This window comes from Monomorium pharaonis, chromosome 6 (genome assembly GCF_013373865.1).
Source record: "Monomorium pharaonis isolate MP-MQ-018 chromosome 6, ASM1337386v2, whole genome shotgun sequence".
Classification (NCBI taxonomy): domain Eukaryota; kingdom Metazoa; phylum Arthropoda; class Insecta; order Hymenoptera; family Formicidae; genus Monomorium; species Monomorium pharaonis.
This window is the reverse complement of record NC_050472.1, coordinates 17,897,932-17,968,794: the sequence shown is the minus strand read 5'-3', so window position 1 is coordinate 17,968,794 and position 70,863 is coordinate 17,897,932. Positions and strand designations below refer to the sequence as shown.

At 35.1% G+C, this 70,863-nt stretch overlaps 1 protein-coding gene and 2 long non-coding RNA genes across 5 annotated transcripts; 1 reads left to right on the top strand and 2 right to left on the bottom strand.

The window, feature by feature from the left end:
• Positions 1 to 43,804: 43,804 nt before the first annotated feature.
• On the top strand, positions 43,805 to 45,094 carry LOC118646272. The gene is made up of 2 exons (XR_004963811.1): positions 43,805 to 44,075; positions 44,326 to 45,094. It is a non-coding gene; the product is annotated as an uncharacterized LOC118646272 (long non-coding RNA).
• Positions 45,095 to 59,355: 14,261 nt separating this feature from the next.
• LOC118646175 lies at positions 59,356 to 61,503 on the bottom strand. Its single transcript, XR_004963733.1, has 2 exons — positions 61,398 to 61,503; positions 59,356 to 59,654 (listed from the first exon to the last, which is right to left on the bottom strand). It is a non-coding gene; the product is annotated as an uncharacterized LOC118646175 (long non-coding RNA).
• Positions 61,504 to 61,773: 270 nt separating this feature from the next.
• LOC118646174 lies at positions 61,774 to 70,579 on the bottom strand. Of its 3 annotated transcripts, none has more exons than XM_036288532.1 (3): positions 69,958 to 70,579; positions 65,351 to 65,506; positions 61,774 to 65,236 (listed from the first exon to the last, which is right to left on the bottom strand). In XM_036288532.1, the coding sequence occupies exon 3, from the start codon at positions 64,421 to 64,423 to the stop codon at positions 63,407 to 63,409; it is 1,017 nt and encodes a 338-aa protein (XP_036144425.1). In that variant the 5' UTR covers positions 64,424 to 65,236; positions 65,351 to 65,506; positions 69,958 to 70,579; the 3' UTR covers positions 61,774 to 63,406. The 3 variants fall into 3 exon arrangements, with proteins under 3 accessions (XP_036144425.1, XP_036144423.1, XP_036144426.1); XM_036288530.1 differs by having other exon boundaries at positions 61,774 to 65,506; positions 69,958 to 70,101; positions 70,382 to 70,579; XM_036288533.1 differs by lacking the exon at positions 65,351 to 65,506 and having other exon boundaries at positions 61,774 to 63,018.
• Between the last annotated feature and the right edge of the window lie 284 nt (positions 70,580 to 70,863).

Below are 70,863 nucleotides of genomic sequence, written 5' to 3'. Positions count from 1 at the left end.
TCACAAGATTGTTTCGACGAATCCGTTTCGATGGAATCTTTGAAAGAGTTCCAGCTAGCAAAATGACGCAAACTTTGCGCGAAGTTTGCCGCAAACTCGAGCAAACCTTTGCAACAAAATTACGACAAGGTGTGTCCGCATTAAGCTTAGCTTTTGCTGGCAAGGCTTGTTGTAAATAGTATGACGCATATTTTATGCAAATAGCAGGGTAAAATTTACTAGTAAAGCATAACAACAAATTTGCAGCAAGAACAAGGCAAACCTTGCTGTACACAATATGATAGCAAATTTGTGGCAAGAATAGAGCAAACCTTGCTGTACATAGCATGATAGCAAATTTGTGGCAAAAACAAGGCAAACCTTGCTATGCACAATATGATAGCAAATTTGTGGCAAGAACAGGACAAATATTGTCGAAATTTAGATCAACAAAAATGATTATTAGACTGAAATATTAGACTGATTAGTCCAATATCAAATGTGAATGGTGCAATCGTACTTGGTTCTCTGTTCTCGACGAGCCCCTTTTATTAATCCAGTAGGTAAATCTTTTTCACGAGAAATGCGCCATCTCGAGATAGATAGTAAAGTCAGAAATAAAGTTTAAAACCCGATAATGTAACCCTGTCATTTGCATAAAATGTGCGTCATACTATTTGCGACAAGTCTTGCCAACAAAAACTAAGCTGTTTACGGACACACCTTATCGCAATTTTGTTGCGAAAGTATGCTCGGCAAGTTTTATTTTGTTCTTGCTACTAATTTGCCGTTATTCTGTGCTTAACAAGATTTCCTGTTTCTGCCATAAATTTATTGTCATGTCGTGTAGCAAGGTTTGCTCTGTTATTTGCTTAAATTTTGCATTTTATCGTGTCGGAACAAATCTTGTAATTTCTATACGTAATATTTATGTACAAGTCTTTCTCTGTTATTTGCAGCATCGTGTGATGAAAACTTTTGCCGTAAATTTGCTCGAAACTTTTAGAAAACAAAGCAACAGACAATTACTTGTCATAAAATTGTTGTCAAAATTGAAACAATCCTTGCTGTAAAGCTTTCACGATATGTGATTTTAACAGGCCTGGCTAGCTGGGGTTCTATCAGAATAATCCGCGTGATTGGTAATCCACTTGTTCCGCTTCCACGTAATCCGCTTCATGGGACTTCATCCTTACATCCTTAGCAAGAAAAGAAAGTGAAATTTGGCAAGGGACACTATTACTGCTGATACCTGCACGCGCGCGCACACACACACACACACACACACACACACACACACACACACACACACACACACACACACACACGTGTACATACATGCACTTTTTTACAATATAGAATAGGCCCCTCCACCGTCCATTCCCGTGAAACGCAATCACAAAATTTTTCATCGTTCCTCCGTTATGATTTACGTTTGTCTACAAGATAGGTAAACGTAATTATTTCTTATTTGAACATTTGTTGCCGTAGCAATAATAACACGTATAAATTATATGTTTTTCTCACGCACTTTTTTTTCGACAGTTCGGTCATACATGTTTTCTATGACCAATAAAATTTCTACAAAACGATATAATTACAATATTCTTTGAAATAATATTATCTCTCATTCAAAGAATTGTTATTGTCTTGGAAAAGGCAAGAGTTTACAGTTTTCTACGATACTGACAAAATGTCGTCTTATACATTCAACGTCATTCGAATACGTTTCATTGCAAGGATTTTTATTTAAAACTATATCCGTTGCAAAAGCAGCAGCATATATTCCACAAGATGTTCCATTCGGTTGCATTTGAACTTTTTTAAAGCTTATGTCGGTTGGTAGTACTTGTGGAAAACGAGCGCTTATATATTCTTTTTCTTTTGACGCTATTTTATCGTATGTACAGCCTGGTATGCTGTCCTATACGTACAGTTTGATTCAATCAAAAAATATACAACGCCAGTGATTAGTACAATTGCCTCTTATTATTTGTACACTTTTTCTAAAAGTGGCTGTAATTAATTGTGGAAATTCTACATGTAATGTACGCTTTATGTTTCGAAACAAGACGTTTCTGTCACAACGCGTAAGAATAGATCTAATGAATCATCATTCAATAGATTATTTTTAGGCAAGACATTGTTTTTCACCGAAGAAAGAGATATCTCACGACCATCTAAGACTCTTCTACGACTTGCCATTTTATTATCTGTCAGAATATAATCAGTTATTTCATTGATTATAATACAGTCGTCTTCTTCTGTCGCAACACTAGGAACAGAAGTACTGCTTTTTATTAAAATATTATTTTTTATTTCTATATTGTGCGTAATGTTTTTTTTTTCTTTATTGACTGATACCATCGTTGTATGTTGCCGCTTAGTGTTATTATTATTTAGATTTTTGGACAACTTTTCTTTTGCTTCTAATATATATTTTGGTTCTCTGATGGGCATATGTCTATTATACCGACTGTCCAAAATTTCAGGAAGCATACAGTCATAATAAAAACGTGTTAAAAAAGGCAACATTTTTTTTGCCAAAAATCGTTGTCTCTGTTCCCTTACAAAAAATACACCGAAATTTTGGGTGTTAACCGTCAATTTGGGTGTTAATTGAAGGTTTATCATCAATTATGGTGTTATTTCGAGTGTTACCTTGAAATAGTTGAGTGTAACCTTCATTTTTGGTGTTATTTTCGGTGTTACTGTCAAATAAATGAGCGTCGGTTGGATGTAACCGTCAACTTGGATATGATTTTTGGTGTCACCCTCAAATAGTTGGGTGTAACCTTCATTTTTGCTGTCACCGTCAAATATTTAAATGTCAGTTGAGTGTGACCGTTAACCTGGATGTTATTTTTACTCAAAAATATTATGATTCAGTGTCGTGCGGTTTTGGATGTGACCGTCAACAACATATATTTTGCCGCTTATTTTTTACGTAGTGATTATTGTATTTTAATTATACATATATTGAGCTCAATCTTTTTATTTGTGTCGATTAAATAAATTATAAAATTATATTATTATATATTGTCACGACTTTTCCTGACCGGGAAAGCCGCGAGCAAAAAGCAGCGAGACCGATAGGGTAACCGGTACCCCCGATGCCGTGTTTGTCGCGCTCGAATCTCGGCCGCCAGACGCGCTCGACGACGCGTCAGTTCGCGAAAATCGTTACGCCAAGGTGTCCTCGATCCTCGCGCGACAATCTCGACCAGCTCTGCCTAACGGTAGAGGGGCGGGGTGAATCGTAAGGGAGCAGGCGAATGCGGTAACACGAAGTGGCGGACGACACACCAAAAAATTAGGCTCGGAATTTAGCAGATAACGATCTTTATTAAAAATTAATAATCAGGCGAAAACAATAATATCGCGGGACGCGGCATGCGGCGTTCCGACAATGCGGCGCCCCGGCGCGAGGCAAACCAAACAGAAACGCGAACGATACGCGGGAAGCTCCCGCGGTAGGCACGCGGCCGACAAGGACAGACGATGGAATCTTCCGCGCACATGAATTCCGGACGTTCGAACGTGCCGACACTCCCGGCAACTAGAGAACGCGACCACGTGTCTCGCGGGGGTCACACAATAATCGCCGGCCGCTACCGCACTACACACCGTCGCGAAACCGGAAGTCCCGTCCACCCGCTACTCGCGACGCGATACTCGCTCGCGCGAGGGCTTTGCGGCGCGCACGGTCGAGGGGAATCTCCGACGGAACCCACGCGTCTTCACGATCGTCCTCCCCGTGGCTCGGCGCCTCGGCGTCCCGCCCGCTTGCATCCGATATATTCCCAATTACTGACACGAACGTATGACCGCCCTGCGGTCCACGCGAGTCACGCACCAACACAAAAGCGGATGCAGAACGGGCCCGGGAACACCTCGCCGGCCGGCAACCGCTCACAGTAACTTATCTGGACAGGCCACCTCACCGATAATGTCCTGGCGACGTCCTCCCTCGTCTCCAGGCTCGTCCCTTTTCCCGGATTGAGGCCTCGCACCAGCCACACCGATAATCTGGTTAAGGGACACGACACGCGACTTCACGGTAGGGCCGCTCGCACGCAAAAGCAGGGTGGATCGCGGTCGATCCCGGATCGACGCCGCGACCCCCCGTCCAGTCATGCGCATTGTTTCCGCGCCGCGACCCAATTGCTGCAAGGCACGCAGTCCTGCGTACGCAGGGACGTGCGCGCCGTAATCCTTCCGGGGGCCTCGCAGGCCCCCGCGAAATTTTCCTTCTCCCGCTGGGCCATTCCCCGAGCCGGGGCAGCGCACGCGGGGACCTCCGTTCCTCGTGAGAGGGCTCGACGCCTTCCTCGATGCGTTTTATCCCATCCGGGCTCCTCCACAGCCCTTCGGGAAGTCCCGTTGTGGTGTCGGCGGGCACCGCCGCTTTAGGCTCCGGCCGTGGCCCTCCCAGGGCCACGCCGAATCCCCGTGCGGGCCGCGTGCTCGTCTCTCCCGGGCACCGGTGGCGTCCTTCCTCCTTCCCCGCATCGTCGTCGCTCTCTCTCCTCCTCTCTCGCTCTCTCTCGTCGCATCCCATCGGAAGACGGCCGCCGCGCAAAGAAATCAAAAATATAAGAAATTAATGCTACGCTCGCTAGATCTGTCGCGGTTCCCCATGGAGATCCCCTCTCGCCTCTCGCCTATTTTCCCCGTACGGCGCGAATTCGCAGCCTGTGACGGGGGAGGAACGCTGCTACTCGTGGCAGCTGAGCTACCACGTCACAATATATATATATATATATATATATAATTATATATATACAGTATATACAGAGCGTCTGAAAATGTTTGACATAGTGCTTGTTTACAGGGAGCACGAATTGAACTGACAAGGAGAAGGCGCGAACTTGGAGTCGCCGATTTGAACGACCTTTTTGTAGTATAGTACTCCATTAGGAGAATACATAGGCAAAAGGATAGGATGCAACATTTAGCCGTTTTCAAATAGAAATTTTTTTAAAGTTCTGGTGGTTGATATACCGCATCTGTAACATTGATTCCAAGAAGGCTCTTTAGCGACGGGCAATGAGCGAGTACCTACCAATGTGCCGATTCGGGTTTAATTATAGCCGTATTCTTTTTTAATACAATGTACAAAAATTTTTTATTAACAAGTATGGAAGGGACTAACTGTTCGTACAGTCAGGCCAAAAAATTTGGAATAATAAATAAATTAAATTGAAAGTTTTTACATTAAATTTTTTATTTCTCATTAATTTTGAATTATAACATTATATAAAATATAATGAATAAAATTGGCATTGAAATAGCGTTATATTTTTCCCCTTTTCAGATACAATACGTATCAAAAATTGTCGCAAAATAAATATTAATTGTGCTTTATTGATATATAAAAATAATTATTTTGTACAGAGAAATTTAAAATAATTAATAAAACTTGTTTTATGTTATGAAAAAAATTTTGTACATTGTATTTAAATAAAGAAGAGAAAACTGACGGCGGGAATTGAACTCTGATCGGCAGGCACTCGCCTGTTGCCCGTCGCTAAAGAGCATTCTTGAATTCATTTTTACAGACGCGACATATAAAACGTCTGAATTATCTATAAATTTCAATGAACTCGTAACAAAATGTGCTTATCAATTTGAAAAATAAAAATTTATATAGGTATAAAAATGATATATAGTGTATATAAATGCAATAAATCTTTTAGATAATTATACATGTATAGGATGTCATGTATAGGACATGGATAATTATACATGTATAGGATGTCATGTATAGGATACATGTATAGGACTGTTTTTCATTATTGCAATAACCGAGAGATTAATTTTTCAAATTATACGAGTGAGACAGGGACGCCGTAAGTGGGTATGCAAAACGTGCACTGCACGTGGGCAGCCCATCAGGGAGCGTTTTCGTTATAAATTTTTAGTAATTTTATAAAATTTTTTCAAAATACTTTATAATTTCTTTATTTTATTTTATATGCTTGCCAATATTCTCAGATATGATTCGGATTATAACACTAGCGGCGGCCCTGAAATGAGAGCACGCCAAGGAAATACGGCTCAAGAACGAAGCGACGGCAGCCAGCGGAAGGGAGGGATGAAAGCAATGCACGTTGTTGCTACGCATCCTGCATTTTGCCGCACCGCGCCGTTGCTTGATTCAGACCGTGTTATAGCTCGAGCGGTTTGAACTCTTTTTTTGTATTAGAAAAAATATTGGTTATTGTAATAATTCAAAAAAATATTGGTTATTGTAATAATACAAAACAATATAACAATTTTACATTTACCTGAATTCTTTCTTACACATGTATAATTATCAAGAAGATTTTCTGTACTTATAGTATATAATTGTGTATATTTATTTTTATATACACATATAAACTTAAAAATTGTATAAAAATTGTATAATTAAAAAATTATTTAAAATTGATTTTATTTGCCTTGCTTTGATTATAATTGAAAACATTTTGCTACATTTTCAATATATGTATAAAAGTTATATGGCAAATTTAAAAAATAACACAAAAAACGATTTTTTATTGTGTTGTATAGTTATATGCAAAAGTAATTATATACATGCAAAAAAAAGGAAAAAATATAGATTCAAATTCGCAACGACGCACGATACTTGCGTTATCAGCCTGCTGCCTTACCCTCTCAGCTATGGCTGCTAGATTGCAATTGATGCTTTTATAATTTAGAAAATATTACTTTGTAACGAACCACGTTACTAGCGGCTGATAACGACCGCGCGGCCCGGCCGACCATCCGCCGAGCCGAATATCGGGCATGATAAGAACTCCACACCACCGAGATGACGCGCATCTCGGGGGGGGGGGGCATACAGCCTCCCTCCTCTCGAGCCAGCATTCCGATCTGCGTCACCGAGAGGAGGCCGAGGATCGCCGAAAATTCCCGAACGGCTGCCGGGGACCATATATAAGGCCGCCCGGCAGCCGTAGACTTCACTTCTCGTTATCCCGTCCGACTCGTTCCGACGAGAAGCCTGAAAGCTCTCGGCAGCTAGCTAAAATCCTCACCGATGACATCCTCACGGCCCGGTAACCGACACGGAGTGTTCTCCGTCTCCCTCCGAGCGTTCTCGGGGCCGACGCCGTTCCATGAAGACTCACCACGCTTCACGGGATTGACGAGGCAATTCGGGGAAACATCGAAAACGCGAGACATACGCGTCTTCACCGCGCGCCCGCCGGTCACCAAACATTTGAGACCAAACGTAACGTCCCCGCACCGCACACCCGCCGACCATCGAACTTGGAGCACCGAGCGCGAGGCGCGTACCGCCCCCCGCACCGCGCACCGGAGTCGTCTCAACGGGCCAAACAGCTGATCGGCTGGCGATCACGCGCCCTGTCACTGATCATTGTAAATACCGCTGTATATAACGCAACCAGAATTTGTAAGATTCTTCATCCGCTGTACATATTCGCGAACTGTATATAATAGAGAATAAGTAATAAAATTGTACCGATCAACAACCGCCACGTTTTGCTATCTCTGAGCCCTTTTTCGCCCTAGCCCTTTTCCCGACGAGCTAAAAGTCCGCGCGAAAAACGGTCGTTACAACTTGTTAGAAATAAATATTATTGATTTTCTCTAAAATATGTTATTAATACTATTCAAAGAAATATTTATTTGAATCGAGCATTTTTCCGAAGTATATAAATATAGATTTTGTCAGGTTCTATTAAAAAAAGATTTTTTAAATAGGACTGAAATTCCCAATGTCAAGAATTTTTACGCGCGCGCGCATGTGTGTGTAAAGAAGAAAGAGAGAGAAAGAGAGCGCGTGTGTGCGCGTAAGGTTTGATGGTAAAAAGAAGCAAGAAAGTGCTCAACTAAATTAGCGATGTCTATCTGAATCGTAAACTAATCTACCATTACGTGTTTCATACAGGCTCACAAAATTTTGTTACACAGTAATCTTTTTTATTAGAACGCCTACGCTCAATCCGAAAGCGTAATATTGTTCCCAAATGTTTACCTGTACCCAGGCTTCATTAATGCGTACAAAGTTTAAACTTTTGGGTGTACTTCCGAAAAGCCCATACCTCCGATTTTTTTTATACTTTGGATTCTTACGTATTTCGACGTGCTGATTACGAATATAATAGTGAAAATTGGCGCAAATTTGATTTTCATGGCGAAAACCTTGAAAAAACCATAAAAATTATGGTTTTTTCCATTTATCTCCGTAAATAATGAAAATTTTGAAAAATACTTCAGATAAAAGTTATAGATCTCATCGAAATACACATTTTATGTTGTATTAATTTTCGCTGTAAAAACAATAGTTTTTGAGAAAAACGACGTTAAATGTTCAAAACTTTATATAACTCATGTAACACAATTCGAGTTTTATTAGTTAATTTTATTAGTTAATACTGGAAGGAAGTGAGCTTTGCTCATGTGTTTTCTGTACCATTGGAATTTTCCATGCGAAGCATGATCCACCCATTTTTTTTAGGTGTGGTATAAGTTTTTGACCATCACTAGCACCAAAATGGTCTTGATAGTGGGGAGGGGACGGGGTCCGCATACAGTAATGGTTTGTGACTTTCCACGCGGAGCTCCCTACTCCGGTTAACTCCTACTTTCAGCCATCTGAGGCCCCTACCCGGAGCGGGGGCGTAGCCCCCGCGGAGGGGGGGGCCGACTACTTCCACCTAGTAAATTCTGCCACCTGCGAGTGAGAGTATAAAAATAAACTGGGAGTAGTCGACCTCTTTCTCTTTTCCACGCATAGCGAGGTCCACTCACACTCTCCCCCTGCCTCGGGGCGCTGCTAGTTTTTCTCAAAAACTATTGTTTTTACGGCAAAAATCAATAGAACATAAAATGTGTATTTCGATGAGATCTATAACTTTTATCTAAAGTATTTTTCAAAATTCTCATTATTTAAGGAAATAAATAGAAAAAACCATGATTTTTATGGTTTTTTCAAGGTTTTCGCCATGAAAATCCAATTTGCGCCAATTTTCACTATCATATTCGTAATCAGCACGTCGAAATACGTAAGAATATAGAGTATTAAAAAAATCGGTGGTATGGGCTTTTCGGAAGTTTATCCAAACTTTTTAACATAAAGCACATTTTGTGACGAGTCCATGTCAGAAATTTTCAGAAAGTTCTAGCGGCTTATATACCGCGTCTGTAACATTGATTCCAAGAAGGCTGTTTGGCAACGGGCAACGGGTGAGTGCCTACCGATCTGCCGAGCCGGGTTCAATTCCTCTTTGTTGTTTTTCCTCCTTTTTTTTAAATACAATCTATAAAAACTTTTTATTAACGTAAGACGAGATTTATTAATTGTTTTAAATTTTTTTGTACAAAATAATTTTTTTTTAACTAAAGCACAATTACGATCAAGTCCAAAAATTTGCAAGAATGAATAAATGAAATTGAAAGTTTTGACTTACGTATAAAAAAATAAATGTAAAATAAAGAATATGATAAATAAATAAAAATCTTTATTTATCATATTATTTTAAAATATAGACTAAATATTTTATTCAATATTTATAATAAATAAAAAAAAGATTTGTAGTAATATTTTTTAAAAAATAATAAATATTTTATAAATATTTTAATAATATTTATGATAAATCCTTTTTATCTGTCAAATCTAAGATCACAAAAGTATTTATAAAATGTTTTGATAAATATTTTTGTGATCTTAGATCACTTTCTCTCTCTGTCTCATTTTACCTTTATGAACGCAATTTTTGCTGGTGCATATCTGCCTGCTTTGTATGTGTATGTACGTATATGTGAGTGTGCGTGCATGTGCGCGCGCGCGCGCGTGTGTGTGCGTGGGTGCGTGCATGTGCGCGCGCGCGTGTGTGTGGTGTGTGTGTGTGTGTAGTGTGTGTGTAGTGTGTGTGTGTAGTGTGTGTGTGCGTGTGTGCATGCGTGCGTGCGTGCGTGCGTGTGTGTGTGTGTGTGTGTGGTGTGCGAACGTAGAGTTCGATGGTAAAAAGAAGCGAGAAAGTGCTGAACTAAAGTAGCGACATTTATCTGAACATCCGTCAACCAATATATATACTATATATATGCATTTCAGGCAGGCACACGAAATTTTCAGACATGAAATTTTGTTACACAGTAATCTTTTTTATTAGAACACCTACGCGCAATCTGAAAGCGTAATATTGTTCTTAAATGTTCACTTTTCTTGCCTGCAGGCTTGATTTATGCGTACAAGGTTTAAAATTTTTATATCAGGCACATTTTGTTATGAGTCGGTGCCAGAAGCCGACAATTTTATAATTTTTTGTCGTTTTTCCTACAAAATCGTTATGATACAGAATTGTTATCGTTTATACTTTAATTCTGGAGAAGGATTTTTCATTTTGTAAACGCAATTAAAAGATTAGTGAGAAATTAAATTGTCGGTAAAACAGGACAACTTTAGCATCCCCTTAATATCTCTAATAACTCTTCCTCAATTTAAGTTAAGGGAATTATTTTTGGAGGTCCTCCGCCTGTACCGGCAGCATAACTTTTATTTTGTACATTTTTTCAATACATTAGTTCTCCAATCTCTCCAAGTCTGTATTATAACAATACGTATATTCATTTATTTTATAAATATTATTTTTACTTTGAATATTAAATTATATATTTTAATAATGTAATCATATATAGTTATTAAAAAATTCTTTTTTGCATTTGTTATATACATTTACTTAACATAAAATTATGTTTTTAGTATACCTTTTGCTACCCCTTTGATTGTTTTTGTGGACCACTTCCAATTGAATTTAAAAAATTTGTGATTTTCGACCACATGTTATCCTGCGCAATGAAAAATCATTTACAAATTAGATAAAAAATATCAAATTATCATTTTAATTATTTTGTAAGATAAATAATTATTACGATTACAAAATCTACATTGAAACTACCCAGATAGAAATGCATGATAAAATGTAATTGTTATACTGTAACTTTATAATTTAATACTAATAAATAAAACAATTCTATATTTTATAACAATATATGTATGTTATATTCTTACTAATATTTTTTTATTTGCGCTATTATAAGGCAAACGACCCCTCGCAAAATCCGGGTTATCTCTCATATAGTTTAATATTATTTTTTTTGTTTATCCGTTACGTTCATCGTCGATAAAATATATTATACGTCGATAAAATATATTATATGTCAATAAAATATATTTGGCGTTTTCTAAAAAAAGAACTTTTATTACAATTTTTTCTATATTATATATACAATCTTCATTTTAACCTCTTTTATCACAGTATCAGACAGCAGCACGGTAAGTGACAGGCGTGAAAAAGTGAGATTACTAGACCGGAAGTGCCTAGTGATCTCGCAATTTCACTCGACACATCTGTAATTGGGTGAATAAAGTCACGTAAGATGGAAATTTGAAAAGTGAGTGAGCTCACCCAAGAACCGTAATAGACCCCCAGGAGACACGATTACCCGATTGTGAAAAAGCGACGCGTACGAGAAGTGTTAAGCCGTGTTCAGAAGATAGTTGAAAATAAACAGAACTTTGTTATTGTTAACCAAGCATTAGGGCATATTCACTTACCCTGTGACAAGTGCGATCCTCTTCCTGACAGCGACTCCTGGGGAGAAAGAAAAAGCATCTCATTAAAACACGGGACCGCGGGTATATCCTAACTAATAAATCTACTTACCTGACGAAGTTCCTGTGGGATGATCCAATCCTGACGACGACCTGGAGGGACAGCAGCGGCAGCACCTGAAACAAAAATAAAAGAATTAGTGATAAGATATTACAAGTAGAGACCCACTCGAGACACAGTGCGATATAATCTGAAAGCGTGCAACAAGTTCTCCAACGGCGGCAATCCTCAGCGCAACACCGGGTCTTCCAGCGACACATAAGCATTCGAATAGACATCCTTGCTTCTTGGTTGTGTAAGCCCCAATGAGAGGATACGGCCTTAAGCTTCCGAGTTAGAGAGCGCCTGCGCGACGTTAGCGGTAGCGACCTAAGGCCTCAGACGATCGGTTTTAGGAACGTATGTGCAGCCACCAAGAGAGAGAACCCGGCGGCAAGCAGTAGTAGTTGATGAGGAGAGAGTGATGGGGAGAACGTATGTGCGTAAAGCGTAAGAAAGAGACTTCCTAGCCTACAACTTTCCGCTGCTAACACGCCTCCCCTTCTTCCGGCTACTCCTTACAGCTAACCTGACATACAAAATTCTCCCTCAGCTATTTCTTTGTCCAAGGAAATATCTTACAGTTATATCAGAAGTGGGATACGGCTCATCGTTACGCGAATTCTTTGGTCGTCAGCAGTGTCGCGTGGCGTTCCCGCCTTGCGGTGGACGCCATTATCGTTACGCGAGCACATGTAAGTTGTTGCAATAAATCGGCAGCATCTAGAATCTCTCTCGCTAAAAGAGCTTAGAGAGGAAGCACGCCGCTATGGTGTTACTTCTGTGCCTAATTCGCGCGCTGGGTGTGTTGATGCAATATTATTGCATCTCGAAAGCAACGGGTTTGCAGCCAGCACGAACGTTATTCAAGATGGCAGCGCAGCGCTTCCCGCCTTTTCCGGCTCGGACTCTCCAGGAGGCGGCATAGTGGGAGCGAGCTTATTGTGGATCGAGAAAGTTGAATGCGTGTCACGCATTCACGCAGCCGGAAGATGTCACTCTTCTTCCGGCTACAAGTAAGCTATCGAAAATAGCACGAAAGTGGTTCGACCTGAGTACGGGCGCAATAAACGTGTCGTGGCCTGTGTTCAAAAACGCATTGTCAAGACGTTTTACGAGAGCGGTTTCCTTCCAGTCAGTAATGAAGAAGGTAGAAACTCGCCGTTGGAACCACATGAAAGAGTCGTTTCAAGATTACGCGATGGAAAAGCTGGAGTTAATGCAAAGGCGTAGACTCTGAAAGTCTAAGTTTTCCGCTAAGAATGGTGCAACCGGCACGACTATTACGGACGGTCAGAGTCAACCGCAACCAAGGAAGGACGATTTCTGCGTGTACTGTAAAATTAAAGGGCACGTTAAGGCAAACTGCTTCAAGTTGAAGAGAAAGGAGCAAGGATCACAACCCGCTGCGACGGGCACATCGTCATCAGTGGCAGCAGTAGAGGCGAAGCCGCCGGAGACAGATTCTGCGGTAGCCCTGGTCAACGCAGTGGACAACAGAACGATAGATACTAGCGATTCTACGGTTAAGGTCGTAAGCATGAACGGAATTTGTTGTAATTTATTTGGTCTCTTGGACACGGGAAGCCCCATTTCTCTTCTTAAAGCATCAGTCTTTCAGAGTTACTTTGCCAACTTGAATACGGAAGTAATGACCGCCAATCGTTCATATAAAGCCATAAACGATACACCGATTCCCATATCGGGTACTATTTTAGCGAACATTGTTGTAGAGCCTATTCCAGAATTTCACGCAAAAATTCGGTTTCATATATTCACTTCCGACGCGATAGCAGCTGATGTGATTATTGGACGCGATTTTCTGAACAAACACCACATTAAATTATTGTATGATCCAGAGGTAAAAAAACCGAACAAGCTTAAGCTTTTATCCTAGTAGTATCGCCGAGTATTATAAAGGCGGTAGCAAATGTCTCAATTTCTCTCCTTGGAGGATGTGGAAACGGACTTCGGTAATCAATACAAACAGCAGTTAATAGCCATGTTTAAGGAAGTAGAGGATGCGGAGGTTGACCCGGTCCAAGATGATCATTACGTAAAGGTGTTCTTGAAGGACGAATCGGTTTATGCATTTGCACCGCGTAAGTTTGCGTGGGGTGAGCGTCTACAAATACGCGAAATCATTGACGACCTCCTCACGCGAGATATAATAAAGAATAGCATTTCCCTTTATTGTGCAAGAGTCGTTCCGGTTCGAAAAAAAAACGAGTCCCTGCGTAGATCTACGCCAACTTAATGATAGAGTACGAAAACAGAAATATCCGTTTCCGCTCATTGAAGACTGTTTGGCGCGTCTGAGCAATAAAAGGGTTTTTTCACTTCTCGATTTACGGGATGGGTTCTATCACATCAAAATCCACCCTGAGCATATGTCACGTCCCGTGTAAAATTTTTTTTTATTTTTATTCTGTTAATCATTATTTTATTAATTATTAATTTAACTTCCTTTATTCGTACAACGATTTGTTTAATATATTATGAATCATTTCTTTCTTTTATTAATATATTCGATTTTATACTTGCTAACTTACGCTGCACAACACGTGTAATTATATACTAATTTAATATCGTTCATTATTATATTAATTATTTTAAACATTATTGATTTGCTGCACTTATCATTCAATTATTTAGTAAAAACTATCATAATAATCATACAGTTATTTCTTTTAACTTCACGCAATATTTATTCAAATACATTTATTTAATTATTCAGCTTTATGTTCTATTATTCTTAGCACATTATATACGCTGTTCTGATATTATTCGTATCTTGGCCGTACATTGATTTAACATTATCCATTTACTACATATTATATTAAATATTATTTAACGCTATTACTTTAATTGTACTCAGTTTTATTAATCGCTTGACATATAATTACTACTTATGTTATCATACCTTTTAATATTTGCTATTATTATCTTTCGGGATACAGTTTTATTGTATTAACTATTTTATCATATACTGTTAGTCGCTACTGTCGATAAAATGTAAAGGTATTGCATCAATTTCTACTGTCGATAAAATTGTAAAGGTGTTACATCGAATTGCTGCTGTCGATAAAGTTGTAAAGATAAATTAACCAACTTGCTACCCTCGATAATTTCACTTACCACTTAACCCACCGTCGGTAAAACAGTTTTCTACTATACCGACCTTGATGTCTCGGCCGATAAGGTAGGTCCCTACCTTACCGACACTACACCCCCCTACCACCCCCTAGGGTCCATCCCCTATATACTTTTAAAGTTCCAACCCCGACCCTTGACCCCTTCATCGTTGTCGAGATATAAAATTTTAAAGTATTATATATAACAGTCTCATCGATTCTTCTAGAACCTTCTAGAACGTTCTAGAACTTTCTAGAACATTCTCGAAGGCGTTCGAAATTTTTATAAGTACTAAAAACTAAAAGGGAAGGATCCCCAGCGTGAGCATCACTGTAATAGTTGAGAAACACTGAAATATTCACCGCGTAAAATAATATTTTATAAGTCTTAAAAGACGAAGTACGCGGCGACGGTCGGCAAAACTCAAAGACACCCCCAGACTAAATTCCGAGAATGTAACCGCCAGACTGTCGCCGGCGGCATCTTTTGAGGTAACACCTGCGGCTGATGCAATCCCTACCTCAGACCGCACCCCGCGGCCTACAAACTGACAGTATATAAGAGCGCTCGCCGCGGCGGAACAGCATTGCGTGCGGGACCATCAGGAAATAAAGATCTTAAAATACATATTACGACGAACTTACCGCCAAATTGCGCACGGCCGCCATTTTGTCGACACACCATAAGACTGTACTCATACATAATAAAGGCATATTATAACGAATTTCGGGGCCCAGCTCTAATTCTTTTCACGCCCCAAGCTGTTCTACAAATAATTTGGTAAGTTTAATACAATTAACTCACACTTATTTCAATAAAATATATATATGTGTCGAAATCTTATTTCATGTCTCTGACTGGTTGAATTTCTATTTTGTGAACAAGATACATTATCGCCGCACGTAATCACTTATTTAATAATTAATTAATTATTTTATTGACTGGAATTATATTAACTTATATTAAAGTTCAATTAATTATTCAACTTATTGAAACTGCATACATAATTACTTACTCAATATCCAAACGATTATATAATTAAATACATATATTTCACTATTCAATTAATTATTTAATTAACTGAAATTTCATACATGACCACATTTTACTATTTTTAATATTCAATCCAAATAAATTATATTTAATTAATATTCAACTAATTATTCAATCAGCTGAAATTACACACTGTATCACAAAATTGTTATTCAATCTACAATTTAATTAAATGAATTTATATTCATTGCTTATTGAATAAATTGCCTAATTGCTTGGAATTTCACACAATCAATGTTCGATATATTAATTATTAACTGCAATTATCTACGGAATCATAAATAGCTAAATTTAATAAATCTAAATTATTATTTCCTTAAACACTGAAAGTACCCGATCCTATGTGACTATATAATAAAATCAGTAATTAAATCAATTTTAATTATTATAGATATTGCATTTTTAATGAAACTTAATTACCTTTTAATTTGTATCTTAACTAAGTTTAGTCACATATTTAATGAATAAACTTTATTCATTAATAAAGGAAATAATCTAAGTTTGAAATGGAAATATTCTAAGTTGGAAATGGAAATAATCTAAGTTTGAAATGGAAATATTCTAAGTTGGAAATGGAAATAATCTAAGTTTGAAATGGAAGAAATAGAAGGATTGAGACACTCTGTTCTAAGTCTGATCTGCTCTTTTCACAATTTAAATCTCTCTGAGCCTCTGGTCCTCTTGCATAAGAATATATATCGTTGCATAACCCTTCCTCGTGCATATCCCACCCTCGTCTCTTTTTCGGCGGCTCATTGCGTAACGCTCGAGCACGAGGTTTCGCTGTTTTGGGGATGCACCAGTAAGGGTGGGGGTGTAGTAGATTAGCAGAGTGTTACAAAATAGTGGTAGTGGGAATACGGATGCGAGAGATAGTAATAGTGGGAGTACGGACGCCGTATGCGAAAAGTAGAAATGGTGGGAATACGGACGCCGTGTGCAGGAGGAATAGTAGTGGGAGTAGAGACGCAGTACAGTCGCTGTTTCTTTCTTTGTCGCTCTTACGATTTCCTATTCTATTGTCGCATACTTATGCTAGAAACGCATACATAAGGATTAATATACTCTATGAGCGCGCGCATATTGCGGAATTATGCTAATAAGATAATATAGAACTTAACAATGCTAGGGTTATGCGCAAATTAGTTGTTCTAAATTGACATACAAATATTAATAGTAAAAACATACACAACTTAATAATAGAATTGTAGTATTTAAAATAATATATTCGGCGCAACTTAATACTCATATAATTATACGCAAAATAATAATAGCGTTACAATAATTGTACGCGAGAATAAAAATAGAAAATAATGCATAATTAATTAATATGTAATATTAATACAATTAATAATAGTAGTGTTGTTCGCGAATTAATAATGGTGGTTTTATATAAATGCACAATTAATTAATATGTAATTAATTATAATAATATAATTGAGAATATGAATAATAAAAATAGAAAGAAAAAGAAAAGAAAAAGAAAATTATTATTTGGCGGGGACGTCACAGGACCTATAGGAGCACTTCACTGTCTAAATCTGTTGTTAGCGAAGAAATGCAAATTAATTAGTGGTTATCAGACAATAGAAATAGACATACATATATATATTTAGTAAAATAGTATTGTTTTTCAATCAAATTCAATCATGTGCGTAGATAATGCTAGTTATATAATAATAATTGTCAAAGTAATCATTAATCAGTAATTGTATTTAGTTGGAATTATTTGTATGAATTGATTGTAATGGAATGTCAGAATCTGAGAAATAAAAATATTTTATTTATGTATGTATTCATTATTTGGATATGATAGCAGTTAGAATCAATGGTAAATGTCTGGACAGAGAAATAAATATGTTTTATTTATTTAATAATAATTAAGATTGACTGGAAATGTGATTTCAGTTAATTAAATATTCTGATATATATATATTGTTGTGATAAATGAGTGATAATCCAATTAAATTTGATTGAACATATAATTCACATGTATAATATGGAATTTGTTAGCATAATAATTATTGCAGATATTCAAATACAGTAACAATCAATATTCGAATTATAAAAATAGTTAAAATTCGTTAAAATATAATACTCATACGTAAATGCAATTGTTTGATTTATTCATTAAATATGTGACTAAGTTAGTTAAGATTTAATTTAAAAGATAATTAAATTTCATTAAAAAATGCAATTTCTGTAATAATTAAAATTAATTTAATTATTGATTTATTATTTAGCCACATAGGATCAGGTACTTTCAGTGTTTAAGGAAATAATAATTTAGATTTATTAAATTGAGTTATTTATAATTCCGTAGATAATTGCAATTAATAATTAATATATCGAACATTGATTGTGAAATTCCAAGTGATTAGACAATTTATTCAATAAACAATGAATATAAATTCAGTTAATTAAACTGTAGGTTGAATAACAATTTTGTGATACAGTGTATAATTTCAATTGATTGAATAATTAGTTAAATATTAAATAAATATAATTTAGTTGGATTGAATATTAAAAATAGTAAAATGTGGTCATGTATGAAATTTCAGTCAGTTAAATAATTAATAGAATAGTGAAATATATATATTTAGGTATATAATCGTTTGGATATTGAATACGTAATTGTGTATATAATTTCAGTGGATTGAGTAATTAATTGAATGTTAAGTTAATATAATTCCAGTCAATTAAATAATTAATTAATTATTAAATAAGTGATTACGTGCGGCAATAGTGTATCTTATTCACAAAATGGTAATTCAACTAGTCAGAGACATGAAATAAGATTTCGACACATATATATATATATTTCAGTAAAATAAGTGTGAGTTAATTGTATTAAACTTACCAAATTATTTGTAGAACAGCTTGGGGCGTGAAAAGAATTAGAGCTGGGCCCCGAAATTCGTTATAATATGCCTTTATTATGTATGAGTACAGTCTTATGGTGTGTCGACAAAATGGCGGCCGTGCGCAATTTGGCGGTAAGTTCGTCGTAATATGTATTTTAAGATCTTTATTTCCTGATGGTCCCGCACGCAATGCTGTTCCGCCGCGGCGAGCGCTCTTATATACTGTCAGTTTGTAGGCCGCGGGGTGCGGTCTGAGGTAGGGATTGCATCAGCCGCAGGTGTTACCTCAAAAGATGCCGCCGGCGACAGTCTGGCGGTTACATTCTCGGAATTTAGTCTGGGGGTGTCTTTGAGTTTTGCCGACCGTCGCCGCGTACTTCGTCTTTTAAGACTTATAAAATATTATTTTACGCGGTGAATATTTCAGTGTTTCTCAACTATTACAGTGATGCTCACGCTGGGGATCCTTCCCTTTTAGTTTTTAGTACTTATAAAAATTTCGAACGCCTTCGAGAATGTTCTAGAAAGTTCTAGAACGTTCTAGAAGGTTCTAGAAGAATCGATGAGACTGTTATATATAATACTTACAAATTTTTATATCTCGACAACGATGAAGGGGTCAAGGGTCGGGGTTGGAACTTTAAAAGTATATAGGGAATGGACCCTAGGGGGTGATAGGGGGGTGTAGTGTCGGTAAGGTAGGGACCTACCTTATCGGCCGAGACATCAAGGTCGGTATAGTAGAAAACTGTTTTACCGACTGCGGGTTAAGTGGTAAGTGAAATTATCGACGGTAGCAAGTTGGTAATTTATCTTTACAATCGACAGCAGCAATTTGATGCAACACCTTTACAACTTTATCGACAGTAGAAATTGATGCAATACCTTTACATTTTATCGACAGTAGCGACTAACAGTATATGATAAAATAGTTAATACAATAAGACTGTATCCCGAAAGATAATAATAGTAAATATTAAAAGGTATAATAACATAAGTAGTAATTATGTGTCAAGCGATTAATAAAACTGAGTACAATAAAAGTATAGCGTCAAATAATAGTTAAACAGTGTAATTAAAGATTGAACGAATATAATACGTGATAAATGGATAATGTTAAATCAGTGTACGGCCAAGATACGAATAATATCAGAACAGCGTATGTAATATGTTAGGAATAATAGAACATGAAGCAGAATAATTGAAATAAAAGTATTTGAACAAATATTACGTGAAGTTAAAAGAAATAACTGTATGATTATTATAATAGTTTTTAACTGAATGATTGAATGATAAGTGCAGCAAATTAATAATATATAAAATAATATAATAATGAACGATATTAAATTAGTATATAATTATGCGTGTTGTGCAGCGTAAGTTAGTAAGTATAAAATCGAATATATTAATAAAAGAAATAAATGAATCATAATATATTAAACAAATCGTTGTACGAATAAAGGAAGTTAAATTAATAATTAATGAAATAATGATTAACAGAATAAAAATAAAAAATTTTACACGGGACGTGACACATGACACCACTGCGGAGTCCAACAGTTTGAAAAATTAAACTTTACTGATAGATGTTATATTAAATAATCGTCATACAAAAAATTATGATTTTCATTATTTTCTGCAAATTTCATTAATTTTTTTATTATAAACGTTACTTCTAAAATCTGAAAATCTGTAACAATTTTAAATTCCACACAATACCAAATATCAAATCTGCAATATTCTAGCAATGATATCAAAGACATTCTAACAATGTCAGCAGATCAACGCCTTATGTCCGATATTTTGCAATGTTCTGGCGACATTCTGATGTCATTTGGTGCTATGCGGATTATATATAAAAGTAATCTGATATTACATAAAATGAATGCAATTGCAATTATACAAAAGACGATTCGACTTACTTATTATACTCCTCCTTTGTGACGAGTTTGTCGATTTTCTCTCGCAGTATCCTGATACAATAATTTTCAATAATAAAATTATTCTTAAGGCATCAACAAGCATCTTTTCTAACACGTACCGTATTTCGTCGTTTTGCATGGTATTTGTAGAGTTATTCTTGTATTGAGGAATGTCTTTCAGCATTGATTGACGAGTATTTTCAGGTCCTTCCCGCAGATCCATATATTGGTCCTGAAAATCGACGGTTGTTGCAGGAGAGCGAGACATTGTGATGCACGTTGCCGATGATGCTTCGTATTGACGTTGCTCAGTAAACCTGTTTCCGCAAAGCATTGCGTTGTCGTATCGTGGCTGCGCAAAGTTTTTGAAAGGCTGGTAACAGTTCAACTTGGAGACGTTAATGTTACAAGCGCTTCCGCATATGGAGGGGTCTGCAGATCCTATTGAGCACGCCAATGGCAGTCGCGGCAATAGCGGCATATACGTTTTTTCCATGACGTTTTCGGGTGTGACGGGACCTGTAGTATCCGCTACGACTGGTTCCAGTGGCGTCAATCCGAATACTTGACTAGCACTCGGATGATTCGGAGTGACATTTTCGGCACTTAGGTTTCTCCGTAAGTTATCAATATGTTCGTCAATGTCTTTCTCGTTTTCCTTATTGCCAGCAGTAGTAGTCTTCTTACTATAAGTCTCTGGTTCAGATGATGTTGTAACGTATTTTTTCGGTTTTTGGGTGATACGTGTTGGATGACCTTCCCTGCAATTTGAATCATTACTATAATTAAATAATTTTTGAAATATCTCATAGTTTCGAACCTTTTTGGCACCAATATATATATGTATAAGTTTATAAGTAAATACATCGTGTGTTTACCGATTTGACTGTCCTGTACGCTTTTGGACAATATCACCTTGTCGCTTAAACGACGAAACGATTCCAGTATTCATCCTGCAACACATCACAAACATTATTTTTTTAATTAATTGCGGTGTTATTGGTTATTTAAAATGTTGAATTATAATGGCATGCAAAGATTTTATCATGCTATATTACATAACTATTTTATACTATATTACATAACTATTTTATACTATATAAATACACATATAATTGTACAAAATTGTGTTCTTATCAGAGATCATGTAACGTGTTATCTTTATTAACAACATTCTTTACTGAAGTAACAAATATGTAAAAATTATTAACAAACGTTCTATAAAACTAACACCTCATAAAACATTTTACACAAAAATATCAATATCAATTTTATATTAATGTTTCTTTTTTTATTTAACTTAATAATAAACATACCTATACAGCATTAAACATTTCTGAAACATAACAGAAATATTTAATGTCGTATGGGGAGTTGTAAAACTATATTCAGTTCACATGAAATAACACATGTACTACTGCAATAAAGGAACAGTACAGAATTACCGTTTCAATTGTCCCATTTGTATTGAAGTTTTGCTGATACCACGTCGTCTCGAGGAGACCTTCCGGTTTCCTGAACTCATTGTTCAGCTTGATTGCACCTTGAATATGAAATGAAGAAGTAAAATACTAAAATAGTAAGGAGAAAAGATGATTCTCACGCATTTTTCACAGATTGAACTGTCTAGCAATAATGAAATTAACGTGAACAAGAAATAAAAAAAGCTGTGTGTATAAACTACTTGTAAAATGTTTAAGTGTCCGTTTCATTACAATTTTTGCTCTTAGCATAATCCGGTATCAACGACACAGACTCTTTTTTCCATGTTTGCCAGTAACCCAAGACATCAACAATTTTTTGGCGACACCGTTGCAAATTAAATGCATATTGTCACGTCCCGTGTAAATTTTTCAATTTTTATTAATTATTTGCTTTATGAATTTCCTTTATTCGTATATCTATTCATATATTCAATTATATTTTAATCAATTTTATATTACTATTCATTTATTACACTTATATTATATTCTTATCCAATTATTTTAATTATTCAGTTAATTTTATATTACCTAATTCACTTATTATTCATATTATTATTCACATTATATATTCTTACATTTTATTATTATTTTAATAATCATATACTATCTCTATATTAACCAGTTAATACTTATATTATTATATTCTCTAACGTTCATAACTTTTGAACGACTATTTTATCTATATTAATTATTAAGACCATATAAAATGTTATATTCTTTAAGGTTACAATCTTTCGAAATCATAATGATAATAGCTAATCACTAAAATTACATCGAATATCGAATAATTCAATTAAATCAATTATACACCTTATGGTCGACACCTAAATTTAATATTGTAAAGGAATTGCATCAATAATCGTTCATTTTATTATAAAAATTCTTTAAATTAAATTAAAATACTAAAATCTTATAAGTTACCGACTAACGGGATACCTCTACTATTAAAAACTTACCATTAACTTGTATACTTTGCCAATAGAGGGCCAACTGTCGATAACTTACCTGCACTTACCATCAATAACCATTCCCTAATTACCGACAATGGTATACTTACCATTTGTTACAAGCGCCTACCGAATGATAAACCCGTCATACACAGCCATCACGAATTCCTGGAAATGCTGCTGTAATTCCAAGAATTCCCGAAAACTTTTGCCAATATCTCGAGAACCATAAGAGGTAGAGTTGCCAAATTAATTCCAAGAAGCGTCGCAGACTTTGTTTATACTAAAAATCATGTTTCCAAAAATTTGGAAAAAACAATTATTTTTTGGGACAAATTTCACATTTTTTACCCAAAAACCGAAAACTTGCCAAAACGCTCCGTTTTACCTGATTCGACCGTAAATGATGTTCTTTTAAAAACTTCAATTTTTACCCCCACCCCGATTTTTCGGGAGGACTAAAATTCGGCCAAACATAGTCCTCGAGGTCCTCTATACGATGGTCCAAACCCCATCTCTTAATCTCTTACCGTTCACGAGATATAAATTTTTAAAGTGTCAAGGACGACTGCCAGAAAACCTTTATAAGTACTATAGGCCTTGAAACACAAGTCTCTCACCTTGAGAACCGTCATGGTACATGAGTACCCTTGTGAAGGTGAATGTAAAATCATTGCATCACTATCATGAAATATTATTAACAGTAGAATATTCATAAGACCATTGTAGAAGCTTAAATAATATATAAAATGGTTTAAACAATTAAATAATTATTAATATCAATTTTAGATTATTATTCCAAACATAAATATTAATTAACAATCACCTTTTTGCATAAATACTAATTAACAAATAGAATATTATATATACAAACAATAATTTAATTATAAATAAATAATTCTTATTAATTACATAATTTTGCAATTATCATTTTTTCATAAAGCTAGTTAACAATCGATTTTAATTAAAAGAATAATTATTCAGGCTTTTGCAAGTGCATAATTAATAAATAAAGTCCCAAGGCCATGTCACTGAAGCTATTGCAGTGTACACAAGATGGCTGACCATCACTGTAATAAATGCGAACCTCTATAAGAAGAATGTAAAATTATTATAAAATTCACATATGCACCAGCGATGAAATATTACTTAAGGTAGAATATTCACTGACGATATTAATTGCAAACGTCTAAAGCCTTCAAGGTTAGCTCATCGAAATTATTACAAGTGCTAAAATTCAAGAGCGGCGAATCACTACGGTGATCACCACTGTAATAGATGGGAACCCCTATTTTAAATATGTGCAAATATTATAACGCTTGAATAATGAAATATTACGCGCAACTAAATATTCATTAATAACACACTTGCGAAGGTTTAAAAAATATAAAAGTTACATATATCGTTTGAGAACCACTACTACTATACGTAAAAATTGTTACCACAAAGAAAAATGTTAATTAACAATTAGTTTATTGATAAAACATACTTACGTACGCATATTCGATTATTCAGACTCAGTTAATAATTAATCTTAATAAAACAGAACTCTAAATAATATAAAATCTATTTGTATCAATTAATATTACCATATAGAGTCATTATCTAAACAAATAAGTATTATAAATAATTGATTTCGTTAAATATCAAATAATTAATGCGTAGCGTCTATTAACAATTAAATTTTGCAAAAACCAAGCTTTACAATGAAAGAAGTATTATTGTATAAAACCTCCGCAAGCGTACGAGTCGAGAAACATTAATTAATAATTTATTTCACAAGTTATAATATTTGAATGAATATTTTATATGCATAAGATGCATAAATTCCATTCTCACGCTCGGGTATGAGTCATCGTGAGTCACTTGCGAAATTGTTTGATCAAAAAGTAATATGATATTTTTCTGTATCTCGAAAGACTAAACATCCGATGCAAGTACATCCTTTGTAAAATTATGCCGACATTCCGCGGCACCCTTTGAAATTAGAAGCGAGAATGATGCAACTCCTACTTCGTACCACACCCCGCGGCCTACAAACTCGAACAATATAAAAGCGAGCGCCGCGGCGGATCAGCATTGCGCGCTGAGATTTTAAAGTATTAACATCACGTTCCTTAAGAGTATCACTTATTCACTCATTGTGCTCCAACTCCACCATCTTGAAAGAATCCGCCATCTTGTCGACGATCGAAAGAACTGTAACACAAAAGAAATAAAGACTTGTAAAACTATTTGGGGATCCAGCCTCAATAATTTATATATCCCCGAAGATCCCTTGGTGAGTAATTCAATTTAATTAATTTATTTTATAATATTCTCTTAATTTCAATCAAGCTGTCTTAAATCATTACAAGTGCATACTCTCTCGCGCGTAATCACCTTTTCGACCATTATTCTAAATTATTTCAAATTATTTTAATATTAAATACTTAACAATTTAACAACCGAATAGATTCTGACACAATATTACCCCAGTCTACCGTTTGGAAATTTAATTCAATTTAATTCAATCTTAATATAACTTAATCACGATTTAACTTAATTTAATTCAATTTAATACTATTCAATTGACATTTTGATTTTTATCTAATTTAATATAATTGACTTTAATTCAAATTATAAATTAATTCAATTTAATACAGCTTGGTTGATACATTGACATTTTATTTGACATTTATTGACACATTGACATTTTATTTGACATATATTGATTGATGCATGAACATTTTATTTCTGATACACCGATATTTTAATATACTGATATTCTGATTTATTGTATTTTAATGTGACATATCCTGCAATCTGATTTAATTTAATCTATGTTAATGTGCATTGATATCCCGATTTAAATTGATTTAATTTAAATTTCAACACTACAAATAACTCACCACTAAACTTGATTTAATGCAGTTTATTTTACGATCTGATTTAATTCACAATTCAGTTTAATGCAGCAGATCGGATATTTCACTTTGATTAAATACAATTTATACTACTATTCAATTCAATTTTATTTTATTTACTGTAATTTTATCCATGATTTAATATTCTGATATCCACATTTATTCTATTTTAATATCCAACTTGTATATCTCTAATTTAGCCATTACCACAACATTCTACGTTACTCTTTGTGCCAGATATAATAAAATAATATTCAAACTACTGATTCTAATAAATTACATGAAATAATATAATAACTACTCAAACTTCACATGCAATTCACTTGATTTCTTAACGCATTCGAGACCCAACTGAATTAAATGCACACATATATATTTGATACAACAATTGATTTTCATTTATACATGTTTTATTATTGTCAATTATAACTCCGCTTATTTCACTAATTTAGATACAGAAATTTAACTGAAGTACTTCCACACTCCTTAAACCTTTATGCGATCTCCAGCATTGTTACCTGAATAAATAAATAAATAAAAATTATAAAATACGATCGCATCCTTTTACCTTTCAACGAATCATTCAATTTCATATGCCTCTATATTTTTGAAACCCATAAATAATTACGCGTCTACCGCGACTCTTCTGATACGGATCACCGTCTTGTGCGTCGGCTCCTTAATTAAGAAGTCGAGTTTAGTCACCCAACAGCTGGTGGTATTGGCTGACTGGAGCCCGTTGAGGGTACTCCTGGTGATAAAAAGCTAAACAAGCGGATATCTAATATCTTCTTTGCACAGGACAATACCTGTATGATCCGTCGTTCGCTAACGCAGTTCTTTCAGACAATCAAATGAATGATAACAATATTCCGATCCTTAAATTATAAATTCGATTATACTACAAATATCCTGTCAAGCTGGATTCTTGGACTCTGCTTCTTTTTTTAAATTTTATTTTATTCCTGATGTGACGTGGGATACCGCCTAGCGAGAGTGGAGTCGTAAGATACGTTCACAAAACCCTGATTGACAGTGATTTTCTTTTATTTTAATACGCAAAATCTGAAAGAACGATTGAACGAAATACACAGATATATCCCCCTTGCATGGTTATTTCTCTGAGCGACCCCGCGCCGCGTTAACATTATCTTTTATTAATTTGGCAATAGTCTGAATGTGTCAACACCTAACTAAGGCAGTTGAGTTCGCGTGCATCCCATACATCTATAACAGTACCACTAGTTGCCAAATTTAAATCCGTTTCGCTAAATCAAATCAAACTAAATCATTTTAATTAAACATTTAATTCGTGGTCGCTCATCTTCCATACACATCCCGATATCATTCCCACAATCTATACCTGGATCTTTTCTTTTCCCTTATTGTCTACGTACTTCACAAAAACAAGGTAAGACGCTTAAACACTAACAGCATTAACCTTTCTTCAGACATCAAGAATTTGGCCGAACTGGCAGCCTACTCAATAATACAACAAGAAATATTCATTACAAGTTTATTCAATCAATAAAGTAAATAATTTTTATCCAGTTTATAAAATCACTCAAGTCAACTAAATCAATTAGATTTCATAAATCAATCTGTTTTTGTTAAATGACTAAACGTTAAATGAATTAATCTTACCTGATCACTCTGAAGAATAATAACTTAACGCACTCTTTTCATTACATTATTTTATTTTATCTTATACATATATATATTTGAACATATAATTTCCATCATTTCAATAACCCAGATAGCCACGCGAGATTGAACATATCGGGCAAACTAATGCATTGTATGTATTGTTGTGAACTTGCCCACAATTTGCTCTCATCGTAATTTAACATGGAACAGAGTTAGCATCAGGAAGGCAAATAATCTTCATGAGTTTATGAAATTGTGATCGCATGCATTGAGGAATAATAAACTCTTCATTTTGACAGCAAATTGCCGGTATGCTATGAGCTCGCATTTCATATCTAGTATCATATACGGCAATGTGACGGCAAAATGATGACGCTTATGTTATCAAACGTTGTACACAAGAAACAGAATATTTATTGTATATTGATGAATTTCCTAAACTACATCTTGATGTCGACAATTTGTTGACATCATAAGATTATTCTTCATGGGCGACAATTTGTCGGCAAGCATGGCTCACTTTCCTTAGTGCTAAAAAATTTAAAGTTTTATTGGCGGTAAAGAAAAACAAATAAAATTACACGCCGGTTGGTTTGATATTGTTAAGCCGGTATTCATAGTCAAATCTTATATTTAAGATCATGTTAAGTACTGTCTTAAGCATAGTTGTTAAACATTTTTTGTAAAAATATATGTTTAAAAGGCGCCTGTGACTGCAGCGTCAAGAAGCTGCGCAATAATCTTCTCGACGCTCGACCCTCGACGCTTGCATGTAACTGCACCTTAATCCTTCCATCTTGAACAAAGCGTCTGCGAAAAGATAAGCGAAAAACATCAACAATAACACTCTTTGGCGAAGAAGCCATTATAATAAAAAATAAAAAACGATTTTGTGTTCTGAGACGAGGATCCTCCTTCGTATTACAAATATAAGGTTTGTCGAAGCGGTAATGTACCGAAAGTTTTAATTACTGTTTTCCATTTACATCAAACCTCAGATAAGTTCTCACTTGTGACGTTATAACTCAATTGAATGCACATTCTTTTTGCATTCTCACAAGTGAAATTCAACTGAGTTTTTTTCCTACAATCTGCTATTTCAAGACCGTATACTTTACTGAGTCTCGCACTTTAAAAATAAGGTTATGTATTGCGATAATTTTGTCATTAAAATTAATAAGCGTAATCACTTGCACGGTTTTTTAAATCACTGAGTAATGATGTCAGTATCTGAGTATAAAATATTTACATCACTGAGTGACTTAGTCTCACTTTAACATAAATAGAAAACAGCAAATGCTGTTAGAAAAATAATTAACAAGTTTTCCATTTCATGTTGACAGCTGTATGAAATGTTATATTATATATGTCGTAAATGTTTGTTTAACAAATCAGTACACTGACATACTCACATACCTCATACACATATCTCAGAAGTGGAGATTTCCTATCAACAGTTTCTAAACATTTATTGATTGTCCATCATATAAGATTTTGCTTAATATATGTACACTTAATTCAATGATATTTTATTACATATGATAGATTAGTACTAAGAAGTCATTCAAAGTTTATGTACATATATATTTGAAAAATAATGCTCTAGTTTACACCGAGCACTTGGTACGCATATCAAGTAGTGAATTTAAGCTGATCAGACAATGATTAAACATTCACTAGTTATTTACTATTTGATACGCGTACCAAGTGCTCGATGTAAACTAGGTCAATAATTCCATACATATTTGGTTCAAAGCAATGCTTAGTTTACTAATTTTCTATCAACATGTGACAAACTGCAACCAGATAAACTGGTCGCAGTTCATCTTAAAAACATGGCATTTGTCAAAGCGGTAGTGTATTAATTTCTTAAAGAAACATTAAGACATATATATTTATAATTTAGGATGTAAAATGTTTCAATGGTGTTGATAGAAAATTAATAACAGGTTTTTAATTTTGTATTGACATGTTTTGAAATATTACATGCTATATTAAAATATATTATATATATTGTGACGTGACAGCCGCAGGCTGCTGTCCGTCACAAGGCCCTGAGGGCCCTTACGCAATAACATCCCGCGGGCCCTGCGTCCTCCCGCTCGGGAGCGGACGCAAAAGCGTATTCTCTTGTACTTTGTGTGTGTGACGTCCCACGTGCTGTCCATCTAATTACTTGTTAAGATTTTTGCGAGCGTTATACCGCGGGTGCGGCGGAGATCGGTGGCTATGAAGATCTCGTTGTAGTTGTCGGATGTCTCGTCTCAACGGAAAACCTTCCCGGAGATTGCAGAGGAACGGGCAATGAGGGAGTCAAAGAAGACCCTTTTAAGCGGGGGTCCGCAGGTAATGCCGCCCTTATCTTGCCTACCGTTTGTGCCATGTAAGAATTCCGATACTGCCGCTGAATCACGCTTTCAGGACCCAGCGACGGCGCGCAATGCCGACATCCCGACGGGGCGATTGCAGACCCGAGACCGCGGGAAGTCCGGCGGAAGAATCACGACAACTCAAGATACGCCGACGCCCCGTCGAGGAGGAAATGACGCCCCGATGGCGGAGGATACGCCGGACGAGGAGAAAAGAGTCGGGCGCGCGAGAAAGCGCCAGGATTCCCGTGCCCGGGGCCCATAATCATCGACCGCCGTGCGTGGATCGATCAGCCGGCGACAGCGTGGGCACCGCGCTCTGCACAAAAATCGATTTTCGCGAAATCAACCAATAAGGGCCGGGAACGCCGGAGGCAAGGTGGAGCGCGCCGCCGAGCGGCCCCCGCGAGATCCAGGATCCCTCACTCGTGCTGCGGAAGTAGAGTTAAGAACTGCGCGTGCGTCCCACAATCCCGAGCCGAACTGTGAGGAAGGACGCAGAGACGAGAGTCATCCCGACTCGGAGGAGGCCAGCAGGAGAGAGGCAAAGTGGTGAGACGAGCGTCACACTAACTGTAAAGCCACCGATTTCGCGGGTTGGGCGAGCCGCGAGGAAATCGCGTACTTATCGCAAAATCTTTTGGCGTATTTATGAGAATCCCGAGCTCGCGGATTCAACGGAGCATCGTCGTCTCGCCCGATCGCGCCCGTCCGCGTGATTTCGCTACGTGCTGTGTATTTCATGATAGTTTCGCGTTGCGTGTGCGTTCCGATCCGCAGCCGAGTCAATTGTCGTTTCGTCCGGTCGTCGTGTCGCGGGTTATTCCCGCGCTGTATCTTGTCGCGTCGTGGAAAAATTTAGTTGTTACTGTTGTATAATTTGGTCGATCGCACCGTTACTGCGAGCCCCCTCGGGGAGTGTACTCTGATAATTATCGACGCAATCGTCGTATACCGCCGGACTGGCGAATAACTCATAATTATTGCGCTTATCTTTCGCGAGAATCGTTAGAGCGCGGGAGAACACGGGTTCGTCGCGTGTCGCGCGGGCTCGGAGTTGCGATCCGTCCCGTTCGCCCTTGGCGAGGTCATCCTGGAGGGAGTCGGCGTCCTCCAACGACGCCGGGTCAAGCGTAAGACAAGTCGGAGAGTTCCCGCGTACGCATCATACCCGCTCGTTCAATATACCGTTCTCGCACCATTTGATACCCAGCGGACGCCAGCTGGTAACGCGCGCGAGCCATCACCGCTCCGCAGAGTTGTCCTCTACTGTAATTCTTACGGTCAAATACAACTGTTACTTTTTCTGTTACATTTGTGTCGTGTACGTAATTCTCTCGCCTTCCCGATTCCATCCGCCCTCACCGAACCTCCCCCCTCTGCCATTTGAGGGCTGAGCAGCTGGATCTCGGAGCCGCTAACGCCCTGGTCGCCTAGCGTGTGCCCGTCTTTCCCGAGATTCAAGTATTGTAACATTTGTTTGCGAGTTGGTGCACACAGAGTGGTACGCTTAACGTACCTGGCGCCCAACTTAGTGTGACGTCAGGAAACCTCGCGAAGATAGTCGCCCCGACACCCGGGCGGCTCAGGGCCGCGACCAAAGACGGAGGCGAAGTTGGCCGTCGCTCGCGAGCGGCGGTTACAATATCGTAAATGTTTGTTTAAAAAATTAGTACACCAACATATCTCAGAAGTAGATTTTTAAATAATGTGAACTAAGTATTGCTTTGAATCAATCGTGACAATCGATCTATTAGTGTCTAATATATTCATACACTTGGTGCTTGCATAGTTACATTATTAGTATGCAATTATAAATATATTAAACACATATTAAGCACAATTGATATAATTGTAGAATTTATTCATTTCTTTTTATTTCATATAATTGTTTTAAATACAACTTTATGTTTTATTTGCCCACAAATCTGAAACTCGGGCTAGGTCCACGATCACGCAATACATTTATATACTTTTTCAATTTCAAATTGTACTACTTGGTTTGGTTCCTTTGGTTTCGATTTCGGTCAAGCTGGTTTCTTTTGGTTATTTTTATTCTTTTTGTTAACTTATAGTTCGGTTTTGTTAGGTTGGGTTTATTACTATTTTATACGGATGTCAGTCTTTTCCACAGTTAGGAATATTGCGTATTTTTTAAAATTATTACAATCTTTTCTTTTTATTTATTCCTCATTTAAAAAATTAAACTCAAGTTCAAGTCTTTGCATTAACGGTGACATGAATCCCTACAAAAGGAGGCCAAAGTCGCAGTCAAAGTTTAGAGGCCGGAAACCGATGTACAAGGTAACATCACGTCAACGCTCCAATTTACTGCGACAGTTGCAGCAAAGTAATGAAATGAGTACTGATATGCGCCCAAAAAGTCAGGCAACGGAGGTTGCACACGATCCTTGCATTAATGACAGAGTGTTGTCTCCTAACTCTAAAAGTTGGCCTGATTCGACAATGTCTATTATTAATGAACCTTGCTCTGGACCATCTACTTTGGTTTCTGTTGATGTTGATAGTGTTGGTTCAATCCATTCTGACAACACCAATTCCGCTCTTGTAAATTGCAATAACGAGGAGGTGATGGAACCTACTCAGGCGTTTCAAGAATCTCTAGCATCGGCTTTTGTAAAGGGAAATCTCACGCATATACAAGGGAACATTATTTTAAAAGTACTGCATACCCTTCCGCAACTCGCTTATCTTCCACAAGATATGCGAACGCTTTTGAATACTCCTCGAGTTAGTCCTCAAGTGCGCAATATTTATCCCGGGGAATATTTTCATGTTGGGCTTAAAAAGGCCCTTACTCGCATTTTATTGAAAACTCCATCACATTTATTATCAGATATACTTCACATCGATTGGAGTACTGATGGTGCTAGATTAAATAAATCTGGTAGTGTGCAAATTTGGCCTATTCAATATTTGGTTGCAAACATTTCACGCAGCAAACCTGAAATTGTAGGGATCTACAAAGGATCAAAAAAACCTGCAAAAATCGACGATTTCCTTAATGACTTTATTGAAGACGTTCTTGAAGTCATTGAGACAGGTGGTATCATTTTCCTTAAAAAAAAATCCCTGTTACATTGAGGGCCTTCATTGCAGACGCGCCTGCACGCTCGTGGCTGTTAAATTGTTTCGGTCATACTTCCAGTCATCCGTGTTCAAAATGCAAAGTAGTTGGTATCTCTTGCGATGGCCACATGGTCTTTACTGGCATAAAACATCGCATTCGGACCAACGACGAATATGCACGACTTGTCGATGATGAGCATCATAAGGGACCGAGCCCCCTATCTCGTTTACCCATTGGATTAGTGTCACAGGTACCCGTTGAGTATATTGTTACGGACAAAAATTTCAAAAACCGATTTGTAACGTTCCGTTGAAGACTACTCGATACGGGGGCAGCTTTCGTTCTTTTGTCTAACGGGGCTCTCAATTTATTTGTTTTAGGGCGACCGCAGCACGTCTGCTTATTTCCCAGGGATACGCCGAGAGCCGGAAGGATCGTTTATCGCGTTTGAGAGAGAAATAAATGGGATGAGAGACAGGTTAAATAAACGTATTTATTATTTATCAATCAGTATTAATCTTCATTTATTGAATACATAACCAATATATATATTTTGTGATTATTGGAATGATAGAAATTATGTTAAAGAATGTTAAAGAATATATAAATGATAAGATAAAATAAAATAAAATAGAGAGTGCGTTGATTACTCAAAATAGTATGTGATAGATCCAAATTATGCATATGAAACAATTAAATAAAGTAATGAATATAAGTATGTTATTAAATTATTTATGATTAGGTAAGATATGAATTCATTTATTGTTTAAACATTTAATAAAAACAAAACGATTTATGAAATCTAATTGATTTAACTCTGACTTGAATGATTTTACAACCTGGATAAAAATTATTTACTTTATTGATTGGATAAACTTGTGATGAATATTTCTTGTGTTATTAAGTAGGCTGCCAGTTCAGCCGAATTCTTGACGTCTGAAGAATGGTTAATTATGTTAGTGTTTAAGCGTCTTACCTTGTTTTTGTGAAGTACGTAGACAATAAGGGAAAAGAAAAGATCTTGGTATGATTGCCTCGTGATTATAATTGTTTGTTCAAGATTAATTAATTGTGATAGCTCATTTCAAAATTCATGTAATAAAAGCAAATTCGCTACTAGTCTAGTGGCGTGAACGTATCCCTGCGACTCTATTCTCGCTCTTGGCGGTATCCCACGTCACATCGGGAGTAAAATAAAAATAAAAAAAAAGAAATAGAGCCAGGAGTCACCAGACAGGTAGGACATACATTTGAATACTTCCTCAATTGTTCTTTCAGATTTCGCGTATTAGAATAAAAGAAAATCACTGTCAATCAGGGTTTGTGAACGTATCTTATGACTCCACTCTCGCTAGGCGGTATCCCACGTCACATCGGGAATAAAATAAAATAAAAAAAAAGAAGCAGAGTCCGAGGTCCAGGTTGACAGGATATTTGTAATATAATTAAAGTTATAATTTAAGTATCGGAATATTGTTATCGTTATTCATTTGATTGTCTGAAAGAACTGCGTTAACGAACCGACGGATCGTACAGGTATTGTCCCGTGCAAAGTAGATATTAGATATCCGCTTGTTTAGCTTTTTATCACCAGGAGTACCCTCAACGGGCTCCAGTCAGCCAATACCACCAGCTGTTGGGTGACTAAACTCGACTTCTTAATTAAGGAGCCGACGCACAAGACAGTGATCCGTATCAGACGTGTCGCGGTAGACGCGTAATTATTTATAGATTTCAAAATATAAAGGCATATGAAATGGAATTATTCGTTGAAAGATAGAAGGATGCGATCGTATTTTATAATTTTTATTTATTTATTTATTCAAGTAACGATGCTGGAGATCGCATAAAGGTTTAAGGAGTGTGGAAGTACTTCAGTTAAATTTCTATATCTAAATTAGTAAAATAAGCGGAGTTATAATTGGCAATAATAAAACATGTATAAATGAAAATTAATTGTTGTATCAAATATATATATATGTGCATTTAATTCAGTTGGGTCTCGAATGCGTTATGAAATCAAGTAAATTGCATGTGAACTTTGAATAATTATTATATTATTCCATGTAAATTATTAGAATCAGTGATTTGAATATTATTTATTATATCTGGCACAAAGTAACGTAGAATGTTATGATAATGGTTAAATTAGAGATGTACAAGTTGGATATTAAATAGAAATAAAGTAGATATCAAGATATTAAATCATGGATAAAATTGCATTGAATAAAATTAAATCGAATTGGATAGTAGTATGGATTGTATTTAATCAAAGTGAAATATCAGATTTGCTGCACTAAATTGAATTGTGAATTAAATCGGATCGTAAATTAAATTGCATTAAAATGAATTAAATCAAGTTCAGTGGTGAGTTATTTGTAGTATTGAAATCGTGATTAAATAATATTAAAATTGAATTAAATTGAATTAAATTTCCAAACGGCAGACTGGGGTAATATTGTATGAGTATTTATTCGGTTGTTAAATTATTAAGTATTTAATTATTAAAATAATTTAAAATAATTTAGAATGATGGTCGAAAAGTGATTACGCGCGGCAGAGTGTTCACTTGTAGAGATTGATGACAGCTTGATTGAGATTATATAAATCAGATAAATAAAATTAATTTAAGTTACTCACCAAAAGGTCTTCGGGGATATATGAATTATTGAGGCTGGATCCCCTTATAGTTTTATAAGTCTTTATTTCTTTCAGTTACAATGTTCCTTCTACAGTCGACAAAATGGCGGATGCTTCTTAAGATGGCAGATATGCGGTACAGTGTTGAAGTTCAGTGCGCAATGTGAACACTCAGAGAAACGTGGTGTTGTTACTTAAAAAGACCGGCGCGCAATGCTGATCCGCCGCGGCGCTCGCTTTTATATTGTTCGAGTTTGTAGGCCGCGGGGTGTGGTACGAAGTAGGAGTTGCATCATTCTCGCTTCTAATTTCAAAGGATGCCGCGGAATGTCGGCATAATTTTACAAAGGATGTACTTGCATCGGATGTTTAGTCTTTCGAGATACAGAAAAATATCATTACTTTTGATCAAACAATTTCGCAAGTGACTCACGATGACTCATACCCGAGCGTGAGGATGGAATTTATGCATCTTATGCATATAAAATATTCATTCAAATATTATAACTGTGAAATGAATTATTAATTAATGTTTCTACGACTCGTACGCTTGCGGAGGTTTTATACAATAATATTTCTTCCATTGTAAAGCTTAGTTTTTGCAAAATTTAATTGTTAATAGACGCTACGCATTAATTATTTAATATTTAACGAAATTAATTATTTATAATACTTATTTGTTGAGATAATGACTTTATATGGTAATATTAATTGATACAAATAGATTTTATATTATTTAGAATTCTGTTTTATTAAGATTAATTGTTAACTGGGTCTGAATAATTGAATATGCGTACGTAGGTATGTTTTATGAATAAACTAATTGTTAATTAACATTTATCTTCGTGGTAACAATTTTTACGTATAGTAGTAGTGGTTCTCAAACGATATATGTAACTTTCATATTTTTTAAACCTTCGCGAGTGTGTTATTAATATTTAGTTGCGCGTAATATTTCATTGTTCAAGCGTTATAATATTTGCACATATTTTAAATAGGGGTTCCCATTTATTACAGTGGTGATCACTTTAGTGATTCGCCACTCTTGAAATTTTAGGACTTGTAATAAATTTCGATGAACTATCCTTGAAGGCTTTTTCGTTATTTTATGCGATTGCAAATGTCTTAATAATATTTCTTTTATTACAAATCAATTGTTAATTAATATCCGAGCATTAATTAAGCTTGTATAAGTTATATAATTAATAAAAACGGATTATTAACCAATATCTTGGTATCGAATACTTATTATAAATTATGTAGTTAATAAAATTAGTTGTAAATTAAAATTTTTATTTAATATGGTAATTATGACTTTAATATCAATAGTTATTAATTATTTATAAGTAATGAAATTGAAGATATCTATATTATTTAGACGTTTGCAATTATATATCGTCAGTGAATATTCTATCTTAAGTAATATTTCATCGCTGGTGCATATGTGAATTTTATAATTTTACATTCTTCTTATAGAGATTTGCATTCATTACAGTGATCTTGTCAGTCATCTTGTGTACACTGCAATAGCTTCAGTGACATGGCCTTGGGACTTTATTTATTAATTATGCACTTGCAAAAGCTTTAATAATTATTTCTTTAATTAAAATTGATTGTTAACTAGCTTTATGAATAAACGATAATTGCAAAATTAGGTAATTAATAAGGATTATTTATTTGTAATTAAATTATTGTTCGTATATATAATATTCTATTTGTTAATTAGTATTTATGCAAAAAGGTGATTGTTAATTAATATTTATGTTCGGAAAAATAATCTAAAATTGATATTAATAATTATTTAATTGTTTAAACCATTTTATATATTATTTAGGCTTCTACAATGGTCTTATGAACATTCTTCTGTTAATAATATTTCATGATAGTGATGCAATGATTTTACATTCACCTTCACAAGAGTGCTCATATACCATGACGGTTCTCAAGGTGAGAGACTTGTGTTTCAAAGCCTATAGTACTTATAAAGGTCTTTTGGCAGTCGTCCTTGACACTTTAAAAATTTATATCTCGTAAACGGTAAGAGATTAAGAGATGGGGTTTGGACCATTGTGTAGAGGACCTCGAGGACTATGTTTGGTCGAATTTTGGTCCTCCCGAAAAATTGGGGTGGGGGTAAAAATTGAAGTTTTTAAAAGAACATCATTTACGGTCGAATCCGGTAAAACGGAGCGTTTTGGCAAGTTTTTGGTTTTTGGATAAAAAATGTGAAATTTGTCCCAAAAAATAATTGTTTTTTCCAAATTTTTGGAAACATGATTTTTAGTATAAACAAAGTCTGCGACGCTTCTTGGAATTAATTTGGCAACTCTACCTCTTATGGTTCTCGAGATATTGGCAAAAGTTTTCGGGAATTCTTGGAATTACAGCAGCATTTCTAGGAATTCGTAATGGCTGTGTATGACGGGTCTATCATTTGGTAGGCGCTTGTAACAAATGGTAAGTATATCATTGTCGGTAATTAGGGAATGGTTATTGATGGTAAGTGCAGGTAAGTTATCGACAGTTGGCTTTCTATTGGCAAAGTATACAAGCTAATGGTAAGTTTTTATTAGTAGAGGTATCCCGTTGGTCGGTAACTTATAAGATTTAGTATTTTAATTTAATTTAAAGAATTTCTATAATAAAATGAACGATTATTGATGCAATTTTTTTACAATATTAAATTTAGGTGTCGACTATAAGGTATGAGATTAATTTAATTAAATAATTCGATATTTAATATGAATTTAGTGATTAACTGTTATCATTATAATTTCGAACGATTGTAACTTTAAGGATATAACATTTTATATGGTCTTAATTATTAATATATGTAAAATAGTGGTTCAAAAGTTATGAACGTTAGAGAATATAATAATATAAGTATTAACTGGGTAATATATGGATAATATATGATTATTAGAATAATAATAAAATGTAAGAATATATAATGTGAATAATAATATGAATAATAAGTAAGTCATGTAATATAAAATTAACTGAATAATTAAAAGAACTGGATAAAAATATAATATAAGTGTAATAAATGAATAATAATATAATATTGATTAAAATATAATTGAATATATGAATAGATATACGAATAAAGGAAATTTATGAAGCAAATAATTAATAAAAGTTGAAAAATTTACACGGGACGTGACACCGGATTTACTCTCAGGTAAGTATAACAACTGTCTAGTCTCCTAACCTCAAAACCGGTTTTCAGAAGGACTTTTTTTTTCAGGGATCGCTGGACGCCCACTCGTAGGATTTGGACAACGCATAAGCAGGTACGTATGAAAAACACTTTATGTTTAACTATAAATATGTTTATTATTTCACTTATTCCATGTAGGTTTCACATATAACCCGTACGCGACGCTTATTTCACATTCCTGTATGATTCAGTTAATTATTATGTCAATTACACAGACCCGTACGCGACGTCTTATCACAATCGTGTGCGCACGTTGTTTTACTCGGATCTTTGTTTAACGCGACTCGCGTGAAGCTCCTCACTCATCGGAAGTTCAGAGCGGAAAAGCTCTCGATGTTCCGCTCGCTCTCATTATATAGTCCCGCTCATTGCTGGTTTCTGCCAATGAGCGCTTAGTGTCGGTTTTCCGCATCAGCTAATCACGTTCGGGCTTCCTTCTCCCGATCCGGAACGCCAATCAGAGTCCAGATCCATGGCATCGGTTTTTTCGGCCAATGGAAAGACGTCCCGTCGTTGCTCGTCCCCCGCCAGAGTGCCTCGACCAATCAGAGCGCTCGAAGAGATTGGATGTTCATTCGCACTTAAAAGTGCGGTTAGCGTAAGGAGATTATCCCCTCTTGGATCGCTGTGCTGTTTGCGGTGCTGCGACGCTTCTTATTACTATTACACTTTCGAGTGCCACTCGGCATTTTAGGTGTCCTTTACATGAAATTACAATAACTTGTTTAAAATAACTTATCGACTCTAGAATTCGAACTTTATCTGTGAAAATAACATTTTTGCACCTTTATTAGGTAATCTCGCTACAAAATCATATATAAACCTACAGACTTTTAGAATTGTCTTTAGACAATAAGAAACTAAAAAATATAAGTGTTTTATACACTAAACATGGCATAGGCTTACAAAACAATATAAACTTTTGCGTTAAAACATGAGTATATATATTTATAGAATATCAACGCTCTTTGGCTTATTAAACTTAGAATATTATATTAACTAAAAAATTCTCGCGTTGCATTGTTCGCGCGACTTATCTTGAACTAAATCGACTTTCTATAACTTAACTAAAACTGATCTTTTATAAAATGACAAAAGTAAGAAATTTAACCTTAAAGTAAAACTAAACAACATTAACTCTCATAGATATAAGACAAAATATGTAAATGAAACATAGACGGGGGAGAGGAACGCTAGTACCTTCTTCGCTCACTTAAGACGTTCAAGCCGGAGACCCTTCGTACGCCTGCCTTGGTTGTCCTTCCTCTCGACTGCCTTGGTCGTGAAAAACTTTACGCCTCGGTCATGAGATCGGCTCCAAGTCGGATTGGGTGGCTCTGGTGAACGGTCTCACGGTACACGCGCGTACCCTATCTACTGTAACCAGAAATTTGATCAGCGTAAACTACATATCATGCTAGGACTCACGTACCTTATTTTGCCTTTTGCCTTTCAGTCGCCAGCTTCCAAAAATTACTATACGTCCAGGATGTCCCTAAATACTATTTTAGGATGTCCTGAACCCAATAAACATTGATATCTTGTAGAAATCGAAAAGACATCTTATTCAAGATGTCTTCAAGACATTTCTAAAAGATATCTAAAAGATATCTAAAAAGATTTTGTCGAAGATATCTTCATAGAATTTCTAAAAGATATCTAAAAGACTTTTTTAAGACATCTTAAAAGATGTCTTAAAAATTTTCGAATTAGACATGTCAAAGATATCTAAATGAAAGATCTATACAAGATATCTTAACCTCTTCCTGGCCAGAAGTCTTATAAGACTTATAATTAAATTTACCAAAAATACAACATATTCATTTAGCTAAAATTATTTCTTTTAATGTAATACATGCATTTATTTCGAAATAATTTGATATATATGTTAATTTAATGACACTTTATATACTGTCTCATGCTTCATAAAGTGCAACATAATTATATTTTTATATACATATTTTTCAACACTTTTATTGCAAATGACGCTAAACAATCATTTTAACAATAAATAGTAATATAAAGTTTAAATACAACAAAAAATAATCACTTTTTTTCGAACTAAAAGCCTAATAAAATATTAGGCGTTAGAGTGATGTTATCTTCTTCGTAGTTTATTTCACTGACAAAGACAAAAATGTTTTAGTATTAAAATTTAAAAAGTCGGCCAAAAAAGAATTGATCTTCTAGAGGTTAAAAATGTCATTTATATACATATCTTGAAGAGCAATTCTAGAATTGCTTTAAGATATCTATAAACGTCATTATATATTTAATTATTACTCAACATTAAAAAAAAGACTTCTTTTCCAGGTTCCAGCAATTCGTCGGAAAGAGGATCACGCACACAGAAACGAGGTAAGTGAACACACCTTAAGGTTTGTATAAACAATAACAATATGCTTTATTTTCAGGTGATGTCTGAACAAGGGATTCACTTCCCCGACGCGTCACATTTCTTTGCACGAGTCGTGTATCTCGCTGCTGTGATTTCATGCTTGAGTTTTCGTACACCCACCCGTTCGCGACGCTTTTTCACATTCGTGTAAACGATTTATTGTCACACGAAAATACAGAAATCGAGGCTCGTTTGCCTCTTCGTTTCACGCAAATCACTATCGTGTTAACAAGGGTTTAACGTGGGATGCACGGAACAAATGCGCATCCACGCTCTTCCTACTTACGTTTCGGAAGTCCGTTTTTATCGCTTGGTTGATCGACGTGGATGTTATCTCTTACAGAGTTTACGCGCGACAGCTCTCGAGAGCTCTCACGGCCCGCTTAAGTATCAGTACGAGGGTTCCCCCTCTCGCATCGTTTCGCCAATCACGCGTAGCGTCGGTTTCCGGGCGCGCGGGAGTCGCACTTTTCCCCTCTCCTCCGGGTTGGACGAATCGGCGCTGCGTGACGCTGCTGTGGTGCGGATGCCGCTGAGTTTCTCCCACTCTCGTGCTTTTAGCCAATCCCGGAGATGTTCTTTAGGGTGGAGATGGTACGTTGGAGTTGCTTCTCTGGACTTAAGGTGGAAGCACATAAAATTACAGGAGCCATAGGCAGAATGCAGGAGCCATAGCGCATGCATGAAATTGTAATTTATTGCAAAATAAACGCATCTTCTTATAATTTTCGGTATGTTTTATGTTTTATGCTTTATTTATAGAATTGATTCTCATGGCGTACGATCACACGGATTACTGCCGTAATAGCATAAACATGTCCCAAAATGAAGAAAATGAAAACTATTCTGAAGTGATGTTGCAGGACGAAGATAGAAATTTTGATGACTTGTTAATAAATATTGTGAAAGAATATCCACATCTATATGATAGCAGCTGTAAAGATTATCGGGATGTAATAAAAAAAGAGAATTCTTGGATAGAGATTTCTAAAATTTTGGCCACGCCTCGTAAGTTTTATTTTTTAATGTTTAACAATATTAACAATGAATTATTCAATTCATTAACATGCATTTGTACTGAAGCTAAATTCAATCAATTATTAAATTCGATTGTTAAATTGGTATATTTAACCAGGGAAAAGAGTAACACGTTATTCGTAACGTCGTTCACTTGTAATGTCGTTACCGTTACTTTTTTATAATAATCATTTGGTAACAACGTAACAATTTTTTATAACGCTAATGATAACACCATAATAGAAATGCTACTTTTGAAACTCATTATCGTTTCGCGTTATACTCAATGTAAAAAGTAACTTATTACTTTACTCGTTACGTAACGAATAAAATAACACATTACTTTTTTCATTGAGTAATGAGTAACGGTAATAAATTATTTTCAAAAATTGAAATTCTCTGAGGTTACTTATTAGCGTTATGAAAAATTGTAACCTTATTACCAAATGGTTATTATAAAAAGTGGTATAACGATGACGGTAACGACGTTATGACCCCTACAGCATGAAATATTGCTGCAACGTTGCAGAAATATTGCAATAGTGCATAATATAACCAATATTGCAGAAATATTGTAGCAATATTACAAATATAATATTCCCTAGCAAATGTTGCACAATATTGCAGCAATATTACAAATGTAATATTTCTTAGCAGATGTTGTGCAATATTGTAGCAATATTACAAATGTAATATTTCCTAACAGATATTGCACAATATTGTGGCAATATTATATTGCAACCGTGCAAAATTTATTTCCGTATAATCCGTATTTCTTAATCTAGAACTAACAATAAGTAATATTTTACATAGTTTTAAGGGACAAATAAGAAAATAGAGCAGGATATTTTTATTTTAAATTTTTATGTAAGATTAGAGCTAAAAGATACATAGATGTGCAACAAATTCTGTAATCACGACAGCGTTGCGTCCCATACTAGATTGAGTGAAGCAAGTCCAGAAGATGTTCACTCTGACTTATATATATAATACATTAATTAAACATGTGTGAACCATACATGCATGTGTAATTCTAGCGTATAAATTGATCAGGATGGGCATTTTCTGGACTTGCTTCATTTTAATGCTTACTTAAATCTAGAATGGAACGATATTCGATATCCGTTGGTATATGTTAATTTAATTAATTACTTTTTTAATTAATAATTTTTTAAATTATTGTGCCGTAACGGTATGACAATAAATTCATTTTCCGTTTTTCGTATAATACACATCTTACATATTATTTGATTAATTTAACCACCTGCAACATTTCCTTCATATTGCGCATTAACGTTTCAGAAATATTACAGCAATCTTACAAGAAATATTGCAGCAATATTGCTGAAATATTACAGAAATCTTACGGGGAATATTGCAGAAATATTGCAGACATATTGCACAATATTGTTTTGGAGCGGACATAGGAATATTGCTGCAATATTGCAGCAATATTTTCTGCAATATTCCAATCTTGCAAAATAATATTTCTGCAACGTTGCAGCAATATTTCATGCTGTAGGCGAAGTAACTGTATTGTACATATATTTCAGCGGATGTTTGCTGCACTCGGTGGACCCGTCTAAGAGAATCTTTCTCTAAAGAAAAGAAAAAAAGACAAAGTGAAACAACAAATGGAAGTGGAGCTTCCAAAAGACGAGGATTTGTATACTTCGAGTCTATGAAATATATTGACAAATTTGTCAAAACTAAAAAGTAAGAATTTATTACATTCGATTCTGTGATCTTATTAGCCAAATGGTATAAAGTAGAATATTATAATTTTAAAGAAATTGAGATTTCACTAAAATTTATAATAGAATCAGAATTCATAATTTGTAGTAGATTTATTATATTTATATTCCAATTTTTCTTGATTATGTGTGTTTGTCAAGGAGAATTAATTGACCTGTTTTATCACACTTTTATTAATCCACAAATTTAATCAACTATGATATGGTTTCAGATCGATAACCAACATCAAGTTTCCCCAAAAATCTAATATTTTTGATTGTTCAAAAGACAAGAGTCTAAATAAAGAAATTTCAAATTGGGTGCAGCATAGCAAACAAACTCTGGAAAAAGAAAGAACTTTTTTGGAACAAATTGATGCAAATATATTTTCACCAATAAAAGAATGCCCAATACCGGAAACATCACCCACTATCAGTAATTTTAATAATGCGTCATGCATATCCTCCTTCGACAACAGAAAGTAATACTAACGATTTCGAACATCAATTGTTGTATCATCACCCGATACAAGTAATTCTTCATTCCTTTCTCCAACAAGCGTAAAATCTACCTGCACTTTGAAAAAGCCGCCATATATGAAGGGTAAATTTAATCCTAATATATTAAATAAAAGAAACGCTAAAAATGCAGAATATGAAAACGATTATTTGGAAGCGTCTTTTATTACCTTGAATCAAGCAGTTACAGATCATTTGAATTCCAAAAAAGATGATGCACAAATGCAGAATGATCCAGACATTTCATTTTGCAATCTGATTATGGCGGAATTGAAACAACTGGATAATCATATAAAACAAGTCAAGAAACAAGAAATTATGCAAATTTTGTGGAGAAAAGAAAACTTATGAGCAAAGTGTTTTTTGTGATAAAATAAATAATTTGCATTTATTCGTACATATAATACTCGTGTTTTAAGATTGTGTGATATTAAATTTAGTAATAAAAAATATGTGTACTAATATATAATAATAATAATATTAAAAAAATTTTGTACTATTTATTTTATATTTACATAATAAATACATATTAGCATTACATTTCACAATATGACACGTGAGTAATCAATGATCAAATGTTTACGTTTAGATGATGTCTTGATTTTGTCCTCTCGTTACATAGTCATGCTGCCAATCGACCATTCCATTTGGAGTTATAAAATAATTGCAAAGAAAGTCTCTAATGTGCGTCGCAAATGCTGCACCATTTTCGTTATTTTCAATAATTTCATCATTGTTTTTAAATTTGTATGATATTACCTTCTCTGTTTCTTAAGAAATTGTGCAAACATACAGTTGCCAAAATATATTTATTGATATTTTCAGGAGTCGCAGCAATTGGTCTGTTATAAATACTCCACTTTTTTACCAAAATTCCAAATGTATTCTCTATTATACGCCGGGCTCGCGAAAGTCTGTAATTAAATATGTTCTTGCGTTCCCCCAAATACCGTCCAGAATATGGCCGCATCAAATGCTTTCCAATGGGAAATGCTTCGTCCCCAATAAAAAAATAAGGCACTTGTATATCGGTTCCGCTTAAGCAACTGGTTCCCTCTGGAATATCCAGCATCCTATTCTCCATATTCAAGTCGCTGTTTGCATAAATTCCTGCATCACTGTTCTTCCCCATTGATCCAATATTGACCAAAATAAATTGATAATTGTGATCACATATAGCCAAAAGTACGATGCTGTATCGTTTGTGATAATTAAAGTACAGCGTACCAGAATTGGGGGGCATTAAGCATCGACATGTTTTCCATCAAGTACCCCCAAGCAATGTGGAAAATTCCATAGTTTCCAAAAACCCTCAGCAATTTGTAAATATTCTCTCGAAGGAGCTCGTAGATAGATAGGACCAAGAAGTCTTCCAAATATGTCACACGTCTCTTTAATTATTTTATGCACTGTTAATAGACCAACACAATAGGCAAAATAAAAAAAATACGGACAGACATCCGTTTTTTTTTATTTTTTGAATAACCCTGTATATAAAAAAACCAAACCCATAAGAACAATTCTCGTAAAATTTAGAATAAAATGAGACCTTTTGCAAAAAATTCGGGCCACAAATGACGAAGGAGTTTGCAAACATACACAAAATACGAACAAATTTACGATTTTTATAAAAAAAAATTCTTGAAAGACCCTGTATATTGAAAATCCAAACCCATAGTAGCAATCCTCGTAAAATTTGGAATAAAATGAGACCTTTTGCATTAGAATCAGGCCACAAATGACGATAGAGTGCGCGAAAATTTAAAAAATACGGACACACCGACGCCCGGTTTTTATAAAAAAAATTTTTGAAAAATTCTGTATATCGAAAAATCAAACCCATAAGAGCAATCTTCACACAATTTGGAACAAAATGAGACTTTTTGCATTGGAATCGGGCCACAAATGACGAAGGAGTTCGGGAACATCCGGACATACAGACTCCCGGTACTTATATATATAGATAGATAGATATAAATGTGGCATTTAGCCTTAAAATGATCAAACCCACTAAACTTAAATTATAGCACACGAGTTGCGCTTGTAGTTCTTACATAACTAACCAAAAATAATTGAAATTACCTTAACCTATGGCTATACAATATCACTTTATAATAATTGATATAAAAAAATAAAAAAAAATGATCAAACTAAATTTTTCTTTGTTATTTATTTAAATAAGAACGCGCGCGCTGGTTTTCCGCCCGCTATTAAGTAAACTAAAAAAAGTTTTGAAATAATGTTGTGTGGGGTTGCGTGATCTTACGCTCTTCTGTTTTACTCGGGTCGGGTCTTCTCTTGGCCCCTCGCCTTGTCATCCGGCTGGTCTTGCGTACGCTGCAGGATTACGCTAACGACGCTTTTACCCTCGATGGTCCTTTTTTCGGTCTTTTCGGCTGCGAAAAGTTTGGTCACGCCCGACGCTTGCTCTGATGTTATTGCTGCTGCCGCTGCCGGTCCGGGATGCTGGGCGCTGCTGGTGGCCGATTTCAAGGTTGTAACCGGAACCGAGAGTCGGCAGAAACATTCGCTAAGCAAAATGAACGATTTCTCACCTTTATGAAGCGTCGTTCGTGCCACTGCACTGGTCGCCAGCTCCTTTATCCACCCAGAAGCAAGGATAACTAATTAATCTCTTAATCTTTTTCTTCTCAGATGTTGCCACCAGATCGGATCACCATGGACTCACTGGATCGTTGCTGCCCTTAGGAACTTCTCTCGGGTAAGTGTATATCCATATAGGTAACCTTCGCTGTCTTAGTCTAATCGAGTTTATATATTTTCAAGTCACGCAACAAGATTCGTCACACGGGATCACATGCATGGAACGTCGCAGGATTGTCAAAATCACTGACACTGTTTTCAGAAGTTTTATGTAACACTTCAACAGAATTTATTCCAAAATGTAACTTAAATTCACTAACAATTCCCAAACGCGTTGCTTTTTCACAAACGTGTGCGGAAAAAATCTCCTTCTTACTCGCGTATAAAATATTTACATGTTCCGTACGCGTCGCTTTTTCACAAACGAGTACGGATTTTTCTGTCTGTAAGATCAAAGTTCGGAAGGTAATTATTTCGATTCTGCAGATCGCGTACTTGAATTCAGCGAAATGTCAACTCTACTCGCCTATTACTCGCGTAATCAATCTTTGTCACATGTCGCTTCGGCTTTTTTCTATCTTGCGAAAATATCGCTCGATGGCCTAACACGCTCGCGTGTACTCGAAGCCTTTGTTATCGCGGTGCGTATTACGCGGAACGTATAGAAAAACACAACTACTTTTAATCGCACGCTTAATTTGGCGCGAAAGTCGGTTTCAGATCGCGTGATGGTTTCCAATGGCACGTAGTTGCCTGCATAAAGAACCAGCGAAAATTCGTTAATCGGACGCAGGGTTGCCAGATGACTCTCGCGACTTCCCTCTAGCCAATCACTAATTCCCCCTAAAATCCTTTAAATATTCCTATCAAAGAGACTATCATCTTTAAGTTGGCAACGTGCCGTGCAAAGTGCGCAAATACGTTGTACAGTGTTTTCCTATGTGATTGCCGCGTGGAAAATGTAAGTATAAAAAGAGAGAAAGACATAAGTATTAGGTAGAATTATTATACTTTGTAAAAAATAGTTTCTCCAAAGTACGATTATAATTTACTTTGGGACTTATGATTAAGTAAATCAAATTATTTGGATTGTTTATACATACTCTACTGTGGGAAAAATTTTTACCATTTTTTTTGTAGTTAAAATTATTTTTTTCCAGAGTATAATAACGAATATTATATATAAAATAATATCTTTAATTGCAGCATAATTAAATACGGCATAGTTTTCGCCGCCACGACGTGTCAATAATCCTAAAATATGGGATATTTATATTGGAATATACCAATGGACTGTGTCAACACTTTTAATCAGCTAAAAGGTTTGTTAAAAGCAGTTTATATTATAAGCAAAGTTTATATTTTAGAAATCTAGAGTAAAATTTTTTTGTTCGTTCCTGCTAGATATGGACTTTCATTCAAATGGAATATATATTAAAACATGTACGGATACATTTGTCAAATTGTATGATTTAAGAACAGGTGCTTTTATAATTACAGGCTTATTATAATTCTCATAAGAAGTCCATGAATATGATCAAATTCCATCCAACGGGACGCCTACTCGCGGGACATTTTATGTTAACAGCTTCTGACAATTTTACAATAAAGGTAATTGAAAATTTTAATTTCATATGGTGTGGAAAGATTCACATTTATACAACCACTGATTGAAAAGGTGATAAGTTTATGTGATACGCTATATAATGATTTCGATAGATAATTAAATTTTTGTGTTATTATTGTGTTCGCTGATAACAAGAAATAGCGTGTTTTGATTTTAGATTTGTTAAAAGGCAATCCAATTTATATTCTCGCATTTTCCAAGATAATGAGACATTCGTACAGTTTTTTGCTTCTGGTGGCACGAATTGACAAATTCTACTATGGAAGGATCTAAATAACGGTTATATCTCTCCTGTCATCAAAGAAAAATCTGATGAAATATCAAATAGCGACAAACATATGAAGAAGATGCATACAAGAAGCAGGATCAAGCAAAAGTAATAACTTAATTAATACGTAAACACAATTTACTAAACATAGAAAATAATGATTGCATTTTATTAACTCTGCTATTCATGTTTTTTTACGTGCTCACACAATTAAAAATTTTATTACATTTTCTTTTTACATCTTACTAATAAATTGCAATTTGTTAGAATAACTAAAAATTAATATTATTTTAGATTATTATGTTAGAGATATTATGTTAGAGATCGGACAATTCGCACCCTGACCACTCTCTGTATTCTCTCGTCTATGGTCAATGATGGCACCACCGATTATGGTGGCGCTTTTATCCTTTTCTCTCATTGGTTACTTTTAGATAACGCCACCTTCTGTGGCGTTCCGACGCTCCTTCCTCTCGCTTCTGTTCTCGGCGCGTACGATTGTTTCCACACGTACGTACCGTCTTACTTGTATACCTGTATACGCGTCTCAGTACAATAAAAGCGGTCCAGTTCATTAATCTTAACAGATTCGCTTTCGTCTTCCCTGACCTGCTCCATCCTAACAATTTTAAAGTAAACAATTATTACATAATATTTTAAACTATTGAAATTTTAACAATTAACTTTTACACAATAAACTCCCTGACATTTTTTCTGTCAAAAGTTGAAATAAAGATTTCAGTTTTAATTGTCAGGAAAAATGTCAAGAGTTTCAACATCGCTGTTATCAATGTTATAAACATTTTCTGAATTAAAACGTTTAACATACGAACTGTAGGCTTAAAATCACAGCAATTAACGTTAAGTGTGAGTCGAATGTGCATTATTGCTTCGGCCATTGCAATTGACATATTGTTGCGCAATCTGTCCTTAACTATATTTAATATAGAAAAAGCTCGTTCGACCGAGGCATTTAAAAATGGCAAAGTCAATAAAGCAAGCACAAACTCGGAAATATTTCCAAAACGTTTTGTTCCGGCGTTTCTAATTTCATATATCTGGATCCAATAGCTTTCAGTGCTTATACATTTTTCGATACTTACGCTGTGAAGAAGATTCCATTCCCTGATCGTTGAATCAATGTCGGTGCACACGCTATTTTTAAAACTTTCAGCGATTTCAGTGATGTCCATTTTTACTTGAAAAGAAGCGATTTCCGGCGAAAACGTTGATAGTTTTTCAAGTATTTTTATGTTATCGGGTAATCTTTTTTGTAATTGCGTGCATAACATAATTAAAAAGTTTCTACATCGTTCTTTAATATGAATGACAGTCTCGGATTTAATGCTCATGCTTATTAAATTCGTACCCGAAATTTACACATGAAAGGGCCATTAAATGTTGCTAAAAATTAAAGTTAGCTAACTCATACCGTGATATTTTTTGAAGCGCCGATGGAACAACAAGCGTTTGAAGATGTGTGTATAAAAGATTGTTTACATCTTCAAATAATTTGACGGGATCGATATTGTCGGACTGAAATAATTTGTTTACTGCCGTGACATCTTTTAGATTACTACTTAAAAACGTTAGAAATAATTTGTTTTCTAAAGTACAGTACATTTCATACAGTTGAAAAGATGTGTAGCAATGCTCTTTGTTACTTTGCGTGATCTGGAAATGCAGCTTCAATGCATCCCATTGCTCCAATATTACGTTGATTGCTTGAAATCGTACCAGCCATCGCGTATTCGATAGTTTGACTAATTTTTTTGGCATTTTACTTGAGAGTGTTTTGTAAATTTCTGCGTATTCGATTTGCCGTTTGGTACTATGAGAAAACCAGTTGTGCGTTTCCCGTATCAAAAAATCTAAATGCCTTGGCAGCTCTTTGCAGACTTCTTCTGCAGCGAGATGCATTGAATGGCATATACACGTGATCACGATAAGGTCTGGATTTATATCCTTTAATAATGTTGACACCGAATGATGACGCCCAACATTGACGCTTGCTCCATCCGAGACCAATTAATTTTTCTACTGAAAACCATCGATTTTTAATTGTCGTAGTATTGCCTGTACAATGACATCCGATGTTCCAGCTTCCATTTCAATTAGCCGATAAAATGTCACAATTTTTTTTTTTGCTATACTAAAGTAACGAATGATTAGACAAAGAACTTTTTTTGTATCAATTGTCGTAGATTCATCGATTATCAGTGAATAATATGACTGATTAATATTGTCGAGTAGTTCTTCTAAAATGCATGGCAATAGAACATTCTTAATTAAGGCCGAACATTTTGTACGGTGTAGCTTAATGTCTTGTAAAACTTCAGATTCTTCGTCGAGACCTTTTATTAAAATAGAAAGATGATCGATGATTTTTATCGAACAATGCTCAGCTATGTATGTCACAATTTTTAATTCAGCTATTTTCCTTTTATCAGACAAGACCACTTGAACAAATTTATCTATTTTCGGCAAATTATTAGTTATTTGCTTATCATTTGCACACTGCAAGTGCTTTTTTGTACAGCCACGTTCCAAGAGACTTTTTTAATGTGCATTTATAGTCGAGTTGCAATAAGTGCAAAACGCCTTTGTTGGGTCTCGATCATATGGTTGCAACCATCCTATATAATATACATTTCCGTATAATATAAATTTAAAAATTGTATTGTTTATTTATACACTCACTCGAAAAAAAAGCGGTACACCTAAAATTTGTCAAAAAATCACTAAACTTCCAATGACGATAACTACGCGAGTAATAAAGATAGAAAGGTTTCTAAAAAAAGAAATTAAAGCTTCAAATGTCTACTTTAAGAATTGATTTAGTAAAATCTTGCGTAATAATTTTTTTCAAAATGGCGTATGACAAAGCGAGAGCATGCGAAATTGAAAAATATTAGTCTGAGTTTGCGACAATCCATGGCGTGAGGCAAGTATCGCAACTTAATGGGATAAAAAGCATGCGATAGTACAGAGTTTTCCCTTCAAAATGCTTTTTTACTCGTCTGGATGCGATGATTTTTCGCTGAGATATGCGCATTTAAAGTAAAAAACTGCCTTTTTATTCAAATGGGCATATCTCAGCGAAAAATCATCGTATCAAGATGAGTAAAAAAGCATTTTGAAGGGAAAACTTTGTACTATCGCATGCTTTTTATCCCATTAAGTTGCGATACTTGTTTTATGCCATGGATCGTCGCAAAATTAGACCAATATTTTTCAATTTCGCGTGTTTTTGCTTTGTCATCCGCCATTTTGAAAAAACCTATCACACATAACTGTAATATAAAATTTTTTTAAGTGGCAATCCGAATCTTGAAAATGCTTCTTGGAAAACTTTGCTAGCTGTATTAGGTGCTGAGATATTTAATTTTGAATTTTTAACAATGCCCAATTTTAACTATAGCAAGAATAAAAATTCCGGGTTTCGCTAACAACTATGGTTAGTCTTTATTTTAAAACTCGAAACCGTTCTCGGATTGTAAGCGTTCGACGTACATGTGCATGTGTGTTGCATAGCTGACTTCCCACGAAATTTTACTACTCCAGACTCACATTGGCCGGAATTCATAGTCGAATCTTGTTCAAGTTCTAGCTTAAGCACGATCTTGAGACGTCAATGCTGTTATTTCATTGGTTAAGTAAGTCTCAAGTCGGCTCGAAGCTAGACTTAAGACAATGCTTGAGCTTAAGTTCGGTCTATGAATCCCGTCCATTAACACAAGCAAATCTGAGTAGTTATGCGAACGAAGCTTCCTCATTAGGGAATTTTGATATTTGATTTTACCACGTAGAAAAAGTTCATTGGACTGTATCAGTTTCAAGAATTGCGATATCTAATAAAAATAGACGAGTTTCATCTGACTATTTCTTATTAAAAGATTTTACGATCGGAATTTGCACATCATGGGGCTCTGAAAAGTGCCGTTTTGTGTATGTGTGGGGGGGGGTAGGGGTGTTTAACTCAAGGATGACCCCGTGGCTCATCAGTTCCACGGTATTTTGCGAATCCAAACCTTCCTTGTCTATGCGTGAGCGAGAGAGAGAGAGAGAGAGAGTGAGAGAGAGAGGAGAGGGGGGGAGGGGGAGGGAAAGGGAGAGGGAGAGGGAGAGGAGAAGGGAGAGGGAGGGGGGAGGGGAAGGGGCGAGGAGAGGGAGAGGGAGGGAGAGGAAGAGGGGGGGACGAGGAGAGGGAGCGAGAGGGGCAGAGGGAGAGGGAGAGGGAGAGGAGAGGGAAGAGGGCGAGAGGGAGAGGGAGAGGGAGAGGGAGAGGGGAGAGGGAGAGGAGGGAGAGGCGAGGGAGGAGGGAGAGGGAGCGGGAGAGGGAGAGGGAGAGAGAGAGGGAGAGAGAGAGAGAGAGAGAGAGAGAGAGAGAGAGAGAGAGAGAGCAGAGGAGACGAGATGAGGATGAGAGAGAGGAGAGAGAGGAGAGAGAGAGAGAGAGAGGGAGAGAGAGATAGGGCGACAGATGAATCGACGAACATTACGCAAGCTGAAATTCAAACTCTTATAAAGTGTATGCCTCGTCGCATGGAGGAAGTTATTCGTGCAAGAGGTGGTCATACACACTATTAATGCAATAGTATCTCTCGCCCTCTCTCTCTCTCTCTCTCTCTCTCTCTCTATCTCTCTCTCTTTCACGCATAGACTTACGCTTACACACCCTCGCGCTCACACACACGCACACACACGCACACACACGCGCGCACACACCCAAGGAAGGTTTGGAGTCACAAAATACCGTGGAACTGACGAGCCACGGGGTCCTTATCCTTGAGGTAAATACCTCCCCGCCACACACGCACACACACACAAAACGGCACTTTTCAGAGCCCCATAATGTGCAAATTCCGATCGCGCAACCTCCCCGTGGTGCACATTGGGTAATGCTAATGCCGACGGTAAAACCTTTTAATAAGAAATAGTCAGATGAAAGTCGTCTATTTTTATTAGATATCGCAATTCCTAAAACTGATACAGCTTAATGATTTTTTCTACGTGGTAAAATCGAATATCAAAATTCCCTAATGGGGAAGCTTCGTTCGCGTAACTACTCAGATTTGCTTGTTTTAATGTGAGTCTGGAGTAGTAAAATTTCGTGGGAAGTCAGGTACACAACACACATGCACATATACGTCGAACGCTGACAATCCGAGGACGGTTTCGAGTTTTAAAATAAAAACTAACCATAGTTGTTAGCGAAACCCGGAATTTTTGTTCTTGCAATAGTTAAAATTGGGCATTGTTAAAAATTCAAAATTGAATATCTCAGCACCTAATACAGCTAGCAAAGTTTTTCAAGAAGCATTTTCAAGATTCGGATTGCCACTTAAAAAAATTTTATATCACAGTTATGTGTGATACGTTTTTTCAAAATGGCGTATGACAAAGCAAAAACACTCAAAATTGAAAAATATTGGTCCAATTTTGCGACGATCCATGGCATGAGGCAAGTATTGCAACTTAATGGAATAAAAAGCATGCGATAGTACAAAGTTTTCCCTTCAAAATGCTTTTTTACTCATCTCGATACGATGATTTTTCGCTGATATGCCCATTTGAATAAAAAGGCAGTTTTTTACTTTAAATGCGCATATCTCAGCGAAAAATCATCGCATCGAGACGAGTAAAAAAGCATTTTGAAGGGAAAACTCTGTACTAGCGCATGCTTTTTATCCCATTAAGTTGCGATACTTGCCTCACGCCATGGATCGTCGCAAACTCAGACCAATATTTTTCAATTTCGCATGCTCTCGCTTTGTCATACGCCATTTTGAAAAAAATTATTGCGCAAAATTTTACTAAATCAATTCTTAAAGTAGACATTTGAAGCTTTAATTTCTTTTTTTAGAAACCTTTCTATCTTTATTACTTGCGTAGTTATCGTCATTGGAAGTTTAGTGATTTTTTGACAAATTTTAGGTGTACCGCTTTTTTTTCGAGTGAGTGTACATATGTAAAAGAATGTACAAAGAACTCAATATGTAAAAGCGAAATAAACTTTAACCTCTTCAAAAAATTTATATTTAATTATTGTAAATACCTACCTTTAAAATTTGGGTCCTTCTCCCAATTTTTCACATACTTTTGTGTGTATTTTTTTATTTTTTCTTTGGGCATTTTTACAAATTTTTAGAATTCACTCTTTTTAATAATGCTATTGATTAATTAATCAGCTATCTTCTCTCTTTACAGAAAAAGATGAACTCTACATTAATACAATTGAACGGTGCCCTATTGATCCTCAATTGTCTAATTTAATATAACATTTTAAAATTAGATCCAATGGAAAAACTAAGCATTCATTGGGTGCATCCAGAAGCACAACCGCTCACTGAATGGCTATTACGGCTAAGTAGCATTTGAAAGTGATTGGCTGATCCAAAGGTAGCAGCCAATCACTTTGATGACTATAGTTATTTGAAACATGAGCAACCAAAACATTCCCGTGTAGCTAATTTAGTTAAAAAAGTTTTTTTTTAAATGGTATTTTTAAAAATCTTTAAAAAATTTGCTAAATATTTTTCCCCCTACATTACTTTTAATCTATTTTCAAAAACCCCTAAAGAATCCCCTAAAAATTTTACCTCTAATCGAAGTAAAATACCCCTAAATTTAGGGGGAAAACCCCTAATCCGGCAACCCTGATCGGACGCCGCGTCATCCCGTTTTATACCGGGTCGCCCCGTCATCCGCCGCACGCTCTTTTCAGCCAATCGGAGGCTCGCGTGTCCTCCTCGGGCGCCTCGTCCAATAGGAACTCGCCCCACTGACGCTCACTGCCGGATCGTTGTCCTGGCCAATCACCAGCGCTCGCGGGAGTAGTGCTCCCCTCCACCTGACATCCAGCCAATAAGATCATTCAGTCTCCGGTCTCCGTACAGGATAGCTGGGTGTAGTTGTTGACACTGAAAAGTGCCGTTGTCAGCTAACGTCAAATACGCAGGCGTGCTGCCTGCCTGTCACAGCTGCACTTTCGAGTGCCACGGCTTACACTTAATTCTAACTTAACTCTAAAAGCTAAAACTAGAATAGAATAATGAACTATATATTTTATTATCACAAAATGACTAAATAGAAAATAATGTACTGTAATACAACAAAAATAAGTCACAGTATTGTGATCAGCATGCAATATGCGTAAGTAACTAAAATGATATCCATAAACGGAAAATAATAATAATTACTGTAACTAAATGAAAGTTTTGTAACTTTCGTTTTAACTTGAACATACTAACTATTCGTATATTGAACTGGTTATTAATATTTAATCTTAAACTAATAATTGCGCTTTCGCTACTAAATGAATTAAAAAAGTAATAAGTAATAACTACGTAACAGAATATAATATTGCGCCTTTGACATATAATGCGTAAAGTTAGATGATAATAGAAAATAATAACGAAATTAAATTCGCTGTTCTTTGTGACAGTTTTCTGTCAAACTGACGTGTATCGTTAACGTAACGAAAATAATAATGTAATATAAAATGCTGATATAAAATATCACAGAAAATTCACTCAAAATAAAATAAATATTTTTAATTCGCAGTTTTCGTAATTTTCGCGAATCTATAAGTTTGTCACGCGTTTCCGCGCTCGTCCAACCTTTCGAGTCCAACACCAGACTGTCTCGTCTCGCTTCGCTCGGTTGCTGCGTCCGTTGCCTTGGCTGCTGCATCTTGGTTTTCCTGCAGGCTACCTGTGGATGGAGTCGGTGACAGCTCCGCTCTGTCACTCCCTGGAGGCGGTTTCAAGGTTAGGTTGTGACCGGATTACGCGTTAACGAGAATTTTTGTGGCTTTCCGTTAGTTGAACTCACGTACCTTTTCTGCCCTTTTTTTACAGTCGCCCTGCTCCTTTAACCTGCCTAGGAGCAAAGATTGGACGTTCCGGACCCTGCACTGGTCTCTGTCTTCTTTACACTACGCGTTCTACACTTTATTTGTTCTTTACTAATTCTTTCCCTTTTTGTTTCAGGTGCTGCCGTCAATCGCCAAAACTCTCCAGGACCGCCGTCACCAGGTAAGTATTTTAGGTTAATTGTTTGTTCGGCGCTTTCGTTGTTAACGGGATTTCTATTTTCTAGGTTCTCCAGGATTCGTCGTAGGAACTAGGATCGGACTTATTCGCACTGAGGTAACTTAATACACTTGCTTTTGTAAATAAAATAATAACAAAAGATTTATTCACTTCTTTCAGAAGAGAAATATCACAATCGTCTCCCGTACGCGTCGCTTAAATTCACACTCGTTTCGTGATGTTCATTAGTCAAAGGGTTGCACAATTCCCGTACGCGACGCTTCTTCACGGGTTATCGGATTGCTTTACTATCACTAGACGTTTCGGGTTTACTAGCTTTCGGCCCGTTTTCATTAATTACATGGAACTGTTCGATTATCGCAATCCCGCGGAACGTTCACGCTTACTCGCATTCAGCGCAACGGTTAGTTCGTATGTCCCCTTTATCCGACGTGGGGTGTTAATTATACGAAAGTCGTGACGCACAAACTCACGATATGTTTACCGTTCGAAAATCCGCACGCGAAAGCTCACTAGAGCTCCTCGCCTGTCTTTTTATACTCGGGGAGTCGCGTTCCCCTTCTCTCGATCGCTCCGCCAATCATCGCGCCACAGCAACGTCCAGAGAGCAAGTCTTCCCCCTCCAGGTGTCGTCTGTCCAATCTCCGTCGACTGGCAGCGCCGCTTCGCAGGATGGCTGCAGTCATCCTCTCTCCAAGTCGGACGACCAATCATGCGCAAGAGAGATACTGTACCCTGGTGCAGCGATGCCAGTTCAGATGCTTTCGCCAGCAAATCTGTCTGCACCGCCTGCACGCAGCTCCTGTGGAGGGGTCCCCCACTCCTCGAACAGCGTCGAGCGGCGGGAGCATCTGCCGTCTCTTTTGCTCCTCGCTCCGTTTCTTTCTCACTCGAACCGTCTTTTTTTATTTCTCGAGCTGTTCTCGACTTTCCTTTTCTCTCATAGCTATAGCCGTATGATTTCGAATCTTAGGATTGTCTTGGCGATACGATGCGCCATGTACTAATAAATGGAATATTTTCCGACAAGCTTTTTATAAATTTGTACAATTATTATATACACGATGATTTTTTCAAAGTACAAAGTAAATATAAAAATTAAAATTTGTAAATGTATGGATCCACTCTTGGCCAACATGTACGTTTCTTATTTAAAGAATATGTTATTCCGGGCAAAATTTTTTTATATAAAAACAAATATATATAAAATATTCATTTAAGTTTATAGTAATTTCTTTTTTTTTTGCAAAATTTCTGTTTGATATAAAATAAATAATAGTTATACCGAAAAAACAGAAACTAATTTTAAAAAATTTGTGCATTATTTCTTTTACAAAAAGTTAAGTTTGAAGAAATAAGAAAAATTGCTGATATACATATAATCGTATATTTCTCATTCATACAATATATATAATTATATATGGATAATATTTTTCATTTTTTATATATAATTTTTTGTAAAAAAAGCAATGCAAAAATGATTTTTTAAAATAGTTTTTGTCTTTTCAGTATAACTTATTTTTTTATACCAAACAAAAATTTTACAAAAAAAAGAAATTAGTATAAATTTATATGGACATATTTTATATATGTCCATATATTTTTATACATATTTTTATACATATACAAAATGTTTTCCTGGAATATTAAATAAATCATCTCTAACATGTTAAATAATAACATTTTTTTATTTATTATTAAATATATAATATTAATATAACACTTAAGAGGATCCAGGAGTGCCTTTGAAATTTGATCGAGGTCGATAAGGTAGAGTCATTCGTGCACATCATTAATGAGATTTTATATGTATTTCTTGTATAGATTTAGAAATCCTTTTCCAGAATTAAAGTACACATATTAATATTAATCTATAAATTGGATTTTATATTGAAAACGAAAAAAATTTTTCTCATATTGCTCTACTTATCGACTTTTTACGTGTACATAACCCAAATTTTCGTTTTTTCATTTTCCAATTTGCGGAATGCGAATCTTTTTTTCTAGGATTCTAATCTTATTTCTAATTGCACGATATTATTCCTGAGAGTTTTTTCTAGGGGGCGACGTGATTATTTTATACATATAAACTATAGATTTTTTGTATGAAGCAAATATTGTCGTTAGGTGACTAATAAATAACAATTTTTTTTTATTTATTAGAACAAATCGTACGTCGCCCTCTTCATTTTTGTGCGTACTTTAATCCTGTAAAAGGATTTTGCATTCTGTTACTCCAATTCGAAAATTCAAGTTCCCAAAAAAATGTCGGTAACTCTGTCACTCCCGGATCCCCTTAATATTACATATTAATATTTATAAATTTAGGGAGGTCTTTTCCTCGTCCCCTTCGTCCTCTTCCTCTCTCTTGTCCTCTGCCTCTCTCATTTCCTCTTCCTCTGTTCATTCTTCCTCTCCAACTATAGCGGGTCAAACCCGCCCGTTGGCGATACCACCGTGCACGAGATTTTCCGTGTATTCGACGTTCTAAAAACAAAATTAATAAAATAATGTAAAAAATTATTTACAAAATTTTTGTATATTCTACACACACACACACACACACACACACACACACACACACACACACACACACACACACACACACACACACACACACACACACATACGTACACATATGTAAATCTTCTCTCCAAATTTTATAGAGCAAGAAGTGAGTAATAAGTAAAATTGTAAAATTATAGTGACAGTATTTTTCACTCTATAAAATTTGGAGAATATGTATGTGTATGTGAGGGATAATAATTTATCTGTTATAATAAAATAGGATCAATACTATTTTGAGAAATACTACACAGAAAAAAGATTATTCTTGTTTTGATAATATCTCCAGTTTCAAAATGGAAATCTTGAAATGAGATTATATCGCGTTAAATGAAAAAGATTTACTTGAATGAAGATTTATTTCAAAATTTTATATAGTTTAATCAAGAAAATAATATTCTTGTTAAGAATAATTTTCTTGAATGGAAAAGAAAAATATTGGATAGAAAATACTACATGTTTAAATCAAAGATTATAATTTTCTTAGAATAAAACCCAGACAGCACCAGATATCGTACGAATATTATACTCTCATACGTAATGTACTGTGATCATACCGAATATACGTAAAACATTCATATAACGTCTCAGTAGAATGTCATTTTGATATATCCTCAAGATAAACTTAGAATATAGCGACTGAACTTCGCAACTCCTACTGAATATACTGAGCTTATATCTAATATACTCAAAACATCCGTAAAATATCCTATGATATATCTCATGTATATCTATCACATATTTCCAAAATATCCGCGTAATATCGAAAGTGAATCATGTCAACGCTATCTATGATCTGTAACGTTACGCATTTTCGTCTGCCGTGTGATGCAGACACGTGGTGAAGTGTAGGGTGTGAACGTGCGAACACGAACTCACGGACAACGTGGTTTTCTCAGGAATTACGCCCAGATAACTCTGGTATGCACATAAGATATAATATAGTAACGTAAACTATAATAATATATATATATATATATATATACATATATTATTTAGGTTATAACCTACAATTATCTGAGCATAATTTCCCAAAGCACCCCAGCGTATTCAACAGATATTACGCTTCATTTCTCGCGATAGCTTCCTGATGTGCGAAATGATTAATTCCTCTTCTTATTTCTTCTTGCTAATTCTGTATGTTTAATTCCTTGTTCCTTATTCCTCTCATTATGCATGAGCCCATATAATGTGAACATACTGTAGACATATTATGAATATACTGAAGATATACTTTAGATATACGTATAACATTCTTAAGATATATTCGGTATATTCTCACAAACTGCCAGCGAAATTCTATGGGATAAGGCAACGCGGACATAGTACGTTATGAGTATATACTCGCCATATCACAGACGTATCTCTAATATTATACGAATATTGCAATATACTTTCGCAATATCCTATTATCGTTCTCATAATCTACATGTGCTGTCTGGGAATTATCAAAACAATTATATTATATTTTAAAAATAATACTTACAGTATTGAAATAAGGCTATAATATCTTGAAATTCAAGATTTTCAAATTCTTTTAAGAAGATTATATATTGTTGCTTATATTTAAAACGAGGATCGCGTTAATTTGAATACATAAATTTCAATTTAAGAGTAATTTTTTTTCCGTGTAATAATATTTATAAATATACCAGTAAATTATACCGTTAATCTCTTGCTGCTGCTGCTGCTCCTGCTGTTGCTGCTCTTGGTCCTGCTGCTCCTGCTGCTGCTCTTACTGCTGCAATGGTTGCAGTTGTTGTTGCGGCTGTTGTTGCGACTGTTGTTGCGGTTGTTGTTGCGGCTGTTGTATATTATAAAAATAGCTGCAACATTTGCTGTTGCTGCTGCAAGAGCTGATTAATTTGATGTTGTTGTTGCAACATCTGCTCTTGCAGCAGCTTCATGTCGCTATATCTTTTAAGAACAACTCTTCTTTCTAAAAAAATACATATATAATATTACAATATTGTTCAAATAATATGATTACTTTAAACAAATATTACTTAATCTTTTTTTTAAATAATAAATTTTTTCTAACCTGTCATAATGCTTCTTGCTCCGTTGTTGTTAAGAAACAAATAAGCGCTAAGACGCGGCTCATAAGACGCACATATATTTTAAGCCATCTGACGGAGAGCCGCGTCACGAATAAGGCAGCACCGTTCTGAAATGCACTAAAGTTTGTTTTTCAATTGTTTCCCTAATAAATTATTATGTCTACTGTTACCTTTGTGGTCTTCTCCTTGATTCCTCCAGTTTGCCATCACGAAAAAGGTAGAGTGGACTTTTCATACACACGCACGCACGCACGCACGCACGCACGCACGCACGCTCGCACACGCACACACACACACACTTAAGATGGGGTTACATATTTGACAGGTCTAAAACTAGATCAAAATTTATAAATTTTTATTGTGGCTAAAATTATATATGGTTTATTATTAAATAAAAATACATTTTGTAAAACAGTGTTTTGAAAATGTTTTGCAAATTGTAACTAAAAATATCAAAATTGATATTATTTACCGCAAAACACTGTTTTTATTATAGAAACATTGTTCGGAAAAATAGTTACCAGGACCTCATTTTTTGATATTTTTAATTGCAATTTGCAGGATATATTTTCAAAAAACTACTGTACAAGAAATGTATCTTTATTTCTTAATAAACCATAACTTTACCCACAAAAAAAATCGTTAATTTTGATCTAATTTCAGGCCTGCCGAAAGTATGTAACCCATTAACGTCACATTAAAATATTTTTATAATATTTTTCCAATGAATTTTTAATGACCTGAGCATATATCGCTTATTTGCTACGACATAAAAATTAAAATTTTTGAGTTGTCCGCAAAGAGAATTTTTATGAGAATTGAATACACTGAGTTAAGAGCTAATGATACTTTCATTCTTCTACAATCAGTAGACCAAATCGTAACACTAAAATTGCATTAAAAATGATATTACAAAATTATAATGATTCAAAACATTTAAACTACAAAAATTTTTTTTGGAGTTATGTCGTAACAAATGAGCAATATGCATATCTAATAATAGAAGCATAATAAACAATTTTAAAATTACTTACTTGTACGACTCACAGGAGCTTTTGGATATGGTGGTAAGGAAGACTGATAATTGCTACTATCACTTTCATCATCATCGGTATTGTTCTGTCTTTTAGCTCTAACTTTTCTTTGTGCTTTGTCGTCGGTATCCGTATTAATATCAGAAATTGTCTCGGGCTTTTTAAGTTTCTGACATGCTTCACTGTACGTTTCTATAAAAAAAAATGTAATAATTTTTATAAATAATAACATGATTGTCACAATATGTTTGTCAAAATAGTTCGCAAACCATTATTTACACATAAATAGCAAATTCAAAATTCTTGTGTAATACGTTCACTTACCATATATACCAAATAATCGTATAATTGGATATAATAACCAATTATCTTGAGGTATACCGTTTTTTAATTGCTTTATTTATATCTTTATCTGTTTTATAATTTGGATACCAACATTTATTCGTATTTTCTTGTATCCAATTATCAGGTACTATTTGCATCCCGTCTTCAAATTCTAACAAATGGAATCCATAAAAAAATACCCACACACACACACACACACACGTTTACACGTACATACCAAGCATGTGAACAAAAATTATATTATACATACGTTATGCAACAATGGTAAAAGTGCAAATGTTTTTGAATTACAAAGATTAAATTTAGTATATTTCATCATAACAGCTGTTAGAGGCCAGGCCGACAAATTATCATATCCTTCTGACTTATATATTCCCAACAAAGAAGAATTACACGGTTCAGTATATAGGTCACTCAAACCAATAAATTTTCGATCAATAATGCATAAATCATTAGCAGTATTAGTAGCAATATTCTCTATGAAGACAATTGTACCATCGTTTAAACCACAACAATTATTTGGACTATGAATAAATAGGATAAAATCTGTTCTTGAAAATGTTGAGTATTGAGGACTATTTATTCCAGGTAAGATTGGACCCGCATTGTATGTTTCATGTACACCGATTTTTCGATGTTCTTTTTTAAACGATAAGCAATATTCCAATTCTGTTAAACGATTGTGGATTTGTTGTAAAGGACGTTCAGCTTTTCTAACAAACTGTTTTATTTTTCTTAAATAATTTTCGTATCCAAAAGCGCTGAATGTATCCAGTGTGCCAAATTTTCTAACATCATCTGCTAAATGAATTAGTGCATGTATATTGTGAGATATATGTTGTGACCCATATAGGATTGCGAATGACTGCACAAAATGTTTTAGTAAGGATTCTGCATAAGTAATATGTAAAAGATCTGGAGAACATAATAGTCGAATGGCCACGTGCAGTGTTAGAAAATTCTTGTAAATATCTTTATTTATGTAATTCTTTAAAAGAATAGGGCCAGTATATAAAAGAAATTGTCTCAGCTCTGTGGCTTTCCATAAGCTCAGGAAATGTAATTCCCGTAGTTTACGAACAAATTCTACAGATATTGATGTCCGCATTTCAATTAACAAACTCGAAATGCTGTTTATTGATCGTGCCGGCAATCGAACATTTAACGGTCCGGATAACAAAAAATTTAACATTTTTTTGACCACACCAATGCAAACCAAGTGCATGTAATCAAACGAAATGTCAGATACCATTCCAAAATTTGGTATATCTGATAAAATACTCTTCCCAGTACGGTGCTCTATGTGCTTTTATTCAAAAAAGCTTTTATTTGTCCGTTTACGACAATTCATATCTGAGAAACACATTCTCCCATCGATATATTCACCTTCCGTTGTACATTTAGTATAACTATAATAACCTGTATGTCCTTTTGTGGCTGTTACAAAAGATTTTGCGGGTGCATCAGCAATTAATGAATGTATGGATACAGATATATGCTTTCCTCCATATTCAACTCCTTCAGTAACTAGAATTTTTATTTCATCCACAAAATCATGCAAAAATTCATTACAATTATATGGTTTCTTAGAACTAAAGTAACAGCCAATGAGAAAAATGTCAGAAAGGTTGGGCATCACCGAGCCTAAAATAGGCCACAATTGATTAGTAGAAGATTTAGAAATTGGTAATCCATCTGTACTAATTTGTACTTGAACTGAATCAATGTTATCATTTTTTTTGGAGAAACGTCATTTTTCTTGATCTTAAGCCATTATGAAAGTATTCCCTTGGTGCAACTTTCCGTTCGTACATCTTGGGGTTTTCAACAATGTTTTAGAGTTTTTTGGCAAACAGCTATCAAAACCATGTTTTCTTAAAATTGACAATAATGCAGTAACTGCTATATGTGATATTTGAAACTGTACTGTCCACTTTATTAAATCACCTCTAATTGATGCAGCAGCAGACAAATTGGTATGGTCAGCATCTTCAATATTATTAAAAGTGAGTGCATTCGGACATAATAAATTCCCCAAATTAGAACCATTGTCACAATCAAGGTCCTGTGCAACATTTTCATTGTTAGAAATATTACTACTGGATTCATTTTTCGGTACTATATTTGTTGCTTCGTCAAGATCGCGATTAATATCAGTAATTACGTGTAAGTAACTCACATTACTCGAATTTTGTAGTTGATTGTACTTCTTAACAGATCTTGATAACTTATTCATTTCCGCAATCGCAATATTACGTGCATTACATTTTAATCGTCGGAAATGTCTTTTTGACATTTCTGATAATAACTTTTGTTTCGGCATGGCTGATATGTCCTACAAAATAATATAGTATGCTATTCTTTTATTTTATATCAATTCAAATACTAAATCCTTTGTTTTTTAAAGTAAATTATATTTCTTTCATAATCAACAATAAAGCATGTTATTAACATGAGAAAATTAAAATATATACACTTACATATAACACCTTTAATATAAAATAATAAATGAGAAAAAACCTTTTAAATTGCAAAATTGTTAATAAAAAATATCTTCAAATTGCAAATAGCAAAACTGAAGAGCACTTCAACGATAAGAAAAAAGACAATAATCTTAGAAATATGATCCCATAAGTTAACGCTTCAAGTATATTGAAATTAAAATTTTATATATATATATATATATATATATATATATATATATATATATATATATATACAGGGTGTAATGTAATCGGAAGCCATCCCGTAATGGAAAGATAGACGGGATCGAGATGAACATAAAAGTCCAATATTGTCTTGGGTTAGGTCTATCAATAATCGAGATATAAATTTTTCAAATTGTACGAATGAGAGCGCGCCGTGTGAAGAGCCGAGACGCTCGAGCTGTAGCGCGGCCCACTGTGTCGAGCATTGGCTGCCGGCGGCGGGGGGAAGAAGGAGAAGCGGTGCCGCTGTCTGTGCTTCGCCGCCCTCGCGTCTCACACTGCACCGCGCCAATACTCGTGGCAATGGCAGCTATGCACATTCGCGATTACTTGACAAATTAGGACAGTTAGCAAAGATATGACAAATTAAAACCGTAATAAACTGCTGTGATTAAGAAAGTTGAAAGAGCGAAAGCGATAGATACTTATGGAATCTACAAATAATCTAATTTCTATCGTAATTGTGAATAAGTAAATTAATAAAAGTTTTTCGTACATTCACGAAAGATTCTTTCTTTTTCTTAAATATCTTATTTACAGTATCATACAATTCTAACTTTGTTTCTTATCGAATTGTGTCGTACTGTTAAATCCTTGATGAAAACATTAATAAAAAATTAACATAAATTTACAATTGATTCTTAAAGTGATAATTTTCTTTTATAAGTGTATTATAATATTTGCCGCATCAAATTCTCTCATCGTTTCTTATTGTTTTTTTTCCATGGAATGTTAAATTAACAAAGGTTTATCACAATTAATATCTACGATTGATTCTTCATACATTCTCATTTCGTAAATATTTAATTAGAAAATTATAAAATGCGCGATATATCCATATAATATGTTACACTCATTGTTCATAACACGATAGAAAAATATCTCTTGATGTAACGATTTCACAATAGATTATGCCTTCTACGATAATTATGCTTAGAGATGTTCAATATCAAATGTTATTAATATAACGAAGAGTTTTTCTTTCATAACGATAGGGAACTCGGAATTTCTTTTATCTTTAATTACATTATTAATTACGACAGATTTTTACTGATTGATTCAGAATAGATATCAAGAAAAATACAAAAATCTGATTGGTTTCTCTTTCGTAATCCATTACTTGTCTGAATAAAAAAAAAAAAGAATTTCAAGAAGTGATATCATTGTCTATCGTTCTCTCGTTTCCTGTTAGGAAAGTATATTTTCTCGTTGGAATATGACAAAATATCTACGGAGACATCGTGTTTAATAGTTCTGTTGGAATATTTCGTAAACTTAAGTTCTCTATTGTATAATAACGAAAGAAAACGCTTTGTTGTTAACCATACTGGTGACATTAACATCTCCAAGTATAATTACGATCGTATCGTATAATTTAATCACGAAATCGTTAGATCAGGCATGATACAAGATATTTAAGGAAAAGAAAGAATCTTTCGTGAATGTACGAAAAACTTTTATTAATTTACTTATTCACAATTACGATAGAAATTAGATTATTTGTAGATTCCATAAGTATCTATCGCTTTCGCTCTTTCGACTTTCTTAATCACAGCAGTTTATTACGGTTTTAATTTGTCATATCTTTGCTAACTGTCTTAATTTGTCAAGTAATCGCGAATGTGCATAGCTGCCATTGCCACGAGTATTGGCGCGGTGCAGTGAGACGCGAGGGCGGCGAAGCACAGGCAGCGGCATCGCTTCTCCTTTTTCCCCCCGCCGCCGGCAGCCAATGCTCGACACAAAAAGTTGAAAAATGCCTAAAGACAGGAACTGTCAACGAAACCTATAAAAAACGTCAAAACTATTGCAGAACTATTGGAAAATGCCGTAAAATCGGCTGAAACTCGCCATAAAATGGTAATTTACCTTTACCATTAACTTGATGCGGTGCCAGCAGCCAAATTAAACAATTATTTTAAAATGTTTAAAGGCCAGAACTATTGTTAAATCTTATTAAGAACTGTAGAAGTATTTAGGGTGTAAGTAGAACTGTCATAAAAACTTGCAGTGCTAACTTCACAGTGACAGTAGTTTGGGATTGGGATTTTGTTAATGAAAATTAATATGAAATTAAGTGCAATTTAAAATGTTTCATGTCCAAAATTATATTTATATTTTGTTCATTATTACATAAATTTAATGACAAAATCATTGCTGTCAACGAAAAAAAATAATTTAACATGCATTGAATTAGATGAAATAGATCTCTAAAACAAAAATTACAAAAGAATTAAATTACCTTGAAAAGTGATATAATTATAATAAATGTATTTATAAAAAAATGGAAATTTTTAATTCAAAAAGTAATAATTTTAATTATAAAAATGTTCTAGACGTGGCAACTTCCTTTAACATAATTATTAACAAAGACAAATTATATGATAAAATACACGTTGTAAAAAATTTAGCTTCTGTAAAAAATGAAAAAAATTTTGTCAGCAATAAAAATAATAATTTAAGTGAATTATTAAAAATAGTGCAATGTATTTTATCGATACCGGTAAATAATAGTTACATAGAAAAAATTTTTTCTATAATAAATAATGTATGGAGCGATGAACAAAATCGTTTAAAAGTAGAATCGGTAAAAGCGGAAATTTGTACACAAAAATGAACTATAAAATAAATTGGGAAAAATTCTACAAATATATAACAAAACTTAAACAAGTAGAATTATTAAAAAGTGCAATAAGTAATAAAAAGTACAACTTTAAAGTAAAAAAATAAACGTAAAAATATGTTGCAGTTTCAATAATATTGTTTCTTTTCAATTTTTAGTAATAAAATTAGAGTAAGCATTTTAGACAATAATTTTGTAAACCATGTAATGCAGGGTCTACAATGTCAGCAGGAGTAATGGAGTAAAGAGTAAGAGTAACAATTGACCAATTAAAAACTGGGAGTAAATGAAATGGGCAAATTTCATTTAATATTTCTTACTTCTTACTTCTACTCCATTACTTCTGCTGATATTGTAAACCTTGCATAATAAAAAAAAAATTTTTTAAGATTAAGAGATGTACGTAGAAATGCAATAGGTTTTTTTTCTTTATCTCTGAGCGAACCGAAAGTCTGAGGTGGCAACTCTGACTGTGAAATGAAACAAGCACACTGTTATCTGTGTAAAGATTGAGACACTGAGAAAACTGTTTAATTGGATTTACCAAACGTTTGGTTGACATATCGCATATAGGAAAGAATTATGCAAAAATTACTACACACAAAATTGCATATTTTTGTGCATAAATCTCTGCAGTTTTTACAGATTTTTGTACAAAGTTTTCGCTTCAGAATTTTTCTACAGAATATTTTGCAGAATTGTTATGAGTGACACACTCATAACGATAAGGTGTCAGTAACACGATGACGTAAGTCGGTCAGCTGCAGTCAGCATCGAGCGCATCGCGCGAGGTTTCGCGCAATCCGCTCGACAATTAGCGCAATGCTCCTTAGACAGCACTTGCTGTCTAAGCAATAATTTGGAATACTGACCGATTTACGCCCTCACGCAATCCTCCCCTTCTTTCGATCCAACTACCGAATTATCGGATATATAAACCGGCGAAAGAAGGTGAGGATCGGGTCAATCCGAAGTAGACAAACTAAAACTAACACGACACTCTGCTTTGCGGGGTCGTGCATCGCCGAGATAACTTATTGTAAACACACAACCACGACGCTCTGCCTTGCGGGGTCGTGGACAACGAGCTAATAGACGCGACACTCTGCCTTGCGGGGTCGCGATCTACCCATTGTAACTGAATACAAGAATAAAAGTGTTCGAGACAAATAACGGTGTATGTGACGAAATACCTTCCTCGCGAGATCTCTGGCAGCGATCCCAAAATCGTACTCACAACGAGGGGTACAACAGAATTTTATGTAATTTTTTCTAAAAGCAAAAATTTCAGAAAACATTACATAAAATTCTGTAAAATATTTTGTAGAAAAATTATGAAGGCAAAAACTTTCTACAAAAATCTGTAAAAACTGCAGAGATTTATGCACAAAAATATGCAATTTTGTGTGCAGTAATTTTTACATAATTTTTTCCTACAGGATAATAAACACATACCTGACAAATAATGATCCAAAGCAAAAGTTGTCGTCCTCACTTGCATTATCCTCACTATATTAGAAGAGTTTCTGATTCTTTCAGTCTTTAATTCAGTTCAATTTTTTGATCAGTCTTTCGATTCAATCTAACAGATTATCCGCACTGCAACAAAATATTCATATTAATTTAGATATAATAGGAGATAATATTCTGTCCCAGACAAAACAAATCTCCTATATGGGACTCTTAAAATATTAATCACTAATATAACATTTTCTCAATTCATATATAAATGGAATTAAAGAATACCGTATATTTTTTCTGCTTATTTAAAAAATTGTATAAACAAGTAAAAATATGTGTCAAGAAAATTGTAACGTATATATTTATTGTACATAATACACATTTCATAAAATTCTAAAGGAATAGAAGATATACTTACGCACAAAAAAATAGTTCGTCACAAAAGTAATTGGTCGTTGGTGTGATCCACGAAAGAGAAAAAAAACCAAAGGCGTAACAATTATCTAGCTCCTTCTTGGTTATTATTGTAGTACTTTGAATTAGGCAATACAACGTATTGAGTCCAAAAGACACAACTTCCTTTTCTTCTTAAGGCACAACTGGGCACAATGATATACGATACACCATGCAAAACGAATCAGGTCAAATGATATGGTACGTGATTCTACGTAATTCTACGATGTTCTTCCGTGGAAAAGTACCGAAAGATTTGAACGTTGTCGCGCACGAAATCGGAAGTTACACTTAGCACCACGCACCAGTGTTGCTGTTCGTGCCGCTTTTTTCGCGCATGCGCAGCACAATGACGGTTGACGCCGGCGTGATACAGCGGTGTAATGTGGACTCAATACGTGGGCGCAACAAGGGCACGAAGTATTTTGACGGGCTGCTGCTGGCTGC

What these genes read in the sequence shown, in the direction of transcription:
- LOC118646174 (XM_036288532.1), bottom strand. Translation starts at nt 64,423, where the DNA reads ATGGTATCTGACATTTCGTTTGATTACATGCACTTGGTTTGCATTGGT.